Raw genomic sequence first — 65,549 nt, forward strand, 5'->3', positions numbered from 1 at the left:
AAACACTTACATTTAACACTCACGCCAGAGAAATTTCGGCTAGGTGTGCAAGGCGCACCAACAACCTCCGTGCACTAGGCCGCGCGGACTGGGGAGGCGGCCGCAAAACAGCTCCCCAGTTCTACACAGCAATCACCCGACCCACCATCGAGTACGACGCTTTCATTTACTGCTCCATTCCACTACACACCAACCCATGCCAACGCATCGACCGATCTAGAACGCAAGCATTGCGACCGTCAGCGGGACGCTGGGACGATGCGCGGATCAGCTGCGATCGTCAGCGGGACGATGGAACGATGCGCGGATCAGCTGCGATCATCAGCGGGACGATGGAACGATGCGCGGATCAGCTGCGATCGTCAGCGGGACGATGGGACGATGCGCGGATCAGCTGCGATCGTCAGCGGGACGATGGAACGATGCGCTGATCAGCTGCGATCGTCAGCGGGACGATGGGACGATGCGCTGATCAGCTGCGATCGTCAGCGGGACGATGGAACGATGCGCGGATCAGCTGCGATCGTCAGCGGGACGATGGGACGATGCGCGGATCAGCTGCGATCGTCAGCGGGACGATGGAACGATGCGCGGATCAGCTGCGACCGTCAGCGGGACGATGGAACGATGCGCGGATCAGCTGCGATCGTCAGCGGGACGATGGAACGATGCGCGGATCAGCTGCGATCGTCAGCGGGACGATGGAACGATGCGCGGATCAGCTGCGATCGTCAGCGGGACGATGCACATCGCACGCACGTCAAGCCTCGGAGCGGACACCCACCTGCCGTCCTGCCAAGTGGACACACACCTGCCGTCTTGCCAACGGACACACACCTACCGTCCTGCCAAGCGGAAACACACCTGCCGTCCTGCCAAGCGGACACACACCTGCCGTCCTGCCAAGCGGACACACACCTGCCGTCCTGCCAAGCGGACACACACCTGCCGTCCTGCCAAGCGGAAACACACCTGCCGTCTTGCCAGCGGACACACACCTACCGTCCTGCCAAGCGGAAACACACCTGCCGTCCTGCCAAGCGGAAACACACCTGCCGTCCTGCCAAGCGGACACCCACCTGCCGTCCTGCCAAGTGGACACACACCTGCCGTCTTGCCAGCGGACACACACCTACCGTCCTGCCAAGCGGAAACACACCTGCCGTCTTGCCAGCGGACACACACCTACCGTCCTGCCAAGCGGACACACACCTACCGTCCTGCCAAGCGGAAACACACCTGCCGTCCTGCCAAGCGGAAACACACCTGCCGTCCTGCCAAGCGGACACACACCTGCCGTCCTGCCAAGCGGACACCCACCTGCCGTCTTGCCAGCGGACACACACCTACCGTCCTGCCAAGCGGAAACACACCTGCCGTCCTGCCAAGCGGACACACACCTGCCGGCCTGCCAAGCGGACACACACCTGCCGTCCTGCTAAGCGGACACACACCTGCCGGCCTGCCAAGCGGACACACACCTGCCGGCCTGCCAAGCGGACACACACCTGCCGGCCTGCCAAGCGGACACACACCGGCCGTCCTGCCAGGTGAGACGGACGCAGCAGCTTTGCCTCTGCTACATGGAGATACACCTCACTAAAGGCCCTCAGGCCAAGATTTGCTGTAAACACGACACACTTCAAAAGAGCCGAACAGCGCGAAAAAGCCGCTTTTTAGCTTGCAACTTGAAAGGGCTCTCACAAATCTCATTCTGGCGCTGCCAAACACAGCTCCAGCTCTTGAAAACAAGCTGTTCAGGCAGCACGATGCTCTACAAGTAGAGTACCTACCTATTAAAAGTAGCGTAACGACCACAAAAACTCAAGCCATGTTTAATGAGTAACGATCACTAAACGCATACACACAGCTCATTTTCACGAACGGGTCAAAGCGCAGCCACATGGTAGGCATGACACTTCACGGGACAGACCTTGAGCTTTACAATCATTTCCCAGATAAAACATGCGTTTTTACCACCGAAGCTATGGCTATTCAAACTATAGCTAAGCTTCTCTTGCGCCAAAAACGCCCTCAAGTAATAATTTGCTCCGTTGTCGAATCGGTCCTGCAACCGATCGGTAACACAGCTGACCAAAAGCAGTACATCGTTGACACTATTCAGAAAGGTAAGTTTCCTAACGTGCAGCACATTCCATTTGTTGGGGGTACGGGGGCACACCGACATAGGATGCAACGAAAAGGCTGATAAATTAGCCAAAAAGACTATCGAACTCGAGATCTTCTGTGACGTGAAACTGTCTCTGGACAATTGTAAAGTTATCCTGCACCACCACCTGAAAACCCATCAACAAACGTCCTGGACACAGCACCAGTCCGACCGCATGCACTCCACCAAACCAACATTCGCCGAATGGTTATCTAGCAATCGGAATTATCGTCACAGTGAGGTCTTGCCAACTAGGCTCAGAACCAGCTTCACCAGGTTCATGGAACTGGCTCTCCGAAATATCGTTTGGACAGGGCCTAACTGAGACCGTTGCACACTCCACCTAATGTAAAGCATGCTCTGTTAGAATGCAAAGAGTTTGAAGGCCACCGACACCGCCAAGTGTACTGTCAGCGTGCAAAGGTAGAGCCTAGCCCGCCAACACTCCTCGGCGACAGACATCTGGACCTGCCCAATCAACTCTTCAAGTACTTAAATGACTTACAGCTAGTGGAGAAACTCTATGTTAAACGCACCGCATACACAGAAACACATACGCAAGCACTCACACACATCTGTAAGCACACACACATGTGCACAAGTAAGACTCACTTACTCCCTGACGCCCTCCTCCTCTCCTTGAAATTTTCCTCCCTGGTGTAGCGATTGCTCCTTAGCTGCACTTTAAAAAGCCACTTAGCCAGACCCAGTGCTGGCAAGGTGGCAAAATATACAACGTGACGTAACCCTCCTGAACGTAACACTTGCTACTGTGACCGCGGAGAACCAACAAACGTAAACATAAACACCACGTATACCAAAAAGGTAAATGTTGAAAGCAAAACAGTCATCCGCCATCTCGCAGCCCACATCCGGAACACTCTGGTCCACTCGGTGGAGGTGTGAGCTTAAGGAAACCGACCAAAGGTCGGAAACCTGCGCGCGGGGGCAACAGCGCACCTTGTGGACTTGCTGTTAGATCTTTGCTGTGCCATCCCTTTGTTGTGCTGCTAGGTCACGATCACCGCCGTGCGGTCTTCCACTCGTCTTGCTCAAACACATACCATCACATAACACTTTATTTACCCACAGCTCTTTGCACTTAACCTTAAATACCTACTTGCTGTTAAAACGCATGAATATAAACCAAACACCCTACTCCATTATTTACGGGAGACAAACTGACCGATGGCCTGCAGCGCCTCCTAAAAGCAATACACACATATCCGTTCCCCATGATTTCTGAACATATTTCTGCGGAATGTTGTGCGATCGCGTCCAACTTTTTGGTGACCTTTGGGGAATTCGCTTCGCGCGTTGTCCGCCGAAATGTGTCTCTAGCATTTCTGATTTTTCCGAGCTGCGACAAGTTTCAGGGATCCCTGGACAGCGATGCACGACGGGAACGGGGCGGCGCGCAGCAACCGACGAATATCGGCCGATCTGCCGCGGCGGGCCAACGCGGTAACATCAACGGAGCCCCACATCGTCGAGTCGACATCAAAAACATTAAAATACTCATAAATGCTCATGGAATTAAACAAGAAACGTGTCTGAAATTCATGTCGCTATATGGCCGGGATATGTGAAATGTGAGCAAGAACAGTTGAAAAATGCGATTTTCCAGAAACACCGAACTTTGACCGATGAGCTCTTGTTTACCTGTTAACATGCTAGCCCTACACCATGGGGCGAGTTAGTGGCCTAGGGACATGTTATTTTTTGTCAATCGCGAATCTCCGGCTTTTCTGTGAGGTTCTATCGGTCTTAATTTGGAAACGGTGTGGGAAAGTCGTATCCACCTCCTGTCCGTCAACGTAGTGAAAAAGTGTGAAAAATGGTGTGGGCTAGAACCTGCTTGTGGAAAAAATTGCTATCAGCGTATTTTAGGGTAAATGAAATTGGAGCGCTTTTTAGAAAGCCATGGTTCCAGTTAAGGGAATGTTTCACACGTCTATGGGAGTTTGAACTGAAATAGCCATCTTGAAGACCTTTCGGTGCTGTTCAAAATCCTGCCTCTCTTAAGAGCTAGGGCCCTCTAGATGCTGAGCTAGATGCCCGCGAAAATTGGGAAGCTTCATCGGGGAGAATATCTCATAGTCGCCTTGGTATTCATGACGTCATAATAACGTTATTCAAATTCTGCCATTGCAAAAGCCATGCGGCGAACAAGGCCAATAAACATATAATTGTCGAGGTGTTCATATTTGGCGTTCGTGAGCACCATTGCCAGATATAACTGCTGTGAATTGGCTCTTAATTAATGTTGTGCAAGGTACGATGACGTAATCAAACCATGCCGCATTGAGGAGCATACTTACTAAACATAGAATTGTGCTGTCTTATGCAGTCTTTTCCACTTATATGCAGGCCAATAATTATAAGCGAGCTTGTTTCATCACATCTGATGCTTGCTTCAGTATCTTCAAATGTGAAACATTCCCTTTAACCTAGCAGTTGGCATGCCGCCAATCTTTTTAAGCATGTCGCAAATAACTTCAACAACGTTTTCATGTGGTGTGTTTGGCGTGGCGACCCGTTACTGCGGTGCGAAGACGAACACGCCTCCGAGACCTCCATGGCGACCGGCGCTGGCCTGCGGCGGCCGCGATGTATGTCCGCCAACCGACGTCGACCCCGCCTGGCGGTGGAACGGACCGAGGTAGAGCCGTCTCGTGGCGTGGATCTGTCTCGTCCGCAGTCCGGCTCGCCCCGCCTGCGGCCAGGCGCGGCCGGCGAACAGGCAGCTTCTGAAGCAAGGTGTATTGATCTGGCACCCCAGACCGATCATCGCGCCGATTGCACGTCTGCCGGGGAGTTGCTCGCCTGGGATAGAGGGCCGTCCACATGTTGCAAATGCCGAAACCCAAGAGGGAGGCGGGGCGTCTTGATATGAGGGCCGCTGTGTTGGCCGACGGGGAGATGTTACAAGCCGATGGACAGAACTGACGAGACGGCCGCGCCGATGGCGCTCGCTGGAGGCCGTGACACCGTCCAATCGAGCCGCTGTCGGTCGCTCTGCATATGTCAGAGGTCAAACGACAAAATCTGGCTGCCGAGCGCGCCTCTGTGACTCCCAACGGAGGCCACCCACCACTCTCAACTTGATTCTCGATAGACTTCCGCCGGTGATTCGGTGTTGCGCGGTGACCGGATGACTGGGCAGCACCGTCCTGAGGACGTCACGCCCGGCCGGCGAGCGGCGGCGCTGCTGTGCGCCGCCATCCGAGCAGACTGCGTGCCGGAGGAATGACAACACAATGTGTGTCTCAGATGGCGACTGCCTGACATGACTAATGATGAAACGGAAAAAAATGGAAAAAGAAAAATGGCGAATGCAGCGCGGCTGGTGTGGCAGCGGCCGCGACAGCTTCCATGAAACCATTATGTAATACAAAGTGATGTATTACTCCGCTATTAAACGTGCCACACTTCAAACATTAAAGGGCGATTCAGATATTCTTTCCGGCATGCTTGGCAGGCTTTTGATTTTCATCGTCCGCTCGAATGTGCTGAAAACAGACCGACTTGAAGGTAGCTGTGTGATAGAGCAGGCGCACCTCGTATGGACGGGTACCACAGGGGACCTCGAGACTGCTGGTTGCCAGTCAGCACGTCCAACAAAAGTACCGCTGCAGTCGTCACAGACCGCACGCCATAACAACATCCAGTTTATTAACACACAAAAATAAATGACAATCCAGAAGCTAAACGGTCTCGTAACATCATACGTGAGTTCGGAGTTCGCTAAACTCTCCGGCTGCCGAGCTGCCAAGGACGCCGCGCCCGGCGGTGCGCCGCGCGCCCCAGCGCGTCGCGACAGCAATCCGCCCCACGCTGGCGTCTCACGTGGGGTTCGGGACGGCCGCGGGCGCCCCATCACTCCCACAGGTGAGCGGACAGCTGCGCCGGCGCCTATGGCTCCCCCCGCCCCCCCCCCCCCCCCCGGGCAGTGTCGACCGGTCACACCGCTGCGCGAATCGGTCAGGCGTGCGGACATGGCCGGCGCCAGATGTACACGGGACGCCACACGAACTACACCACCGGTTATTGCCAATGCCACGCAACGGGGCCGTTTGTCGTGCCATGATTGGCTTATCATCGACAGGCGACAGTAATTGGTGCTAGGGTGAATGCAGGCCGGTAGCGAGTCACTGATGAGGACTGAATGAACGTGAAAGTGCGTATCAATGTCCAACTTACTGCGATCATCTTTCGGCCTGTCGTCGGGGAAAGCCACATCTCTCCGAAACCGTCAGTGTGGTATGGAGTTGCGTTTGGTAATAACCTTGTTTCAAGGAACCTTTCCCAGAGCGGCCATTAGCACCGAGGTCCGCAGCAACTAACGCTGAGCGTGCTATGGTCGCACGCATAATCTCAGTAGCCGGCCTGTGCGTGGTCTACACGGCTCTGCGCCATTGACGCCGCCCGGGCACAGCAGCGGCGTCTGTGGCGCGGTCACTTCTCAGAAGCTCGCCGACCAGCCCGGCTAGGGTCGAGGCCAGGTCGTCCCCGGCGGCGCTAAGAGGCTTTTAGCGGCGTCGGCGTTCGGAGACGCGGCGTCGTCGCCGGAGTTTGTCATCGGTGTCTCTGTGTCATCGCCGGCCGGCGCTCTGCCATCGGTGTCTCTGCGTCATCATCGGCCGGCGCTCTGCCATCGGTGTCTCTGCCGGCCGGCGCTCTGCCATCAGTGTCTCTGCGTCATCACCGGCCGGCGCTCTGTCATCGGTGTCTCTGCCGGCCGGTGCTCTGCCATCGGTGTATCTGCGTCATCGCCGGCCGGCGCTCTGCCATCGGTGTATCTGCGTCATCGCCGGCCGGCGCTCTGCCATCGGTGTCTCTGCGTCATCGCCGGCCGGCTCTCTGCCATCAGTGTATCTGCGTCATCGCCGGCCGGCGCTCTGCCATCGGTGTCTCTGCGTCATCGCCGGCCGGCGCTCTGCCATCAGTGTATCTGCGCCATCGACGGTCGGCGCTCCGCCTCTCTGTCCAGACCATGACGACCACGCCAGCGACCGGTGAGGCTTCGTACAGCCGGCGAACTGGCCAGCAGAGCTGGCCAATGAGATGGCTTGCTAGCAATGATTACAGCGCGATAACTACGTCGAGTTCAACGGAGCGCAAACCAATTTATGCTTCCAGTGATTCAAAAATATGATATGTATCAAGCAACCAAGCCATTGTAAAAGAGCTAGTTGCAATTTAGTTGGGAGGAGAAGTTCCTGAAGAACTATATGCACTGTTGGTAAGGAGCCCACATTCGGTTTGCTGTTATGGTACGCCACGCTCTGTGTCCGTGCCGGCCACGTGACTGCAGGCAGATCACGCCCCCCTGCTTTTGTCCTTAAACCCAGACGACGCTTTTCCGGCCTCCCTGCTTCACCAAAATCGGGGTTCATTGAGCTCATCTCGGCCCTGTTTGCATTTGATAGCCAACTATTTATGACATTATGGCGTTATAAAAGCAAAGCGCTGGAAAAACGGCTGAACAATCCGAAGAATCTTCTGCATAATTAAATTATATGCAGTTCGACGTCATCCAGTTCAATTCCAAGCAGTTTTGTCCGTTAAATATGCACTGCAAATAATATGTGTTCAATGTCTGGTGTCTGTGTGTGCACTTGGTGTGTAACTCACAACTCGCCAACCGAAAGCTATTTTTTGAAAAGAATCCACGCTGCTGTGGAAATCACGCTAAATTGGCTAATATGCCTTTTATAATGGCGATCGTAGTTTACGGCAGCGTTTAAGTTCAGTTTCGCAGCAGACACGAGCGATACTGATATGCATAGTTCATCTAGTCGTCATATTTTTATAAGGCTGGGTCTGCACTGATCGATATCGAACAAACGCTCAATTTTGCTTTCGAATTCTTGGCCGAAAAGGCCGATCAAAAGTCACGTCTTGCTCCTGGCACGCACTAACCACCGTAGGATCCCCCCTAATGCAGAACATTGCACAAAGCATGCAGACGCCATGCACCGTACGAAATTCAATCAGCTCACAGCGCACCCTACTCACGCAAAACACACTAGCCAGTCACCCAATATAATGGATATAAACCCAGTTTTCTGATGTCACTGGTAGCGTCTGCACGTGCTCGGTGCCGTCAGCGATGTGGCCGTGACCACCGGGTCCCGACGTGTTGGGCCGTGACGGCCGGGTCCCGGTGTGACGGCCGTGTCGGCCGGGTCACGGTGTGACGGGGCGCGACGACGCGTCTGCCGCCGAGCAGCGCCACGCGGGCCCCCTGCGGCGCCTGCCTGACGTGCCGCCGCGTCCGAACGTCACTGACGTGCGTCTGCGTGACCAGTGCCGCCGCCGCCTGATCCCGCCAGCGGCGGCGCTGAGGTGCGGTCGCAGCACTGGTGCCGCCATCACTGGGCTGTGATCTCTTCAACCACGTCACTGGGACGCGTGCCGACGTCAGCAGTTCACACTGACGCCCATCGCGGACGCTTCCCCGTCAGTCACGCCGGTGTGGAGCGCGTGCGCGCGCGGCGCCGGCGACGAGCGCGAGCCGGCAGGGGCGGCCGCCTCACGCGTCGCCGAACATGTCCATCTGGTGCGCCACCTCCGACAGCTGGATGTCGATCGCCGGCGTCGTGTCGTACAGGAACGGCGACTCGCACAGGATGACGAACGTGCCGAGCAGCGAGACCACGCTGAAGATCAGCAGCAGCACGCGGTCCATGACCATGGCGATGAACGCCCAGTCCTGGTCCTCCTGCAATGGTCGGCCGGCGCGATCAATAGCGACGAGCGCGCGCTGTTGCACGGCCGGCCAGCTGCCTGCGCGTCGGCCGACTCTCACGCGCCGGCCCGACACCGGCACTGGCTTGCGCCGCCGGCCGCCCCGGGCGGCAGTGCAACCCGACGCCGTAGCCCGCCACGCGGACCCGCGAGACGCCGGCACGCTCCCCGCGGGTACGCGAGATGCCTTGTGACCGAGGCAACGCCACTGGCTACAGTAATGGGTACACTGACGAGGCGCAAACAACAAGGGCAACTGACGCGCCCTTAAAGCTCAATAACCAACGGTGGCATTAACGAGTGCAAGCAGAATCCACAGGATCTCCTGATAAGTTAAAGCCACCCACTGAACCCGACCTCTTCATCACGTGACGGCAACCAACATCACCTTATACAGATAATGGAGGAATATACCAATCCTCAGCAACGGTGGTTACTGACATTGTGGCCTTCTGAACGTCAACATAGGCAGATTAGGCCTCCGGTTCTCATGACAGATTTACGCAGATCTACATCAATCTCACATAAGTGGTAGCTTTCTCGAAATTACTACCGCCGCGTGCGCATATGGCAAATTAGCTGTACGCAGGAGCAGCAGCTCTTCTGAAAGACATTCTCTAGGGCCCCACCGGCCGTACCGCGTTTCCAGAAAGTCCAATTGCCACTCAGAGCGGACGGCGACTGTGCGGGCGTCAGACATACTAACGACTCGTATGCTTTACAGGCTGGACGGCCGTAACTTTTCGCGGTCGGCGGTCGCGGTCGACGCAGAAGGCCCGGACCGCTCTGTCGCTCGCCGTGGGCTGGAAATAGCCAGCAGGCTCGACCTGGCGGGCGGCCCACAACCGACAGCAGAGAGCTGCTCCGCTCACCCAGTCATGCGTCAAGGTGTTCGGTCAGCGCGCCTGTGTCTGCGAAACGGACGCGAGCTATCTAGAAATGCTGTCGTGACCGCTGCCAGTGGGTCGAGCAGCGCTCAGTCAGCACCGCTTCATTATTTCTCTCCGTGCGCAGAACCGACCGACGGCCCTAAGTTTCGCTCAGAGACAGAAGCTGCTTGTGCACATGCAGTCTTGTGCACTTCGGAACGTGCTCATGCAGATTACTTTGATGTCGACGGAGACACTTATGAACATTGCTTTCAAGCAGTGGGAAAAAAGACCATAAAATCCAAACACGATGTCCACATCTGCGTACACTCGGCACGCCGCATGTCAGAGTCACTAATTAAGCCGATACAGCCATCGGTGGAGCTTAGGAGGCCGGCCTTTAAGCGTGAAAATGGCCATCAGTCTTACCTCGTCGTACTGATCCTGGATTTTCCAGCAATGGTGCACGAATTTGACGTTCTGAATAGCCCGCTCAATCTCAAACGGGTACTTCTTTTCGTCATCGAAGTAGTTGAGCGCATGCAGTCGAACGCCCTCATCCAGGTCCGTGGGCGCCCGCTGGTAGCCGTGGAAGCCGTTGGGCTTGATCTCGAACGGGGACGTGGTGGACGACTCCTCGGGCACCTTCATCAGGACGAATGGCGGCAGCTTGTGGATGAAGAAGCGGCGCACCCATGGCGCCATCTTGTGCGTGGACGGCTTGCGGTAATGGATGTTGAGAATGACGATCGTGGAAATGACAGAGATGCTGACCAGAATCATGGTGAAGAGCAGGTACTTTCCGAGTAGCGGCACGGCCAGCGAGGTGGACGGCATGATCTCCGATATGAGCAGGAAGAACATGGTCTGCGAGAGCAGGATGGTGATGCAGAGGGCGACCTTCTCGCCGGAGTCGGCCGGCAGGTAGAACACGAGCACCGACAGGTACGAGAGCCCCACGCACGGGATGATGAGGTTCACGGTGTAGAACAACGTCTTCCGGCGAAGGGTCATGTTAAAATAGATATCTGCAACAGAGAAAAAAACTCGTCATTTCTTATGGGTTTGCTGACGCGTACACTAGCGGCGTACAAGGCTCTGTTGAATGCATCGTAAAAGGCAAAGAATCGTACCGCACTGCATCCACACTTCAATGTACAGATTGGGGGGGGGGGGGAAATTCCCACAACTACTTTCTGCTGTCATGAGCTTGGCAAACGAAGATACTCTGATGCCCATGGTGTCTGCGCACAATACATATAGCGCACAAAATACCCATGGCTGATGTCTATGGCTGGAACATTAGCTAGCATTGGGATTGGCATGCCTTGGCCTGCCAAAGCATGCAAACTTCAGTCGCAGAGGTCAATGACCTTGTAAAAGTTTTTTGTTTGTGTTGACTTCGTAGTATCGGAGAACCGCTGATATTTTGGAGGCTTATTGGTTACCACCCACTGGACTACGAGTGTGTGTAGACTATGCAGCTATCCTTCTTGACGCGACCCGTCTCGGTTTAGACAGGGTAGGTCGCAGCCGGTTGTCACACAGTAGGTTACAGCATTTGCTTTCGGTTTTGGGAAAGATGGCTTTGTGACTTCTCAATACGTGCTGCTGCGCCTATGTGGCGGATAGTGCTGTTTTTGCGTAATTATTCATAAGCATTATGTCCGCTTACCCATAAAGCTGTTCTCACGTCTCTACCCGTTTATTTTGCCTGAATCTAGCATCAATAATTGAAAAGCCCTGAAACGAGTAGATCCACGGTCCGTCAACCTCTCCCTTTTTCTCCTCCAGGTGCAACATAATCCATACACAATCCTTTTTGCGTTGTCGCGGAAACGCTGTTCCTGATCGAATTACCTACGCCCAATTGTTTCCAAAATACTGTTGCACAATTCTTAAAGAATACGTGCTACTTGTAGCTGGAGATTTATTGGTGGTAGTGCATATGAAGAGATAATATAAAGAGAAGAGAGAGCCCGTCCAAAGCATCGCTAGCTGGGCCCGACCCAGGCGCTTAGCTCCACATTTTCCGCATCGTTGACGTTAAGACCCGCTCAGCCTGCTGTCTCGCCATTGACAATGCCACGGATGTTAGGCTACGCGAAAGGTCATTGCACTGCCCATCTACCAACCGCCGAGAATAGCTGCGCAATAACTTAAATGTATAGAGTGGACGAGCTATATTGAGCGTCTTGCGGAAACATCGAAAAGTCAGGCGGCCCTGGATCTACTGCATGCACCCCTACCCCTCCCCTGTGCGCCGCGATGGGGAACCCGACTGACCCGACCCGAGGCAAGCGGCGGACGGCCGCTGCGGCGCCACTTCCACCTCAGTCAGGACGGACACCCACCTCGCCCAGGACGCACGATAGCCGCGGCACCGCTCCCACCTCACTCATTACTGACGCCCACCTCACCCAGGGCGGACGGCGCCGGCCACCGAGGTCAGGAAGACGGCTAGAGCGGTAAGTTTACGTCCGAGCCGAGAAAGAGTAGCAAACCAGCTTCACAACTGCCGCTTGTGGCTCTGAAACGACTAGTGTCCTTGGCGCTGCTATTACGTCGACCTTTCCAGCAGCGCTTATTTGAGATAAAACTCCACATTCGGGTCATTCCTGCAGACACGCCCTCATGTTAATCGAGCCGCCTGACTTCTCTGTGTGCTCTCTACACCAATGATAAATATACCCTCGGCTGTCCAGACCGAGAAACTGTGTCCTTTGTTAGATCGGGGTCATGGAGCACGTGCGATCGATATAATGCGGCGAATGGTCAGGCTGCGGTGCAAAACAGACGCATGTATGTTTTGCAAAAACACGCAGCAAAAACGTTCGCTGTGGCGAAAGACAGAAGTGTTGGGAGCCCGGTCGTCCAAAGGAAAAACAAAACTGCTTTCAATGCACACGAATGTAAGGCGACCGGGGCTTCTTTTAAATCGAAAAATGCGGATGCCGTATATGCCGTACACTGATGAACCTAACCTACAAATAATCTCGTTGTTTATCTCGGCGCGCGAGCGAGCGAAACATGCAAAACGACTCATTTGTTACTGCATATATTTTTTCGCGTATGCGTTTCCAGGCAGCCATCGTAAAGAGTGTGAGCAATAGTGCTGACGGATCGCGGCTGGTTTGTCATGTTTCACCACACTTGCGGCGCTCAAGCGACGTATTGAAAAACAAAACGCGAGGTTCGACTTCGGCATCACGTCATTTGTGTTCTTCTTCGTGTTTGTTGTGGTGGTGTTGATCTAATGAATCGGTAATGTCTGTTTAAGCTGGTTTTATAATCCGTAAGTTTTGGGTGTTGTTGGCTAGACTTGGTCTGTCTTTTAGACAATCATTATGTTTCGTAACACATTTATAACAGCAGAGTGTACGACCACACGGAAGTCCCAAGCCCATTCGCAGTAGTTTTCTTTGTGCGAAAAAGAAGCTTGGGGATTATTAAAGAAATGGTAAATGGGCCTTCCATCACGATGATGTATACTTTTAATGTCAACTGTCATCAAACAATATAATGGAATATGCTGACATTTTGATCAAAAGGTGGCTTTGTGTTGGCCGGCTAGCAAATTTGACAAATCAGTGTGCGAAGGCCAGTGGCTGAAGGTGACGCATAGGTGTATGAACCAAGGTCATTATAACACAGAATGTCCGCGGCCAGTCTGAAAAAAATCCTGTGCATTGGACACCTACAAAAAACATGTGCGCTCATCTTCACACTCGTGTGTAGAGCCCTGGCCAGGCCACCTTGCACTGATTTTTCAAATCATTTGGATGCAAAAAATGTATGGGGTACGTTTGTCTAAAATTACCTTTGCAACATCACAATTTCTTGAAACACAATGCTCGTGACATCACTTACCTATTTGTGACTTAGACCCAGCCACTGACTGGTAAACAGAAAAATGAGAAATTTACCAGGTCTGTGCGGACCTCGGCAATAGAGCGATACTAACATACACAATCATTCCAGCTCTTACCTTCTGACACCTGATACCCGGTACAAAAAGTTTATGACTACATGAGATACAGAAGCCAAAAGGAATCGGTGATCACAACCGGGCGCGCAGTTAGAAATACACGTCCTAAATACACGTCCTACGTCATTAGTGTAGTCCATTGGGCTCCTACATCCTAACGTCCGATAGCCGGCGTGTTCAAAGGTCTGCCCGAAGGAAGACGGCTAGGCTGCAAGGTTTCGAAGACCCGACCCTTAAGGTTTCCAGGTGATTTGCTGCAGAACAGCATTACTCAAAACATTAGTACTCAAGTAACTGTTCCGTCGTACGTGTACCCACCTTAGCCGCACTACGTTTTGCAAAGAATACTTGCGGTGGGTGCTTATGAGACGTCTGAACGTGTTGATATCTCAAACGTCTCGGACTCCACAGTCAGAAAGTCAGTACCACAGTAAAAAAGTACCACAGTCAGAAGCAATTGGAGACTTCACGTATTCGGGGTCTTAGAACTGAAAGATCAACCTAACAGTTACAAAAAAGACCATGCTGTAATAGCTAGTCAACATCAAGTCAGCCGTAATAAAGTCAGTTGTCTCTGTAGATTGAACAATTTTGGGAGGAGAAAATTACCTCCTTCCAATGAAATACGCCGATTTTTAAATAAGTGGACTTCAGTAGGACGACGTGATACGCCATCTGCACGGTTTGCCACACGGAGGGCGCAGGCCAGCCTCGTCATGGAGCTGACGCCACGGCCGTCTGGGGAGGCCACCGAAATGTCAGCTTTCAGCTTCCCACGGAAAACGCACGGGACCGAACCGATGACGACAGCGATGATGATGACTTCGTGGATCTTCCGTAACGTCAGACCGGCAGACCTTTCGGCGCCCGCGGTGGTCTCTGCGGGGCCTCCCGTCTGGCTGCGGGGCCAGACGGGGAGGCCCCGCAGCCTCCCCATCTGTGGCTAACGCAACGGTCGGTGCACGCAGCATCCCGTCGGATCTCCTAAGCAAGATGCAGGAGTCCATTCTTCAGGATCTGGACGATCACCCTGAGCGAGGCCCGACATGAGGGAAGGCGCTGTCGGCTTTCAGAGTAGGGGAGGCGCTGTCGACATTCAGAGCGGACTGGTGCGCCGCCACGTCCTCCGTTGTCCGCCAGAGCCAGCTCCACGCCCAGCGTAAACTACGTCAGGGGAAAAGCGCGTCCACCATTCCCGTCCTCCGGTTGGAGAGGCGGAGGAGCTGTCCATTTCGTGGACGTCAGTGTTGCTTGCCGGTGGTCCTCTGAAGGACGGAGGGGGTGACCACCCCTACCTGCGGGATCTGAGACAATGTCGTGCTGCAGCGCCGCGCACCCTGCAGGACTGCGTGGAGCAAAACGGAGTGCTGAGGCGCTGAACATGTCATGTCAAGTTGATGCTAGGAAACGGCGAGTTTCATAGTTAAGTAAACAGAGGACACACTATAGAAATGTGCTTATGCAGGTTGTTTTCTCTCATTTCAGTGCTTTGGTCCAGTGCTTTGTTGCATGTACATCAGGTGCCCTCTTGCAGAACCGTCCGGGCCTTTCAGTATTTTGCTCTAGCTACAGGCTAGCGGGCCTTTGCCGTCTGAGGTCGTTCTAATCGTTCCAAATACAGAGTTTGAGGTGATGGCACGCACTGGGGTCGAAATGTGTTTGGGGAAGTATGCAAGATACCTTGTGTTTGCATAGTACTGAAGAGTGGAGGTGATGTGTGCCATAACCTACGATGCCTGTAATGGTGCACACAGCCGCTCACCACACGCCGGTCCCGATTGCCGGCCCGGCTCGGGCTGCTGCTGTGAGCGAGGCTGGGAGGGAGTCCGGTTTAACGTTGTGCAGTATTCGTACCGTGTGTGGCTGCGAAGGCGGGGATGGCCTGATGTCATGACGTGTGGTGTTTGATGATGTATCTGATGGCTTGATGATGTGTTTGCCTGAGGACAGGAAACTGTACACCGCACTTGATGCAGTCTCCTTTGTGACAGTATACATCGCTTGTACAGAATGTGAATTTTGTTTTATTGAGTTTGTGAGAAGTCTTTTTGGGCGGAATGAGTTATGTCTGGTTTAGATGGACTGCGTTGTGTCTGTTAAGGTTGTTCTGTCGCTATGAACACGCTTGCATGACATGTGAAAGCTGATGATCTCGTTCATATCAGTCTCCGAATGTTTAGCCGGCATTTGCGTGCTACCGGACCATCGGAATGAGAAATGACGTCGGATACAGTGCACCGTCTCATTTATTGATTAGGTCTTTCTAAGAGGACAGCTAACGGGGATATAAAAAAAGAACGTAGGTGGCTACTGGCATAGTACGAGACCTGTCCACTCCAATCCAGTTGTCATGCAATGGATATCCTCGTGGGGCCAGCCGAGATCCCAGTTTTACGTCCACCTTTATATAAGTTACAACGTGAAACACACTAGAAATGCAGATCATTTGTACGATTAACATGGGTGAATTCCGTTGCCTTCAAAACTGATATTCACGACTGTGTGTGGTGACTAATGATTTTCGAGAGCATACACCCCCATTAGAGGTTTAGTTTCGCCGCATTGCTAACGCGTGCTGAGTAGCCGTTTGGATACCCTTCGCTAGCGCGGGAGTCGATTTGACCCCCCCCCCCCCCGAGATCTCAAGAACTAAGAGAGCTAGAAACACCAAATGCGTAGGGTGTGGTGACCTGTACGTGAGCTTACGTAGATCAAAGTTTAAAGTTCCTAAGCCATCTTTGTGTCAAATGAGGTCAAACAAGGTTAGGTCTAGGTAGGTCCGGGTAGGTCTTCAAATGACCTCTGGAAGTTATATGTGTTCTGAGTAAAGGGGTACATGCTCATTTAAGGTCAGTGATTTTGTTTGACCTTTTGAAGGTCATGGTGATCAAAATCATGCAAGACTGCTTTGAGTTTGGATTTGAATAAGTGACAAAGACTACGCTAGGCAGTATTTCCCTGAAAACATGATGTCGACCTTGGTCATTTTAGGTCGGTGACCTATTCTGATCTTTAAAAAGTCCATGGGAGGTGTATAATGCGTTTCCCGTTGTTCATAAATTCAAAATGAGGACCAGAAACTACTCCATACAGCAAGCGTTAAAGTAATAAAACAGGTTTGTTTTGACCTTGGTCTGACCTTCAAAACTGACCGTAGGTCAATTCGATTCGTTCATTCAATTGTTGTGTTGCCTAAGAAAGTATCTCAGAGATGTATGGCTTCGTCTTACACTCCACTATTGGATCAGATTGAACGATTGCTCAGAAATTGCCTTCGCTGAAACCATGGCCTGATTTTGACCTGCCGTAGGCCAGTGGCCTTACAAGGTACATCTATTTTTTATTACAGACGATCCACTATTCAATTGTCTACAACTAGCGGCTACACCGCGCCGTTCAGAAACCATTTCGGAAAAACCTCCGGGGTCAATTTGACGTCCGCCCCCCCCCCCCCCCCGAGTGCGTGTTAAGGGAAAAGGTGAGGACGCGATCGATTAGCCTGGGATACCGCGAACAGAACGAATTCTAAATGAGCTAGATGGAGGTAATTGAGCCCAAATGTAGTTCCCAACGCCCATTCTCTCCTTATGAGGAATTTATTGCTTTGTTATATCAAATAGTAGGGTAAGTTTGGGTTCATATACCTTCATGTTTTTCTTTGGTATCTGAGAGCTGTGCGGCAAAAGCGAACCAGAAATTGGGAATAATTATGAAGATATTGCATTTTTCAAGATCTTTCAAGGATGCCTGCATTCCGCGGGATTTTCATTAGCATGATGTGTTATTTCGTAGGGATCCATATCAATATGGGAGAGCAAGGCGGAAGTGGGAGGAGAAGGAGCGGACGTAGTGTATGCACGTGGGCTCAGCTGCGATTTGTTGGAGAGCGGCCGATAAGTCGAGGCCCTCAACGAACTACGATCTTAAGCCCCTAGACTACGTAACGTTCTGATAACCAATAAACGGTTCTGTGTGACGCCCAAGCAACTTATAAGAAATGCATAGAAACGGTAGAGAGAGAGACAAACACTAAATATTTGGGAAAGTTTCGTTGTGTTTCCAGCATTTCCATCAAACACATGTTCGACAATATAGTTTCTAAGGAGCTGAGCTTTCATGCCCTAAGGCACCGTTTCTCGTTCTTGAAAGATAGTTGTGGAGCCACATCAAAATATGAATGTATATACAAAACGATATTCTGAATATATTTCTCGTTATCTTTAATACTTCGTAAGGCAATACTTTTTGCCAGAACATCAATAGCTGGACAATTTCGGTCAGCATTATTTCCAACACTGCTGACAGCGGTTCCAAGGAAACACGTACACGAAAAAATATGCTGTGCTGCTAGCCGTTTTCGCCACGGATACGGTACAAAACTAAAAAGACATTTTAAAAAGTTTTCAGAGTTTATGTTCTAACCAAATGCCTTTTATCAGCTATTTTTTTGCCAGAAAAGCTTCGAAAAGATTTAGACCATGTTCGTAAGGACGCATTATTTGATAAAAGTGCGGCTGGCTGGCTATGAGCAGGATCAGGAATGATGTCAAATCTCCTCCAACCAAAACTCTTCAAAACTTATTAAAAACACTCGGTGGTATCTCTGACGCAGAAGCGATAACACAAACTAATATAGCCTCGTGGTGCTCCTGTTCAGAGGCATGCGGTACTACTTACAGTACTTGTAGACCTTGTTTACATTCCTTACAGAACTTACGTGACTTGCATACCTTTACATGATCTAAGATGAATAGTCTTTGAATAAAATTATCTTTAAAGCCTGCCTTGCCGCACATAGCACCGATGTACACAATAATAAGGTGGCTGGTATCCGACGCCCTCGACCGATGCACCATGCTGATTGCCAGGTATAGTATTTTCTAGATTCTGGGTGAACTAAAGGCAAGGGCTGAAAAATGTCTATCAAGAGTCCCGTTTAATACAACAAACTTCTTTTACGTTGGATACATGTGGCTTACCTGTTGCGTGTGGATAAAATTGCAGGGCTTTCCCTTGACAGGGTGTTGAGTATATGTCAAACCTTCATAAAAGCATGTAATTTTTTTAAAAAATGTTCACTGGATTAATTCATCGTGAAGACGGCTACTCTTGGATTCTTCATACGAATTGTATCGTCATGCCAATTGCGGTGCGACATCTAGACCCTCCAACCCGACGGAGGAGGACTGAATCGACGATCTCAGTTGTTTCCTGGCTATCCTGGATTAGGGTCAGGGCCATAGAAGCGTATCACCCATCCAGGGTAAAGCCTTGCCAGAACTGCGGCGCGGGCCTTTGCAAGCAGACTCTGCGAAATTGACGGGGTTATGATGATCAGCCGCAGCTTTCCACGAACATATGAAACAGAATGCAGCGAACCGTCATCCTAACGTCTCACAAAGCTCTTGTGTTGCGCTCATGTAAAGGCTGAAGTAAATCTAGCAGGCCTAGGACACGAGACGAGCTACTTCCTGGTGTGTTCAGTCATTAATTCAGCATAACAAATTTGAGCTTATTAAAACTCATACAAGTCTGTCAGAGACCTACCAGTCTCATCTGTCGTAGCGCAGTGCTACAAACATATTCATTTTCTTATCATCAGCGCGCAACTGGTGCGCACACTCAAATAAAACGTGACAACCTGATTGGACCCTGACACCCCCAGTGCGACGGCCTTATGTCGGCGCATGCGCACGCCGCCAGGTTCGTGTGACGCCGAGGTGTGTCGCGGACACTTGTTTCAGCGTCGAGGGCAGGTGCAGAGGCCCTCGACCCTTCGTCCAAGCGCACACTTGTCCCAACAGCCAGAGACGGCAGGCTCGGCGCTCATATAGGCCAGGGCAGACATGAGATCAATATGCAGCTGAAGTGAGCCTGGCTCGGGGAACCGTCAGCATGACCTCGCCCCTCAGTTGTCACCAAGAGTATGCACGTTTCCAGCTAAAGCGGGGTCGACCCTGATACCCGGGGACCAATCAGCTCGCGATCAGCCGAGGAGGCGAGCGAGCCCTCAGTGCCGCGTCCTCAGAATGGCGTTTTCAAGTAACTTTGCCGCTTACAGTATTTGCTTGAGGGGCGTTGAGCTCAGATGCATGCAGCCACAGTCTGTTCGGGGAACACTGAGCCTTTCATCCGAGTGCAGCTCTAACCATTGGGCGATGGGACTAAGTGAGTATCGATTGGACACACTCTGACTAGCTCTTTTTTAAGGCTGTATCGTGGGGTACCTCGAAGCCTTTCCCGGTGACAACAGACTTAAGAGGCGCAAAAGCTTCTAGCGGCTTCTTACTGCAACTCTTCGGCCCTTTTCAACCTACAATTGGCTAAAACCTTTTGACATATGTTTTTGCCCGTACGTTTATCACGTCTGAAGTGCGGTTTCCTACAGAGCATGCAGGCTCCCACCACCACCACCACCGTTCATGAAATGAAGCAGGGCAATAGCAAGACCAGAGCCAGCGTAAACATATCTCGGAAACGAACACGGTTTATCCGGTCATACCTTTCACAAATTGAGCCAAGAGGCAAATTGCAACATTGCCAGCCAATAGAAGTAACTAAACAACACCACTTCGCCTCTACCAAGATTCATTTGATGGTGAAATAGGAAGAAAGAACAGAGAGGAGTCGAGTCTGGCCACAGCGTGGAACTGAAATTAAATACTGGCGTGTGCCATCGGCTGTTTCTCCGTAAGCACTAAACGACAGTAAACGAGTCAACTGTAGTCATCACAACGACGTAAGAGAACGTGAAAATGTAAGAATACTAGACTTGGATAAATTCTTCCACATGGCAATTTGTACGTGGTTTCTGGGCCACATTAGCATTTTCTCTTTTCATGGCATTGTCGAGTCCTACTGGAGCCGGCGGAAGTGGTTTTTGGACTGAACATGTTTGCTGGAAACATGAACGGGATCGAGGCACACGTTTAGTGGAGCCCAGCTTTTATCAAGAGACAGCCCAGTCATCCTGTCAACTTAAGCATTTGTCAGAGGCCTTTTTGTAAGAAGGATCGCTTCACGTTAACAAAACTTTTAACCAAGTTTAAGCATAGATTGCCAACTTTTTCAATCGCCCGCGCTGACGTCCATTACTGCTTGGTGGCGTGGTGCTTCCCGGGTAAGTTTTCAGCGTGACAAAGGCGCACTCGCCTTTTTAGTGTAGGCAATCATCCAAGAACAAGCGATCAGGAGTGCCTCCCTTGTTCAGCCGCGGCAAAGGTGATTAACTGCGGTATTAGAGACTCACAGACGCAAAGCCTCGTCACACCCTGCCAAGAAAGACGGAATTATCTAATTAACGGAGGAAGTGTACAGGCACATCCATCAACACCTTGAATTCACACTTTGTTGGATATTCATAGCTATGAATTGCCGGTGATGTTACATAGCTATAAAGATACAGTTAAAATCAGTGAGTGCGAATGCTGACGGCTGGCAGCCCGCCCATGCTACCGCAAAATATGCTAACTACAATGTTTTTGTCTTTATAAATACGCTGAACAGCCCAACACCGGCATTGGTTGAGCTACGCCCCAAGATTCAACAGAGCAAGTATCCGTCACACACTGTTTGGTGGCGTGATGCGTGACTTACCAAGCACACGCACACACACACACACACACACACACACACACACACACACACACACACACACACACACACACACACACACACACACACACACACACACACACACACACACACACACACACACACACACACACACACACACACACACACACACACACACACACACACACACAACACACACACACACACACACACACACACACACACACACACACACACACACACACACACACACACACACACACACACACACACACACACACACGCACATACAAAGAAATGCAAGCCCACACGCAAATGCCCACGGACGCATATACGTATACATAAACATATTTGCACGGATGCTTACCAAGCACACGCACACACAAACACACAACACACACCAACACCCGAACATAATTTACTTCGTTTCATTTCCGCAACCTAAATCATTCTAATCCTTGTTTGAGCACTTTTGCAGTGCCAGGTGCTCCCAGCTGTCTCATGCACTTGAGAAAAAGAGCTTATGCAAATATCTATCTTGACTTGGTTGCGCAATGAGCCAAGCTAATTTCGGCGTATTACCGTGCAGAAAGAAGCGGGACCGATATTCACGCTTAAATGAACATGCTGTCTTCATGGCTTGCGCGTGTCTGCACGTCTACTGCGTACCGTATGAGATGGCTTAGTCGTCGGCCACTGACTGAAAACTGGCACTTCGTGAGGTAAAGCTCTTTTATTATGAATGCCTTAATACGCGCCCGGGTGGCCGGCTAGACACCCTTCGCTCGGGTGCGGGCGTTAATTTGACACCCCTGAGATCTTGGGAACTAAGAAAGCTAGAGACAATAAATTTACAGAGTGGGTTGACCTGTACATGAACTCACGTAGGTCAAAGTTTCAGGTTCCTAGGTTATGACCTTCGGATAAAAAAAATGTCAACCATGTCAAGTTCCAGGTTGGTCTCCAAAGTGCCCCAAAAACCTAGATAACCGTTTCGGAGCAAAAGGTCACATGCTCATTTGAGGTCAGTGACCTTGTTTGATCTTTTGAAGGTCAAGGTGACCAAAATCATATAAGACTGCTTTGTGTGTTACATTTGACAAAGTGACAAAGATTACGCTAGGCAGTATGTTCCTAAAACAAAATGTTGACCCGGGTCATTTAAGGTTAGTGACCTATTCTGACATCCAAAAAGTCCATGGGAGATGTATGATGCGGTTCCTGCTATCAATAAATTCGAAATGAGCACCAGAAACTATCCTATACAGCAAGCCCTAGGGAAACAAAACGAGTTGGTTTTGACCTTGGTGTGACTTTTATGCCTGACCTTATCTCAACATAATTTGCTCATTCAATTTTTGTGTTGTCTAAGGAAGCATCTCAGAGATGTATGGCTTCGTCTAGCACTCCGTTGTTGCATGAGATTGAACGATTCCCTAAAAATTGACTTCGCTGAAACCATGGCCCGACTTTGACCTGCCACAGGTCAGTGACCTTAGAAGGTACATCTAATTTTGATGCCAAACGATCCACTATTCAATTGTCTACATCTACACAAAATTTGGTGCGGCTACGCCGCGTTATTCGAAACCATTCTGGAAAAACTTCGGGGGGGGGGAGTCGATTCGACCCCCACCCGATCGCGTGTTAAAAAGCAAATAATTGTATTTGTCGTCCTGCACATGCCGTCACGTTTCAACCAATCACGTTGAAGCGCGAGGCCGCTGCGACCATCCTCCATGACACTTATCAGCCAACTGGATTGTTTCTCGCTACTGAATTTCATCATGGCGTATGACTCAATACTTGAAATATACTCCAAAAATAAGCATACGACTAACTGCTTCTCAGCCAAGGCACCAGAGCTTTTTGGGATGGATTAGGAGCTTGGATCGAGGATCAGGACCAAGGATCAGGAGCTTGTCAGCAAAGGCCCAATGTCTCTCGGCTCTACAAACCAGCGACCTTACTTCAGACACTCCATGTAAATGGGAAACTTTTTATCGGCGACCGCATGGAGGTTAAAAGAAATCCGTTTCTGAACTATGGAAATAACTTTGGAATTGTACAAGGCAGATCCACCAAACTTTCAGTACCTGACAAACGACCAACTTCAAAAATGATAGAGAGAACAATCTTTCGATGTCAGTTCATATCGTTGGAATATGCAGTCAACGATGAAGGCCAACACGACAATTTTTGCCGTCACAGGCAACAATTTCAGTTTTCATTCTTCCATTGCTCTGATTTGGTTCACTGATAGATTGGACTGCTTGCAAGCCATGGTCAGTGAAACTCTTACGGCTTACACCACATCATCATCAGAGGTGGTGTGAGAACAGCTTGTAAATAATAAACTAAGGTGATTTGTGACGTCCTTTTTTGATAAGTAAGTCAGCAGAATTGGCACACCTCAAAACCGATGCCTGCCATACACCAAGTGCACCGGAAGACCTCAATTAAAGATCCAAAATGGTGAGCTAGCATGACCTTGACCTGACGCGGCCTTGGCATTTGTTAAGTGCAAGCACACGCTCGTTTCTTTGGTGCCAGTTATAAAGCTATGCAATGAATGTTATAGGAGAAAGACGGCCTTGAGGTCGAACCTTTCGCTGATGTCAGACCTTTCACGTGATCTATGACATCATAAATAACGTGAAAGCCAACTCAGTAGTTCCTGGGTAAGAGCAGCTGGCTAAAGACTTCGTTTTAACTTATTTCGCCCGGTGATTATATCCTTAGAGATCAGGGAAAAAAATATGATTTCCCGGACCGTCGTCGGTGGCAAAATCCCGCAGGTTGTACAAGGTCTATCCAAATGCACTGAACACACCCCATATCGCTTATTCCATCACAGACTAATTTGTAATGCTTCAGAAAGCTCTAAGATGATTGGGTCCATATTTTTGCGAAAACTGTCCGCGTTGTCAGCTCATGATACCAAAACTGTCAGAAATCCGAATCTATGTCCCTGCACCACGGTTCAGAGATGTGTCTTAGCCCATGTCAGATCGAAGCTAGAGATGATGCACGTGGATGAAATCGGACATCGACCTGGACATGAATATCACTAATGGTGTTTACCCGCACACCAAGTACTTGCATGGCACAGGACCACACACCCAGCGCCCTGAATGATATATAACGGTACAAATGGCGTCTTACGTTTGCACAATGCGGGAAATTGCAACGTGGCTCGGGCCAAAATCGGGACTTAACATCCAGTGGCCACACATGCCTCGGGTAACAGACACGAAATCTGCTGGCGGCTGCTCGGAACACGATCAAATTGGAGACTCACACAAGCAAGAGATACAAGTATGGACATCAGGTGTGTAGCTTTCTGAAATCGGTCGAGGGCTGAGCCGATAAGGTTGAGCTAAATTTACCACAAAACCCTATTTCTTTTCTGATTTTTGCTCCTTTGATTCTCCACACAGATGTTAAAATTCGAAAGGTAATTTTTCCTCGCCAAAGCTGCTTTGCTGGTGTGAAACGCTTTAAATGGGAGGTTATTCGAATAAAAAAACCTAAGTGATTTCAGGCCATTTTATAAACGCAATAGTGATTCGCATGTGGTGGCATTCGAATGACCACTCAATGGGCAAACGTAAGGAAAACAATATAAGTAATCAGTGATCTTTCATTCGCGGAATAATGACTCGTCAGAATGTGCCTCTTTGAGGATGAGAATGAGTACCTGACAGCACCACTTTTGCTCAGAGCGGTACCTCGCTACCGTTCTGATACCATATCGGGCGACCCTGGGACGCCTTCACGGGATCGCTCGGGACGAGGGGCGGCTGCAGCAAGACGGGTGACACCGCACAGGGTACGGGCTTCACTGGATTGGTTCGATCATTATTTCTTTGGAATGCACATCAGCTAAAGCCTGGTGAACCATGGCTTCGCACTCGCCCGATCTGTTCCCCGACGGCTCCATGCTGTGGGGTAACCTGAACAGCCACGTCCACATGCTCAAGCTAGCGAACCTATAAAATCTCAAGGCCACCTTCAACTTGAGATGGGCGCACCACCGTGGACAATTGATCAGACAATTGACTACCATTTGATTTCACATGATGAAAGCGTAGTATCATAAAATACTGAAAAATGTGATGTTGAAACATTAGCGACGCCCAATGGTCTTCCATCAATATTGAGCAATGTGTGCAATTCCAGTCACCAGTGACGTTTTGTCCTACATAATATAAGAAGTTTGGCACGGTTACTAGTTATCACAGAAATAAGACTGGCAGTTGAAGGACTTAGAAAAAGGCCTTAATTTAGCATGCGAATGCAAGCAGATTTCTCAAGTTCACGACGAAATATGCAAGAGCACCACTACGGTGGTCAAAACACGAGCACATGACATCTGGCTCAGCTAACACTTTCGGCACCGTGCTGTCAATTCTCGGCGAGTTTGAAATTTTAAAAGTGATGACAATTTGGCACTGGTAGTTTTGGCAGCACCCCAATGTCATACAAATGTTCCATGACGCATCTGAAGAGTAACGTGTTAAGGAGCATATTTACTAAGCAGAGATATGCTATGGTGTTGGACAGTCCTTTCCACTTACAAGTATATCAAGCGTTATAGCGGGTGAGGTTATTTAGTCCCATCTGATGTTTGCTTCAGTATATTCAAATGCATGGCATTCCATTAAATGCTGGACTTCACACATTCAATAGCAAAAGCACGGGGTCGAGACCTTTCCAGCGCGAGCCAAGAGCCGCCCAACGTACCGATTGTAGGGGTGGGTTTCCAAGAAGCATACGTGAACAGCAAACGGTGCAGAACATTAACGTTGTCGCTGATTGCCGCAATCGACGCAGCGAAATGTTTGGGAGCAAGGCCCCACGACCACGCCTTGAGTCACGCTCTGCAGCCGAACAAAGACGAGACTGGACGGTGGTGCCCAGGACGTTGACAGGTGCGAGTGGCGGCGCGCCTGCTGTAAAGCCTTCAAGAACCGGAGACCGGGTCGATGTACACACCTGGGAATGGGTCCGTGCAGCAGGGGTAGAACTTCTCGTTCCGGGTGGCTGGCACTTTGAGAATGTCCCACTCGACGCTCGGATAGTACTCCTTAAGGTCGATGCCCAGCTCCACGTGGTTGGATTCCCTTGACTGCTTGATGTGCCGCAGATCAATCTGGAATCACAGAGCGGAGTTCATGATCGCACGAAGTGCCGCCACAATTTGCGTCTCAAATCGCGGTACTGACGTGATGTTTACATAGATTCGCTAGGTTTAAAACTCCCAGCCGCTACGGCAAAGGATAATTATTAAAAACTAAATGAAAACCACAAACGGGCAACGGAGAAGTAAACGACCAGAAAACGAAACCAAGTAACGGAAAAGTAAGCAAGACGCTGTAGACAGTCCGATGCTCGATATTTTGGTAGATCATCAGAATAAATGACGCTTATCTGCGGTCATAAGGGGCTGCCAATTTGTACGGAAAGTATCCCGTGTTTCCCCGATAATAAAAAGAGGACATAGCATGCCTGTTACACCACAAATTAAGGCTGCATGTATTTGGCTTGCTCCTGCAGTACATGTGGGAGTGTGGGCGATTCATGCACATCGGGAACACTCCATTGTGTTATTTTGCCGCTTATTATTTTGATTTTGCTGCTTTATTATTTGATCATTTATTGATTAAAGAGTAGCATATAATCGCATTCCTGTTCTTAAGTAACCAATCATTTACACATAATAAATTACTTGTTTGCATCGAACCAGTGGATGATTTCCATGCTGTCAGTCATATATCTAAGGAGTCATCTTTTTTCTAACTGGCTTTCTCCTCGTCCAGTTTCGTTCCACCCTGCCCGTACGGCAAAACGGGAATCGGAATGAGGAAATAAATACGGAACGCGGGTCGTCCAGCGCGTGGGAAGCGGGGCGTGGTGCTCCTGGTTAGGTCGTGAAAATGTGCACATTTTGTTTTCTCACCATATGAGACGCACTCTCCCAGGGACAGCGTAACATGGCACCCACCGATCTCCTGCTGCTAACGTTATAGCGCTGAGGGTCCGCGCAAGCTGGAATCATGGAAACGCCGGTCTCTTCGAATGACCCGTAACGCCGTCTGAGACGGATTGGTGTCAGAGTCGACCTTGCAGAGTTTCAAAGGTCACTGGTGAATCATGCTCCGGCTAACGAAGTCACGAGAAGATTGGCTGCAAGATGACAGAGATGATGTAAATGACTGCAGAGCAGCAGTCGTTTGCGTCATCCTGTTCCGCTCCCTTTTTGCCCCGTTGTTTTACCCCGCATGAACGTGGTTGCGTGTGACTTGCAGCACGCACTTTTCTCGTTTTACAAATGACATGTATCGACACTCCCTTTCTGGGAACTCCTTCCGGTGCAAAGCAGTACCACATAAAAAATCACGCGCGTAGGAGGTGCCTTGGTTATATCTGCACGGACTGCACCGCCCAATGTTCTACCCCGCCCCGAGAAGGTCCCTCGACAACAGTTCGTCCACCATCAACAATCTAATCATTATTTATTGAACAGGCAAGTTAAAACGTCAAATATATGACCAAATAAAGATGCACACATAAGCGGTTTCTCACGCCGCCGCTATGTCACTTCCCCGTTCATTCCCTGTATTAATAATGTCTTCAATGGCAAACCAATGGCTGAAATGCCCAACCGGTCTGACAACGTTCAATCCGGTCAGGTTTCAACCGATAATACTGAATCCATAAACGCTCCAAGGGGTCTCACAACAGCCGCCGCACATGGATCCAGTCGACATCGTTCGGAGAAATCTCTTCATGCCGGTTGGGTCATGAATCCAGCCGGCATCTGGTGCCAAGACGGGCAGAATAGTGTCGACGGGATCCAGCCGCCGAGAAAAGTGGAACGTGTGGCGCTCAGCTACTAACCATCATCTAAAGATATTTCATGATATGCAAATTCTCAGGCGTGATATGTCAGAGGATGTCTAGCGAGGAAGGGATTGTAGTTGGTGGGTGACGGAGTGAATGATAATAATAAACGGATACGGATAACAGCGTGAATGATGGTCCAGACAGTGTACCACACAATACTTGCAAGATAGAAGCAAATGCATGCGAATCAATGAATTATTTTTTTGGCCGCATTTTTTAAGGGTAGTTTTATAACAATTTTATAGCTGTTAACCCTGCGAAAGAACCAATGTTTCGTTTAAAGCTGTGTGATGTGTCTGTCTCCTTGTCGGGGTAATACAGTGTCAGGGCACCACCTCCGCTATTTCTTCAAGAGTTTTAAGGGATCATCAAATCTCGTCCTTGATAAACCTGGTCTAATCCCGGATTTTACCAGCTCTTGGCGATTTGTTGATAGAAAATTTTGTGTTGAGCCGCATGATCCAACTCGCACCATCAGACCACTGGCCTACGATGTCATTCTGGGATAAAGCTGTCCGTGCAGCCGAGGGTTACACTGTTTCGGCAAAACGGTTAAGACGCCGCCCAATCACAGTTCCAAACCACATCTTTAGAAAATGAGGCGATTGAACTATCGTAAACGATCCCTAATTATCTTTTGGCGTCACATTACAAATGTAGGAAGAGACGCGAGAGCGCCGAGTTAAAGCGTGGACACAGCCAAACAGCTTTTCTTCCCATACATGCATCACCAGCGATCACACCGAAGTGCTTAAGTAGATCCGTAGCCCTTGACAAGACCTATAAAAATAAAGGATAACTGCGCTGGACGTATTACTGAAAGCGAATGCTAGAGTGCAGCGCGCTTTCAGGATGTATCGGGGGTTGGTTTATGATCACGTGCTATAGTTCTGTTGCGATGCCAGTCAAGGAACTCCCGATACAACCCAGAAATACTGCAAAGGGTTGCTGGCGCCGTAGACGATGTCGTTCATGAGAGCCAAGCCTTGCTCAGGGGTGAGCAGCTTGTTGACAGCTTGACGCCAGCTGACGCTGACGCTTAGCTGATCCAACGATATAGAGATTAATCGTTTCTGCCTCGTGTCGGTTGGGCACTGCATGAAATGACATGACAGGTAACTTGGCCATCAATGCTGGGTTACACAACGTACAAATATTGCCACATTTGGTAGCAAACCCGTCTTTATAGATGTAAATAGCGGTACAACTTCGGATACTATGATATGTATCGTAGTATAGCACAACGGGATACAATATTATATATATATATATATATATATATATATATATTTTATATATGTACATGTATAACTACACGGATCAGAATGTGTTGATGTGAGTACAGGGCACATCGCTCTGTTCGGGGCACCACTCCTCGCCAAACTGGGTTTAATATATTCAATATATCAGTGTAGTGGCCTAATCGTCTGTCCTTAATGGAAGTCAGACAAAGATGTCAGCATAAAAATGCGCAATAACATTTCGTTGTGTTTTATTCTCATTCATTCATAATATGTCGTGTTATTTCGTAAGTACCAATGCGTTTCCTTAAATGCTAAAGCTTGCACACTAAACTAACAACGGGTATTTGCTTTCCTTCCATTCACCACTTCGTCCCAATACCTCAGTTCGTCAGGGAAAGAGAGGGAGAGACGGAATATTATAAAAACACGGCTTCGAGTATCAACTCATATAGCACGTAGGTAGGCATTGAATGTAAGCACAGAGTAACCTTTTAACATTCATTGAACGTCTTTACAAATGCAGTGGCGAGTGTGGTGGAGGGCTTACCCTCAACTTGATGCAATGATATGCATGTTTATGAGAGTTGTTATACATGACGCGCTTGATTTTCGCATCCTTGCACCGCAGCAAAATGTCTGGAACGTGTCACCATATCGGGTGTTCCTTCCCGAGATCGCCTTTCTTGTAGGTAGGAGCATGCCTCTATGCTCTGGAGATCTCAGGATTTGCTGGCCAAACCGTAAGCACATCGTCTCCCTCCTGTCTCTAAGTGTTTCCGTTGTCAAAATCAGTAGAAGCCGTTGATAACACTTGGCATACCCGGCAATGATTTTGAGAGCCCGCTTCTGTACTCGCTCAATTTGTTGAGCTTGGTGGCCGGTGAGCCAGGGATGAAAAACAGTCGCAGAGTATCCAAGCAGTGGTCGAACATATGTGATGTAAATTTTTACCATTTGATCTTGTGGCGGACGGAGTATCTTCATAACGTGAAGCATGTATAAAGCCTTCGCAACCCTCTTCAAAATTTCATCAATATGCGCCTGCCAACTCATATCGCTGGATAATGTTACTCCTAAATGCTTAGTACTGCTAACATTTGGTAAGCTGATCCCATGTATTGCGACGTCCAGGAGCATCAGGGGTTTTTTAGAAATAAAAACGTACATTTCCTGACACTTCTCAGTATTAATTACCACCTTACTTGCAGCTGCCCATCCACATATTTTGTCAGTTTTGTCTTGCAGTTGACTGCTCGTCTATTCGGTCAATTGCCCATGCTTAGTATATTGATAGATCTTCTACATATTTCAAACGATGTTGTGTTTCCGAAGCGGCACCGTTGATCATAGCTAAGAATGCAACCGGTCCAACCAGGGTACCCTGCGGAGTGCCGCAAGTTATCGATTTCCAATTACTAACCGATCCATCTAACATCTTTACTCTCTGCTTTCGGTCCTGGAGAAATGAGGCCAACCACTTTGCATAGCCAGAGCGAAGTCCCATGCTGAGCATATGTTGGATTACCATTGTATGGTCAATGAGATCAAATCCCTTCTTGAAATCATAGAGAACCAATGAAAAGAGCTTGTCTGGCCTATCCAACTCAGAGAGTAACTCGTGCAGCAATCTTACCAAGTAGTGGGACGTTGAGGCGTCCTTTACATTACCGTATTGGCGTTCATCTATTTGCAGCCCTATGTCTGCCAGAATGAGAGGGAAAACGAGCTGTTCCAAAAGGGTGCCAAACGTAGGCGTAAAACTTACAGGCCGCAGATCTCCTGGCGACTTCGATGTTATTTTTTTAGGAAGTGCAGTGATGGTTGCCCTCTTCCAGACTGTTGGAACCTGGCCCTCCTTAAACGGTCAAGAATATATATGGGTGAGAGGTGGCGGCAATTCGATGTATACGTCTTACGTCATACGTCATACGTCACACGTCAGAGCGCTCGTAAGCCGATTTAGTCGCTGGTGACAGGCAGAGTTCGATCCAATCTACGCGCTGATTATTTGGGCCTGGCTGGCATGAACTACATATGGCCGGTAACATGGGTGCGGTACATGTAATGTGACATCAGAGGGTGCCACCCTCATGGTAAGACCTGCTGTGCCAGGCGCTGCGTAACACGCCTGCCACCTGCTCGCCAGACGTGCCAACAGAACGGGCTGCGCAGAAGGCTCTTCAGCTCACTTCGATGCCGGTCGAGCTTCACTATCACACCGTCGAATAAACAGTCACCAATCTCTCCAAGCCTCTGACCTGGCTGCTGCCGAGGGCATGCGCCTGGATCAGGATCGTTCCGCACAACAGCTTGGCGCTAAACGTTACAGCCTAAAGCTCCAGAACTGATCCCAGGGAAGCAAGGTGCGTGAGAGCGCGATGGGACTTTATTGCTGTCGTAATTGGTGCCATACCTAGATCTGTAAACAGTCTTGCTTGTCTCGTTTCTGAGAGGTTCAGCTACTGGTCGCTCGTCGTTTTTCCTGACGCACACACACACACACACACACACACACGCGCGCGCGCGCGCGCGCACAAACATGCACGCACGCACGCACACATACACAATATATATATATACATATTTATATATATACACAAAAACCACCAACGTCATGCTTCTCTTGTAATTTTCAAGAATCTTTGTACCGCCCAATTAATCGTATTACGCATTTATGTCGACAGACATCGAAAATTTCCCCACAACCCAAGTCACGTGAGCAAAGGTTCAGAGCGCGGATTGGCCTCTGGGCAGCGGGCAGGACGCGGCGGGTGGCGACTGGCCCGGCGATAGGGTGTGGCCCGGCGACTGGGTAGGGAACCTCTGGGCAGCGGGCAGGGCGCGGCGGGTGACGGCCGGCCCGGCGACAGGGCGGAGCGGCCTCTTGACAGCGGGCAGGGCGCGGCGGGCGGCGGCCGGCCGTCCCGGCGACAGGGCGGAGCGGCCTCTTGACAGCGGGTGGGGCGCGGCGGGTGACGGCCGGCCCGGCGACAGGGCGGAGCGGCCTCTTGACAGCGGGCAGGGCGCGGCGGGCGGCGGCCGGCCGTCCCGGCGACAGGGCGGAGCGGCCTCTGGGCAGCGGGCAGGGCGCGGCGGGCGGCGGCCGGCCAGCCTGGCGACAGGGCGGAGCGGCCTCTGGGCAGCGGGCAGGGCGCGGCGGGCGGCGGCCGGCCAGCCTGGCGACAGGGCGGAGCGGCCTCTTGACAGCGGGCAGGGCGCGGCGGGGCGGCGGCCGGCCAGCCTGGCGACAGGGCGGAGCGGCCTCTGGGCAGCGGGCAGGGCGCGGCGGGCGGCGGCCGGCCAGCCTGGCGACAGGGCGGAGCGGCCTCTGGGCAGCGGGCAGGGCGCGGCGGGCGGCGGCCGGCCAGCCTGGCGACAGGGCGGAGCGGCCTCTGGGCAGCGGGCAGGGCGCGGCGGGCGGCGGCCGGCCCAGCCTGGCGACAGGGCGGAGCGGCCTCTTGACAGCGGGCAGGGCGCGGCGGGCGGCGGCCGGCCAGCCTGGCGACAGGGCGGAGCGGCCTCTTGACAGCGGGCAGGGCGCGGCGGGGCGGCGGCCGGCCAGCCTGGCGACAGGGCGGAGCGGCCTCTTGACAGCGGGCAGGGCGCGGCGGGCGGCGGCCGGCCAGCCTGGCGACAGGGCGGAGCGGCCTCTGGGCAGCGGGCAGGGCGCGGCGGGCGGCGGCCGGCCAGCCTGGCGACAGGGCGGAGCGGCCTCTGGGCAGCGGGCAGGGCGCGGCGGGCGGCGGCCGGCCAGCCTGGCGACAGGGCGGAGCGGCCTCTGGGCAGCGGGCAGGGCGCGGCGGGCGGCGGCCGGCCAGCCTGGCGACAGGGCTCGCCGGCGTCAGGTGACGCCTCTCACCTGGTGCCGACAGGCGTCGTCCGCCGGTAAACACACGGCGACGGCACGCGACGGAGCGCCCGCCGCGCCCACCGCCGGCTCCGCTCCGGCGGGGCGCCGGTGGACCGCTTCCCCCTCGGCCACGGCGCTCGGTCCTGCGCGGCGGGCCACCGAGACCCGGCACCGAAGTCGGCAAATGTTCTCTTGATGCCCGTGTTTATGGGAGGCAAAGTGACCGAATCCCAAGTAAGGAGATCATTTGTTGACATGCCGATTTTCAAGTCATCTGATATTATGTGACACCAGTCCGTCTGAAAAACGAGCCTCGACGATCTTACCAATTGCCCACTCTCTTTCATGTGTGATTCACATGTACCATATCGCGCGATGTGTGACATGTTCCACTGGATAGTTCTTGTAGAAGTGTACCTCTGCTATGCATCACACACATGCATCAGCCGACTTCTATGCTATGAGCTGGTGCAAAACGTTTGGGACGAGGATTTCATCTAATTGTGCTTTGAAACGGTACGAAGAAGTAGACGCTGGTCCAGACTTGCGCTTCAGTCTTCATCGATATGTGTAGTTCTCGAAGACAGTTACTAAATAAAGGTTCTGGAGCGCTCTGCGCCACATCCGGCCGAATCTGCTATCACCCAAACGACAACAAGCAAGAAGCATCAGTCGGGTGGCGCTGGTCCTATCGACGGGCACGCGTCCGCCCTGCTGACGGTACCTGCCTACCACTGCCTGACCTACCTACCACTGAACTGCTGAACGGTACCTGCCCACCACTGCCCGACCTACCTACCACTGAACTGCTGAACGGTACCTGCCTACCACTGCCTGACCTACCTACCACTGAACTGCTGAACGGTACCTGCCTACCACTGCCTGACCTACCTACCACTGAACTGCTGAACGGTACCTGCCTACCACTGCCTGACCGGTGCGTCACACCTCAAACACGCACGGGCCATTGGAAATCTATTGATTTGTCACCGACCTGTCATCGAGTTGGCCGATCAACCAGGCATAATGTCATAACTATGTCACCGGGATATGAGATGAAACCTAAACAAGATGCTATGGTACGGTATAATACACGTTAAGGGGTGGCACGATATGGCCTGCTGGCGTTGTGTGGCGGAATGCATTAACTACCATCGCGGCCTCATTTTAGCCTTTGTAGTGTGCACTGCAATGTTTTGACGTGGCCATCGCCTAAATTTTTAGTCAAAATATGCTTCTGGCACCATACGTGGCGTGAAAGTCTCCATTCCTCTTGCCGACCTTATCCACGAAGAAAGGGCGTTTTAAGGCTCTGACCATGAGCGACCTCACTTCCGGACTAATGTTAGGACACTCTGAGGCTCTGACCATGAGCGACCTCACTTTAAGGCTCTGGCCATGAGCGACCTCACTTTAAGGCTCTGACCATGAGCGACCTCACTTCCGGACTAAAGTTAGGACGCTCTGAGGCTCTGACCATGAGCGACCTCACTTTAAAGCTCTGACCATGAGCGACCTCACTTCCGGACTAAAGACGCATATTTTCCGTCCGATGACCCACCATATGTGACGCGGGGTTTTGGCTCCGCTATAGTTCAGGCCTGGCGGGCTTTTGCGGATTACTTTTACCAAGCAAATTTGTGCAGCCTTGGTCGCACTTAAATTTCAAGATTTGCTAACAATAAGTGGGCACTATCGCCAAATACAACATCCGTTACCACTGTCACGAAGCACTTTCACCAAAAAATAAAAAACTACCCAGATTTTTAAATACTTCCCTGATTTCATTGTGCAACGGTCAGCTGTGTCCTTTACATGACCACAATGGTGCACGGCTCTGAGCTGTCATTGCGAGGGAGAGGTGGTCTCAAATTTTCCTTTTACGTACCCAAACGGCACCTCAAAGCCATTATCAGTGAAATGACCGGAGAACAGTGTGACTTGCATTACCTTAACCTCAAATACTGATCAATGTAGCCGCAGTTATAGCCGTGGCACAAGCGTAATAGATAATGAAATCTTTGTAACGGAAATTTTGAGTTGGTTTATTCGTGCATTCATTTTTTACACATTCAAGAACATGTAATGTACAACTGCGATTACAAGCGTTCTTACGTCGAATATCTTTTACCCTTACTTTTCTGCTATCTCTTTCAATAACTACGGCCAGGTCTGCGCCAAAAATTCAGCTCGACCCTACGCCGATCAATCGTTTGATGTAGTTCAGAAGGCTACATTCACCAGGGCATGTGTACAGATGTTTTAGGCTTGTTCAGGTCACCTTTCTTTCTACAGGGTATGACCCTGTAATTTAACATTGGCGGGTTTTCGTGACATTGCTGCAAGTGAATGATATCACTTGAGCAGGACAGACAGCATTCTTGAACAAAATGTAATTGATATCGTTCCGCGTACTATCACACAAATGGCGCAGTGACCGTCGCCATGACAGGCCATATTGACAGCGGTGGGAGTAAAATGAGGATCATTTCAAAGCTCTCGTGTGGTATTCATTTCGTGCTGTCACGTGATGTATCCACTTGATAACAGCTCCAACAATAAGTGCATGAACTCATGCCTTCATCGGTTGAGCATGACCTCAAGCTCCTCTCTTAACACGCGCCCGGGTGGCCGATTAGATACCCTTCGCTCGGGGTGGGGTTAATTTGAGCTCTGAGATTTCAAGAACTAAGGAAGCTAGAGACACCAAATTCACAGGGTATGTTGACCTGTACGTGAACTCACTTAGGTCAAGGTTTGAGGTTCCTAGTTCATGACCTTTGGGTCAAATAAGGTCAAAAAAGTCAAATTCCGGGTTGGTCTCCAAAGGGTCTCTAGAACCTAGATAACTGCTAAGCAAAAGGACACATACTCATTTACGGTCAGTGGCCTTGTTTGACCTTTTCAGGCCATGGTGACCAAAATCATACAATTTTGCTTTGAGTTTCGCATTTAAATAAGCGACAAAGAGTATGTTAAGCGGTCTGTTCCTAAAAAAAAATGTTGATCTGCGTTATTTTAGGTCAGTGACCCACTCTGACCCTTAAGAAGTCTATGGAAGGTGCATAATGCAGTCCCAGTAATAAATAAATTCAAAATTAGGACCAGAAACTGCCCACATAGCAGGCCATAAAGTAATAACACAGGCTGGTTTTGACCTTGATCTGACCTTCATACCTGACCCTAGGCCAATTGAATTTATTCATGCGATTGTTGAATTTCCTAGGACAGTATCTCAGAGATGTATCCTCGTCTTACACTCAGTTGTTGGATCAGATTGAACGATGCCCTAGAAATTGCCTTTGCTGAAACCATGGCCTGACTTTATCCTGCCATAAGTCAGCGACCTTACAATGTAAATGAAAATGTTTGATGCCAAACGATCTGCCATCCAATTGTCTACAGCTATGCAAAATTTGGCGCGGCGCAGCCGCGCCGTTCGGAAACCATTACGGAAAATATTCAGGGGGCAATTTGACCCCCCCCCCGACCGCGAGTTAAATCCGGGTGACGACGTTGCGGCTTTTTCCCACGTTTGCCTTCTGTGAGATGACAGACTATAACGTCCGATTCTGGCGGCTGTGTGCAAAAAATGCCTCCAGTTTCCTAGGATTGCGTAAAATTTCTGCTCGGATATGATGTTAGAAATGAGGAGGCTTCCAATGATATTAAAAATCTCACTTCACGTACTAATTTCCAGCAAAACCATCAGTGATGCAATTTAATTTCTTAATGGCCTAAGTTATGGTTTACTGAGACAAGTTTCCGGTACACTACAATACTACAGTGGGTTTTCGGGTCCATTTCGGTGAGGGTCCATTTTGAATTCCTTTTCATGTGCAACCAAAGCTGACGTCAGAGTGTTCAAGATGCACCTTAGCGCTGAAATTAGTTCATTATCCGGGCGCGTTTATTACAGCTGTCTACAACTGTCCAGCCCAACTGCTGATATTAGGCCAACAAGCTTTTAATAACTTTATTTTTATAAGGTATCATAAATATAAATGTATATATATATATATATATATATATATCAAAGTCGCGTCCTGGCGTGCAACGCGTTAGAGTTAAAGTCAAATTCTTCCCAAGTTGGGTGTTTCATCTGCCTTCTCTCTCCTCCCCCCCCCCATCGTGACGTGACCCGGCAAACCCCGCTCGGGCAGAACCTTGAGGTTGCACTGTGCACCGCGCTCAAAAAAGGTCCATGGCTACTGGTGCGTCTGGATTATCCAAACAATATAATGCTGGATCAATTAGCAGTGGATGAGCCGTGGAAACCCTTTGCCCGACTGATGCCAACTCTGGGGATGACCATCATTCACTCGGGCTGTAATTAAATGGAATATATAATATGTCTCCGATCGTATCCGGGACCACTTTCATTTCCATATGATTGATGTCCCAGCCGGATGAGGCGCGAAATCGTAACACTGTTTTGTCGGTGAAGAACGTTGACCACTTTGTTGCTGGTTGGTGACTCACACTCTACGGTGCTGGAGATGGGCACCGATTTGTAAGACGATACGGAACCGGAGATGGGCGCCGACTTGCGGGACGACACGGAACCAGAGATGAGCACTGATTTGTGGGACGACACGGGACCGGAGATGGGCACTGATTTGTGGGATGACACGGAACCGGAGATGGGCACGGATTTGTGGGACGACACGGCGTGTGATCAATGGAATCAGTGGCTGACAAGAAACAAACACATCGGCGTGGTCTTCGGTTACGCATAATCTCCCCTCAGCAATCGCTCAGCTTGATCATTGTCTCAAACAATAAAACCCATCACAGCTCATTATGCTGATAATTTGCTTCCAACAGCGCGCTGTTGTCATACGCCATCTTACGCCTGAGCACGAGCTGTGGAAAAGGCGTTCTCAAGGACAGGCGTTGGTGTAGTGGCCCATAAACACGCATATACAGCTCTATGGAAACAGCAAACCGGCGAGATTCGGTCCTGGGTAGAAACAGTGGGTGAGGCACATTAAGGACAACTAAGAACTTATTTTAGTTTCAACTTACCAAAAACTACCTAAAGCATAAACCATTTTAATCCCGCATGAGTGTTTAACCTCATATTATGGCATCGCTAGAGACCCCCGAAAGGAATTCCTTACGGGCTGACCGCCGCCCGCTGCGCGGGATTCGGAGGGTTCAGCCAATACACTGGTTCTGACAAGTCCGGCCACCGCACATGGAATTCAGCAGCAGTAACAAACACGAAGTTAACCCTCGCCCAACGGAGACAGGGGCACTGTCGGGCCCCCGGAGGTTTTTCTAGAAGAGCGTGGTTACATTGAAAGATCCTAATCTTTTTTGGTAGCTAATCTTATGAGATTTTCAACCCTGCTCTCAATTCTTTTCAGCAGATTTTTCCTAATAGGTCGTGAGTAGAGATACAACTTTTTCCAAAAATGTCCGCACGGCGTCCACCGCATCGCTGGCCAGCTGGAAATGTGACTCGCAAAAGCCCGCTGTATAACCACGCTTACCCAGCATTATCCCACAAGCAGTGAGTTAGGCACAAGCTGTATTTTAAGATGTTTTTTCTTCATTTCTGGCCTACACATGACATACCCATGAAATATGATATCCGTGTCATTTAAGGCACAATTTTGTTTGACTTACGCCAGTGGTGACTTATGAGATGGCAGCATTGGTAACATCTGGACTATGGAATTTCTATGGTATCAGATCATTTCTCAAACACATCACACAGCTCCATACAATAAATACGACTCGTCTGATGCTAGTTAAAGTTACATATGAAAAAACAGTTCGGAATTCAAATTGGATCCAACCAAAATGTGCCAAAAACTTCACGTTCTACATCATCTTGGAAAACCATGGGCTAAATATTCTGAAATTGTCTGCATCACCTGCTGCTTTGCATTGACAGAGATCAGAGAAACGCTACTCATTACAAATAATAGAAAATCTCCTCCTGAGTGTATTACATTCAACACGAGTACAGCTAACACATAGTCCTAATAAATAGGTAGCATTTTTTGCACGGCACTTCCGACAGAATTGGACATTTGCAGTCCGCATACCTCCTAAATGTAAATGCGTCACAATAGCCGCAATGGCATAATGCGCACTCGAGCAAGAGATTCAGACTCTTACGCGGTGTTTGCTCTCCTTAAGTGGATACATCATACAACAGGAAGGAACAAGCACCGCACGACAACTTTGGAATGATTCACATTTCCCCACTACCACTATCTCTGTCCGCTTTTAGAACGACCGTCACTGCGCCCTGTGTGATGCTGTACAGGAGCAGCAATAACGCCGTCCAAGAATGTTGTTTATGCCTTTCAAGTGGCATGATACACTTCAGCAATACTACAAAAAACTTGAGACGTTGTTGATTGCTAAAACAGCATTTCGACGGAAGGAAAAACATCAATAAAGCGTGTCTATACATTCGTTGACATAGCCTGCTGACTGCAACTTTCGGAATCACATCGAATGTTTGAAAGATGTCATATGCCGATCAGGAATGACAATAGAGTGTGTGTAAATATTTCTTGAGATGCAGCAGAAGTAAACTGAACGCATATCTTTATGACACATATGTGTTGGAAATTTATGATAATTGTGGTAAGGGTGAAGAGAATCGTGCGCAAGAGCCCCTGTTAACGCTTTAGTGCATTGCATGGCACAAGCAGGCAAGCTAGACAAACTTACACTCCCATCATTATAATTTCAAGAATTGTCGCACATGTGATACACCAATATTCGGGACTGATTGATCAGTGGCCGTGGTAAGTGTAATGAAAGTAACACTATTTCTGGGTAATTTTATTTGCCATCGCTATAGAATCTGACATGTGATTCATGAATGAAACAAGAATGCTTGCGTGACCTCTCCCGCGCACCGCTTCCTTATCAAAGTAACCAAGCATTGCATAACGCTATGTGTATATATAGGACCCACCTGACTGCTGCTCAATGAAATCAGGCCAAGCTTGGCTAATTTAAGAGTTATTGACTTTTTGACTTGACTTTTCAGTAAGATTTTGTTAACAATTGCTCAAGTTGCGCAGCCTGGTGCTCTGATGTGTCATGTTCACCATGGGTTTCGGTCGCTGAGGCCCTTGTTAGAGAAATCAAAATACGAGTTGTTTCCTTCTGGTGATGTGGGAAGCAATGCGCTCTTTTTTGTGGTTGGTGTTGAGAGCTAAGTACTAGCCCAGAAACAGTATTTTGATAGTTAAAATTGCTAAACCGCATCGGTCCACCCCGCAAAAGCTCGCCAAGTCTAGCCCACAGCGAGGGCTAGACTTGGCGAGACTAGACCAAAAACCTCACGAACTCTTTCCGGGTTTGATGAGGCGGGTTGGTGGGCCATTAAGTTACGTCTCCAGTCAATACACATGACGCATTGTAAAGATGACGTCAGTCGGAATTCTTGCCAAGTCGGCATTACGGTTCACGTGTTGGCAATCGTGGTACGCTTTTTGTTTCTTTTATACATACAATCCATTTTGACGCCAATGGTGTTAGATCTGATTTTAGGCCTACATCAATAACACCGTACCACCAGTCTTAGTTAATTTCCTGGCTCAGGGTCGCGCCGTGTCAAGACACTGTAGAATAGGAAAGTGTCGACTGACATGGATTTCCCCCATACCTGTTGGCACAGACATGCTGCATTGGTGATTGTCCATTTTTTAACTTGTCTTGCATATGGGTATATGGATGCAAGCGACACCGATCTTTCAATGGTCAAGCAAGGTCATGGCCTTGACTGGTTAGTGCCTGTCTGCAGCATGTGAGCTGCCCTGCTATCACCTGTGATTGCAGTTCGAGTGCACTTATTTATCGATTCCGTGATCCTGTTTCGCCGGTTGGTTGGTTTTTCACATATTTTCGCATGAAAAGTCAGCGTATTCAACTTAAGCTGATCAAATGATTGTTGCAAAAATATCTCATCTTATAGCAAAACAATCCATTTGTGATCCCAGCGACGTAGCTTCGCCTCAGAGTTCCCCATTTGACCAGAAGAGAAGTGCAGTTGGACAGTTTTGACGACGGTCCTTCCATCGGTCCCATTACCCCAAGCTGTTTAGTAGGGCGGCTAGCGGTGGTGGTGGCGACAGTGATTCCATCGGTCCCATTACCCGACGCTGTTTAGTAGGGCGGCTAACGGTAGTTGCACCATATACCATGCACTTCATCGGCTTTTCGGCTGCGGTGGTGCTTTGGTGACGGACCCATGGGAGGTTATTTAGTCGATCCAGACCAAGAACTTGGACATTTGCAGATCTAGAAGAGGGCGAGGCATTTCTCCCCATGGAATAAGTTGTTATATGTGCAGAAATTATACCGGTAAGAATAGGTTACCTTAATTCTGATTTCGTCTGTTTTGGTCTTCTTCCAGGTCATTATCATGACCTGGATGGTCACTTTTTGTTAAGATGTGATAACGTATAGATAGGTCAATACGCACCAAATCTATTGGCCTAGCAACGAAAATTGGATATTTCTAGAGAACTTAGGCAAAGAGAAAAACCCTGGTCTTTGTTATGTTAATATTAATCTGTCTTAAATCAAAAGCCAACAGAGGGTTCTACGGTTACGCCGGCTCGGGTGAGTCGGGGGCAGGCCGCCGTGCTAACTCTCGCCGCTGTGCTGGCTCCAGCGGGACCAGCCGCTACGCTGGCTCTAGCGGGGCCGGCCGCTGTGCTGGCCCTGGCGGCGCCGTGCCGGCTTCGGCAAGGCTGGCACCTGTACTGGTCCTGATGCAGTTCGCCGTTACGCTATGACTCTGGGGGGTCTGGTCGTGAGATGATGGCTCCCACGAGAACGGATTTTTGCTGCCCGTTTTGTGATGTGTGGATTGGATCTGGTTGGGCCTAATCTGGTGCTACCTCGCATATGATCCTGATCTGGTGATGCCCAAACATTTGTCTACCTGACTGGAATACAAACCACGTCTTGCAACATAAATACGAGGAAAAGACATCCGTTAGCCTACATTACATTGGTCCTGCATGCATCAGGCAATGGACGCTGCTTAATGGCTGTGAAAAGGTGTTATGTATTCCTCTCGCTACTTATATTTCCTGTTAACACGCGCCTGGGTGGCCGGTTGAATACCCTTCGCTCGCGTGGGGAGTGGGGGAAATTTGGCCCGCTGAGGTATAAAGACTAAGGTAGCTAGATACACCAAACTCACGGAGTGCGTTGGCCTGTATATGATCTCACTTGTCGGACTTTGAGGTTCCTAGATCGTAATCTTTGGGTCAAGTAAGGTAAAACAAAGTCAAACCTTAGACTGGTCTTCAAAGTGTTCCAGACCTCCCCGCGCAACCACCTTGGACCGAGATACCTGTTTAAAGTAAAGGTTTAATGGTGTCCATTTAAGGCCAGGGATCTTTTTTCCTAGAAAAGGCCAAGATGACCAATTACTACGAAATTGCTGTTATTTTCCCATTCGCGTCAGCGTCAGGGATTACACTAGACGATATGTTTCCTAAAAACAAAATTCCGGGTCGTATCATTTCAGGTCAGTGACCTTATATGACCATTGAACATGTCCGTTGCGGTCCTTGACATTAATTAATTTGAAATGGGCACCAAAAAGCATCCCTACAAGCAAGCTCTCGAGTGAAAAAGCTGGTTTCTTTTGACCTCTGTCTGACCTTTATACCTGACCCTTAGTCCACGGATTTTAAATTCAGTTGGCGTGTTGTCTCAGAAACTATATCGGAGATGTATGACTTCGTCTATCATTCCTTTGTCGCATCAGATTGAACGATTCCCTTGAATTGACCTTCGCTGACAGCTAAGACCTTTTTTGACTTACCAGAGCTCAGCAATCTTATGCGGCACACCTAATTTTTTCATATGAAAAGATCCGCTATTCGCTTTCCCACAGTTACGCAGAGTTTGGCGCGGCTGTGCTGCATCGTTCGGAAATAATTCTGGAAAACCGCCGGGGGTCCAACTGACCTCACCCGAGCGCGCAATGATATACCTATGCGATTCCTTATTTGTTGTTGGGCATATGACACGCACCTTCTTTGCAGCCTATTGTAACGTTCTATTTCATTTTTGTTTCACTGTTTGGTATGCTTCGGCTATTTCGCGTCCAGGTTTTGGATTGATTGTTCCAGTACACGCAAGCGTTTCATGCTCCTTAGAAGACCATCTGCCCTTCGTCCCCCACTCACGTTCCATACCACGCCTCCGCTGCGCCCCGTCTATCCGGGACAAGCTGCGCGCACTACAGCCATCAGTGGGCTAAGTAGTCCCTGGTACAAGCCCCCTCCAAGCGCTCGCACATACCCGGGAAGAGGCCCCTGGGCGATATTGGTCGGTAAAGTGTAACACATCCGGGTGCATTTAGTCTTGCCTCGCCGCCATCATTTCCTTCATCACATGCACTTAAGTGGTCACTACTGCCGAAATGGTCCTAATCGAAACCAATCCAAGCAAAATAAAACAACAGTCTATGAAGTGTGGCTCCGGGACTACGACTACAAGACTACGACTTCGAGGTTTCGACTACGAAACTACGACTACAAGACAACGACTACGAGACTACGACTATGAGACTGCGACTTCGGGACCACGACTACGAGACTACGATTACGCAAGGACCACAAGACTACGAAGTGTGTGTCTCTCACGGAAGCAGCGCGAGGAGTGCGAGCCAGCCATGTTCCGGGGATAAACTTGGGCAGTTGCGAATGGACAAAAAAGTTATCACCGATACCGCCGAAGACATCACCGATATTGACATTTCAATACCGTGAGGGCATTGGAAGGTCAGCATGACGCTCACCACGACACCGAAATACTGATGGATAGTCTTCACCGTGCAGAGATGGTTTGAACGACCCCATACGCTTCACGTGAACTTTGGAGAGCATTTGTTCACTATATCAGCGTGGTGCATTAGTCACGTGCCGTAATATTTTCAGCAAACTATGACCACTGATAACCGCAGTGCGCCATTATAAATGGACGTGCTTAAAATAACGCACTCAAACGATGAGATCACCATTGTAGAGCAGGACGGTGCCATCATTTTTCGAGCACAAAAGGTAAAAAGGCGCGTACTATTCATCATGAACTGGTAAGTCTAAAAATCTGACCACCGCGAGAGCGTCTGTTAGAGAAAATATACTGAAACTGTTGCGGCTGGCTGGACATTGATGATGAGCCGCGGTCCTCGCGGTCTTCGCAATTAGTGATGAAAGAAAACGGCTCTCGTGGCATCCGTGATCGGAACGGAAATACATTATCATCAGGTATTGCAATGCACTGCTTGGGCTGTGGGGTCCGAGTGTGCTTAAGCTAAGAAGTGCAAAGGAAAACATGACATAAATGTGGGGTTTTCATCTAGTCAGAAATGCTCCTTTTACAGTCGAGGACAACACACGGCTCGCACGTTCGCTCCTAGGTTCATCAAGTTATCAATGAAAGTCGTATGGCGACAAATATGGACTCGTCAGGAACAAGCCCCTGCCTGCAGTTGACGAGTAGCAGCCAGGATTGTCTCAAGCAAATTATGTCTCAATTGTGGCAACACCACGCCCCACAAGACGAGGTCGTCGGACTCGCGGAAGTACAGGACATCAAAGCCATCCCTTGTCTCTCACCGCACTCGTAACCCATGTATGCCTTCACCAGACTTTGAACGTTGGGAAATATGTTCAGGAGCATCCTGCCTGGTAAATGTCATCATTCGCAAGTATCATCGAAATATCATATTTATCTGTGACAAAAATGTGCTGCCCATGCATGATGCAGCGCATGTTTCCAGGTAAAAAGATAACGATCTCTAGCGATTCAAGACAAAGATGAAAAAGCATTAAACAACACAGCACGTTTCGAGCACATCTGGCGGCAAATATTGTCATAAACACATGCAGCGTTCTTCTGGACTGTTCCTGACGGTACACACCATGCACCTAATAATCACAGCGGACGCCATGTGCTGCTCACCGAAGACCCATAGCTCCAGCTGCCAAACTTCATGAAGCACTTCTGCTGGTCGAAGGGAAAGTATCGAACGTCGATTTCGCAGTAGGACTTGAAGATGGCCGGGGGGTGCCACACCACCCGTCCCTCGCTGTGGATGACCGCCTTGGTCAACGTCGTGATGACGTACTCACCGTCAGCACTGCAACAGGCGAGAACATTATCGGTCAGCAAAACTTCTTGCGTCTGGCCCTCAAGGCCCCTCAAAATGGCCCAGGGCGGTCATATTTTTAGACGCAGATTTAGTAGCTACTCAAGTTGGTCTAATGCCAGTCAATGATGCTTGTCACTAATCAATAACCGGTTGTGCAGTAAAAGATCAATCATCTCGAAGTACCGCTTCGCAGCGTGCGAAAAGCAACATGCGCGAGTCCTGGTTCCTCGTCGCATTGTGTTTTGTGGTTGAGCTTGGTTGGAGCGATCAGATGCTTTTCCAAACAGTGTGACAAAGGAATTAAGGCGCAGAGTGTGAGGCTCAGGGATAATGATGCAGACATGAAAGCCCCTAATTCCGCGCATACTGAACAAACAGCATGCAAACGTTGTCACATGAATGCATTATATCAGTAAGACTGAAGCTAGGGCAGGTAATTTATTTGCCCTCGCAATGAAATGTAGAGAACCGTAGCTACACATTCTTAGCGAACACTTTTAGGAAATGTTTCTTGTCCTTGCGCATCCAGCAATGTGCTAGACCTCATTACTCATGTCGCTGATTGGGAATTGTCGCATTTCGCATGTCGCAATGTGGCATGTCGCTGTCGCCGATTGATGTGCTAGACCTCATTACAATTGTCAGTTGGGAACATGTATCGATATTAATTTAGTCGTTGCGGGGTTTGCAGGCAGACAGTTTCTGGTGTAGCGGTTCCTGTGCAGATGAACATGCTTGAAAATTGCCTGTGTTGGTCTCATCAGGACCGGCATTTGTAGTCGGCGACGTCGATGAAATCGCATTTATCTGCAGTTTATAGGGGCGATTACCAAGGTAGAGCTAAAAGGGCAAATGGGCAAATATGAATCTAACTGAAGAGGACGACCCGAGGCTTAGGCCAAAGCGTGTGACTTAAGCCGATAATTTTGCAGCAATGACCGTTGCGGTACTGTCCACTTCGCGGTCGATGACTGCCGCAGTGCTTGGTCGGATATTGTCCGGATCACGTACTGATCCGCCTACAATCCAGCTGTCCACACAGTGCAGCCTGCTTCACGCCTGCGTCGGCTCCGATTGCCAGCTGCCATTCATTCACAACACCGCCGGGGAGCGAGTGGATCCATGGTTCACATGAGCTCACGTGAACGTCTGCACACTCGGGCACATAGGTGGCGCTTGATTATTAGGGCACGAGGGCGCTGAAGGCCCAGGCCACTACCGAGGCGACTCCTGCCGGTGCGGTGATCTTTTCACTTGGCCCCGCCAAACGGCGCTCGTTCCGTGCCGCTGCGGCGTCGGGTCGTCAAGATCTGAGCTTCATTTCGGCCCGCATGTGCAGCTTTTCGCAATTTGCATTACTCTGTCCTCGCGTACCTTGTCAGCTGGCGGGTATAACTGCCTGTCATCCATATCGCAATGTTACCGGAATACCCCGTCTGACCGCAAAGTTTGTATGAAATATTCAAAGAGAGAGAGAGAGAGAGAGAGAGAGAGAGAGAGAGAGAGAGAGAGAGAGAGAGAGAGAGAGAGAGAGAGAGAGAGATGTGCATATATATATATATATATATATATATATATATATATATATATATATATATTACTACATATCTACACATTATATCTCTATATCTATATATACATATCTTCTACATTATCACAGCTTGATTCACAGCGGGACCTGCTCCTCTGGTTACCTGAAATCCGTGAATTTGCGATCAGTAGCTGCAGAGACATTTCATTCTGGAGAGCTTGATGTAAGTGAGCCCCGACGGCTTAAGTCGAAAGTTGCATCATTGTTCGAGCATGGCTTACTGCCCACTAGCGATCTAGGCAAGATGGCACGCGTAACGACAGAACAATTTTAAATTTGCGTGCTTGATCACGGTATGGGGCTGGCGGCGCGCAGACAGCGTGCAATCCATGCAAAAAAGCAGTCCTGCACATTCACTTAGAATTGTGATTCTCTTTAACCCATGCCATTGAGCTTGGCTACGCCGCATTGGAAATTTTTTTATAAATCGCATGTTTTGTATTAAGTTGCTCAGATTCTCGCACCATGATAAGTTCTTGTTTCGAGCCCTTCCTCCTTTCGGTTAAGAATTCCACCAGTCAGCAGCCATCAATTGTCTCCAGTGACCACAACATTGCGGCGCATCGTCGATCCATGAGTGAATCCTAAAAATAATGCTTCCTCTCAGTTCGCTATGCAGCTGTACATGACCGCATCAAGATTAGTTGATTGCGATTCGGTCTGCGAAGCCAGTTTTATCACAGAGGATTTTTCAGCTTAGATGTTTAGCTTGGTTTTATCTATCTGCGGGGAAAAATAAGCTGTTCGGTGAAGTTTGTGACCGCAGAGTTCTTATCGTAGTCATTTGATAGCCTACCCCGCTAAGAATGTAAGATCAAGAACGTTCCAATTCAGCGGAAAGGCAGCGGCTCAGACTCCCACGCATTTACTAAACACTCGCGGGCCTCAATGGCACCAAAGCCTTGCCTGCAGACGCGATGAATTCGCTGAATCTTCGAGCTGGGCCGGCAGTCAGATTGATTGCCGCCATACGTGAAGTCAAATAGCTGATGTTTAGGCGTTTTATGAGCGCATCCGGTACTAAGGCTATTTTGCGCTCGATTACACTACTTGCTGGTGAAGATGACCAGCGCTGTTTACGGGTAGAACACTCCAGTTGTGAGCTGAAGCGATGTCTGTATTACAGAGAGGCGTATTGGCAGGAACAAAAAGGTGAATATCGCCTCATTAGCTTTGACATCATGATAATGCTAATGATAATCACATGCCATCCTGCATGGAGAGCCATGCCCATCAATACTCCGATGGAGGATGTATTCATAACTTCCGGTCGACAGGTTCGAAGATCCTAGTTACTCTGCAAGGTCTGTCTGCGAAAAGGAAAGGAATCTTCTAGAATTTTTGGGTCGAGCTTGATGAATGACAGCTTTGTTTGACGTTATGCAACTGCTTTAAGAATGGAGGGCTGAAATTGCAGTGCGTTTCGAAACCAGCTTTAAGGACGCAGTGTAGAGACAATTAAATATCCACAACAGCAAAGCCAGTAAAATGCAAGCTGTTCATTGGGCTGAGGCACAAAGGGGGGAAGTTGCTTTGAAACATGTACCAATTTAAGCAATGCATCATAAAATTGACTTTTTTGTACTTGTAACACGGTTTACAACCCACTCAGATTGCTTTAACTCAAATTGCTGGTGCATGCAGTGCACCATCATGCATCATGCAGTAGCCATCATGCATCATGCGTGTACTTACTTATTATATAACACTATGTCTGGCAGCCATATGTGTTCCGCTGGCACGTACAACTCCGTCACACCCCCGTATTCAAACGGGTCCCATATAAACCTGTAGTCCAGCCACTCCTGAAACCAGAGGCAAATGTTTTTTTGCAGGACATTTCTTGTTATGTGCCAAACCGCTCGTTTATATACAGGCTGACAATGAGGCAGGCAAATCGCGAGAAAAGTTCCGATGTTTCTATATCAGGTCTGTGTTGATAATATATTTGACTGCATCGCTGTCTTGCGGCACGTCGAATCGGTTGTCATGTCATACAGCTCAACATTAACTGATTGCATGCACATGTCGGCCATCTTCGGAACGATCTTGGCGCTCTTGCACCCAATGAATCCACTCCTGTTATCGATATTGTACACATACGTCTTATGTGTGTTACGTGTATTTATGTGTGTTTTGCATGTAATTGTTACATGTGTGTTATATTTAGTTGTGCGTGTGTATGCTATCTGTGTTGCGTATATACACTTTTCACGTCTAACTATGCAATCTATTTCACTGACGCTACCAGCGTACGAAAATGGAGACGACTAAGCCTCCCATGAAGCCGAGGCTGGCCGCACCCTGATTTTCAAACTCGAGGAATATGTGTAAAAATAAGGGGTTAGAAGAGCCACCAAATTTGCATCATTATTTGTAAGATTAAGAAGCTGGGGCCGGCGTACCTAAACGGACAAGTGCAGCCTGATAGGAATAAGGTTAAAGCGCAACATAGAGTAAAAGACCACACGCCAAGCATTGGATACATGCCGATGTGATGACGTCTTAAGGTACTACATGTATCAAATTTATAGAAGTTATCATCCCAGTAGCGCCGCCAAGCCGGTTTCCTTCCACAGCGTTCGTTAAATGCGGCAAGTTTGGGGCAAACTGTCCTTTGTCCTAGGTTCGATTTTCATCATAGCTTTTAATTTCCATCGCAAGGTTGGAAAAGAATTGTCACTTTTGGGTGTGGTTTGGGTTGGATGTCACGATGTCTCAGGATTTCAGATGTTTGATGGCGTTATGAATACGCCAGGTGCTATTTGGCTGCCCATCTGTGGATAAGATTGGTGTTCCATAGTTCGAAGCAGCGCCCTCGCGGGGTGAGTGTCATTCGAGCCACCGATTTATACGATTTAATGAAAGCAAATGATTTATATGCTGATTATTATATGGTGAAAGCAAATAATGATTTATACAGCAGGCTGATATTAGGATACTACGATCTAGAGTTATCTGCTATATGCATGGCAGGGATGTTTTATTCGCCAATACGGGTATGGATAAGCAAATATGATCTCATAAAAATTACAAAAGGAGAAACGACTTCGAGATGGGCAGTGCTACTGCGATCCGCTCTGCCTACCTCGGTGCACCGAACTGGCCCTGGCCTACGATGCCGACTTGAGCGTCCCAGTGCCAGTGCGTAACATGCACAACACAGCTAATTCACTCTGGTCCTGATGATGAAGCCGGTCCGCAGTATGGCCACTGATACCAAGCAGTTCACTTCAAACGTGGTAAAAGATGCATTAAAATCGCATTAAAACACCAGACAACACGTTAACCTTCCAAGTTTTGGTAAGATATTCCAGATGCAAGTAAGACCAATCATGTCGAAACTAGACGTCGAACGTCGAGTGGCGGCGTTACCAGATTTCCTTTGACACATAATCACCTATTGAAAGCTTATCACCCCGCCCACATGAGTCGTCGTTAGCGCCTATTCATTAGACCCGTCGTCATCAGCGCCGCGTGTCTCCGACACGCGCGGCACGTGCCTCGGCCGGTCACGCGACCGTCGGTCCGTGTCCTGAGACGGCGGCGCCTTACTCTGCCCGGCGACGATCCGTGCCCTGAGACGGCGGCGCCTCACTCTGTCCGGCGTCGGTCCGTGTCCTGAGACGGCGGCGCCTCATTCTGCCCGGTGTCGGTCCGTGTCCTGAGATGGCGGCGCTTCACTCTGCCCGGAGTCGGTCTGTGTCCTGAGACGGCGGCGCCTCATTCTGCCTGGCGACGATCCGTGCCCTGAGACTGCGGCGCCTCACTCTGTCCGGCGTCGGTCCGTGTCCTGAGATGGCGGCGCCTCACTCTGTCCGGCGTCGGTCCGTGTCCTGAGGCGGCGGCGCCTCATTCTGCCCGGCGTCGGTCCGTGTACTGAGACGGCGGCGCCTCACTTTGCCCGGCGTCGGTCCGTATCCTCAGACGGCGGCGCCTCATTCTGCCCGGCGTCGGTCCGTGTACTGAGACGGCGGCGCCTCATTCTGCCCGGCGTCGGTCCGTGCCCTGAGACGGCGGCGCCTCACTGTGCCCGGCGTCGGTCCGTGCCCTGAGACGGCGGCGCCTCACTGTGCCCGGCGTCGGTCCGTATCCTCAGACGGCGGCGCCTCAGCCTGCCCGGCGTGGCGACGGGCTGCCGGACGGAGAGCTGCCGGAGAGTCAGCGCTGGCCGGCAGGTAACGAGGCGCCACCCTGGTCCACGGACGGCTGGGAAAATGCCTGGATCGCGCTTCGATGGCCGGTCGTCCTGAACAGAGCGCAGCGGGTGCCGCTGCTCCTCAGACTGGTCTGCCGTCTCAGCAGCGTCCGGGCGTCTCCCGCCGGCGCTGGCTCGTGTCAACGGACGTCGGCGATCACAGCCCTGGTCCGGCGAGACTATCAAGAGCCGGAGGAGCGTCGCAGCCGACGCAAATATAGCCCGGACATGATCATGCTCTGAATATTCATCTAGTATGCTGCTCTGTAAGCAAACCTTTTATGCGCATGCCGTGAGACAACGAGATGTGAAGAAAGCTGCAGCAGTCCCCACTGGACGGGGCTGTTTGCTCATAGCTCAGTATATAATAACATCTGGGCTATGCGTAAGCTGCATAATGTTTTGCGGTTAGGTTGTAAACACGTCTGCCTTTTAGAAGACCAAGTGATTGTAGCTGTGCGAAGACGCTCTCTTCTATGATTTATAGTGACGACAAAGGGGGAACTATTGGTGGAATTTTGTGTCCCCCCAGATAGGCCTTGTCACCCTCCTCACTATCATAGTCTGTCTTCTCCGCATATCAGGCTCAAGTCACTTCAAAATTGCTTAGGAGAAAAGCTGATAACGAAATGAAGAGCATGTGACCTCAGGCTATCATACTGGAATGCGTTTCCGGTGTTCGATGCATGCAGCTCATCCGTCTTCTCCAGCACCACTGAAATAACGCTTTCCGACCAGAGTCTACTCGGCAAAGACGCCTCATTCTACCAGTTTGCCTCAACGGATCCTAAACCTCAGTACTTGTTCTTCAAGAGTTTTCACTGGAGCAAAGTTTGAACCATTGCCACGGGTCGTTAAATAGACGATCGGAACTTTGAAACACAGCATTTGGAGGGACGCGTCCACTCCGCTGGCGGGTCCAGCTCTTGGGTGGTGGAGCGTCGTCCGCCTGATTTGCCAGTCCGGTCCGGTCCGGTCCGGTCCCGTTACGGTGCGGTACGGTACGGTACGGTACGGTACGGTACGGTACGGTGCGGTGCGGTGCGATGCGGTGCGGTGCGGTGCGGTGCGGTGCGGTGCGGTACGGTACAGTACGGTACGGTACGGTACAGCACTGCACGGTACGGTACGCTACGGTATTGTGCGGTGCGGTACGATGCTGTCTGGTGCGGTGCGGTGAGGTATGGTACGGTGCGACACGTGGCCTGGTTTGGCCCTGTCTGGAGGGCCAGACGACATTCACCCAAATGTTTCCAGCGTTTATGACTTGCGGTTATGTGACGTTCATGTTTTCTGGATTGATGGTAGAAGACAATTCACGCCCAAAAGCGCGCCGTTTAGCTGGTCCATTTTTCGTGAATGCAGCGCTCACATCGCTTTCTTTGCCGCACAGTTGAGCTTTGTGCCTTCGCTTCTAGAATTGCCTGTCAGATTTACTGCTTCTATCAGTGAAAGTTGTTCCGACCCGACAAATGAGGACGGGAAAATGTGGCCGGGTGTTCCATCGCACGCGGGGATACTGTCAGCCGGAAGTGTTTCACGACAAATTATGTCCAACATGCTGGCGGAGTGGAAATGTCACCAGGCCCATCGTTGTCTCGGGAGAGCGTCCACAAGGCTTGCGCCCACTTATCCCCAAGCCCGCTGCGAGACAATGAAATATGGCATGCGACGGTCGACAACACAGCCCACTGTGAAGTCTCACAAATGGGCCGCCGAAATGAGCAGCTCAATCCGAGATGCGACAGACCGCAGCACGACAAAGAAACCGTCCGTTGCGGGATCCGGCAGACTTACAGACTGTCAGACCACTCACCGTGGCGCCCAGCAGGCTAACGGCAAGCAGCTCACAGCAGGACGCGACACAGTAGGACGTGACAGACAAACGACACAGTGAAACCGTTCACTGTGAGACCCGACAGACCAACGGAACAGCAAAACCCTTCACTACAAGACCCGACAGACCAACGGCGCAGTGAAACCCTTCATTGCACGACCTGACAGACCAACGGCACAGTGAAATATTTTACCGCGAGACCCGACAGACCAGCAGCACAGTGAAAGCGTTTACTGCAAGACCCGACAGACGGACGACATAGTAAAACCTTTCACTGCGAGACGCGACAGACCAACGGCACAGTAAAACCGTTCACTGCAAGACCTGACAGACCAACGGCACAGTGAAACTATTTACCGCGGGAGCCGATCGACTATCGGCCCCGCGAGTACTCACATAGGTATGCAGCAGACTAGCGATAAACCGGCACCGCTTACATGCGATGCTCCAACGGCAGCGCGAGACCACGTGCTGTGTGATCCCACAGGCCAACGTTACTTGTGGGATCACTCACTTAGGAATCTGACAAACTGACGGCGCCGGTGTACAGCCATGGAGGAAAGACGGCTAAGTATACTTATTCTGCTAGTCACACACCTCAGCTTTTATGCAAGTCATCAGGCTGATAAAATAAGTTGTGTGGTACAAATCATAGAGTGGAGGTTCCAAACGTTGCATCGTTCGCAATATATATATATATATATATATATATATATATATATATATATGCATATATGTCATGTTTACGAGCGGCGCCACATTATATTATCATGTTCAGTAGCGGCACCACGGACTTTGGGTCGGGGAGTTTTTTCCAATGGGCTTGCTGGACGGAGTGGGTCCGCGTCACATGGGGCCTCCTGGGTGGTGTCATATTCAAGGGGCGGGGATGGAGGACATGGATCACGTGGTCCTTTACCAAATTATCACAGTGACAATATTCATGTAGGCCATTAAAAATCCAGCATTGGGTTCTTTTGACTAACATGGGTTTTCCGATCCTGCAAAGGGCCTCCCAATTCCAAAACGGGGTCTGCTGTTCCCGAAAAAGTCACGTGAAGCGCCCGATAATTGTGTCTCCTAATCTAGAACAGGATCCTGACAATTCACGAATGTGCATTTAAATCCATCTGAGGCATGACAGGGGTCTCCCTTTCCAGAAACGGAGATCCCTTCTTCTTGTTCATGCTTCATGTTCCAGAAAAGGTGTCTTCTAGCTCATAACGGGGCTGACATGACTGGTGTGAAATAACATGGACATAACGTATGAGCTATTCCGAACCGGCAAAAAAACTTTAGCGCCCTCTGGCTCAGTTATTGGGGTCTCCTTGACCTCAATTTTTTGTAACTGTATTTGGCGTTACGGAGCTTTTACTTTGGATAAACGGGGCCTCCCAAAATTTTCAGGAAGCGAAAACATACTTTTGTCCCTCACCCCTGCCTGGTGGCAGGGAATTTGCCCCTCTGCCCCCCCCCCTCCCGCCCCCCTCTCCCCACTACAGCCCCTGGTCTCACACCGTCTGAGTGCCGTCTGAGATCAGCCCCTGATCTCACAAGGGCACAAGGCCACAACCACATATCACAATTTATTCAAAACGTTCCTTCACAGCGTTTCTCAACGCGATGCTGCCGCTATATCGCGCTAATTAATCATGAATGTCGGAGCTGTGCAGAGAATGTGCGAAGTTCTAGCCACTGAATTTGGAATGATGGTGGTAATGGCAGTGGCATCCTAAATGACTGATGAGAGTTTCGGGCTTTGCGACCTGGTAATGTGAAAGCCTAAGTTGGAACAGGCATCTGATGAAAACGGGAGGTCAGCGCCGTAATAGACAGTCATGTTCAGGATTGCACTAAAGTTGCAACGATAAAGGCCTATTTTTCCTGTTCGCGCTAAGAAGGCTTTGATGACATTGCGCTGGCCGAAACTGCATCGTGGGATACTGGGGCAGGTGTGACTATGTGACAGGTGATGATGAGAGAGAGAGAGAGAGAGAGAGAGAGAGAGAGAGAGAGAGAGAGAGAGAGAGAGAGAGAGAGAGAGAGAGAGAGAGAGAGAGAGAGAGAGAGAGAGAGAGAGAGAGGAGAAGAGAGAGAGAGAGAGAGAGAGAGAGAGAGAGAGAGAGAGAGAGAGAGAGAGAGAGAGAGAGAGAGAGAGAGAGAGAGAGAGAGAGAGAGAGAGAGAGAGAGAGAGAGAGAGAGAGAGAGAGAGAGAGAGAGAGAGAGAGAGAGAGAGAGAGAGAGAGAGAGAGAGAGAGAGAGAGAGAGAGAGAGAGAGAGAGAGAGAGAGAGAGAGAGAGAGAGAGAGAGAGAGAGAGTAAGAGGGGAGGAAGGGAAGGAGGGAGGGGCGGTTTGTCATGGGGACTTAACTTGAATTATTATTTTTGCGTGGGCCCTCACATTCGAATCACTTCGTCTTTGACATGAATTTACCCATTCAGTGCCTCATATGAATTCACTATGTTAACCGTATAAACAAATAATCAGAGGCTCAGGGTTTTACAGAAAGTGACGAAGGACACCGCACTTGTACCTATAGAACCCAACAGTAAAAATCCATTTTGTTTACGGTGATATTGTGGTTAAGCTGCGTGGCTGGGAAACCAAAGTCGCGGGGGTCGATTTTCCACGGCGCTCGCCCGTCCTGCGCAGGGCGAAAGACAGGCGACACAATCAAGTCCTAGGAACAAAGTGCGTCGTTAAATCCCATTGCCAGCATGCAAAAATATAACGTTAGTTTGTTTTTGTCCACCCATATTTCCTGGGCATTTTTTTTACGTTCTGTGAACTCAGAGTACGCCTGCCTGTTTGTCTGAGTAAGGTCTGAGTCTAAGTAGGATTATTTCTTTCAACATAGCACACCATGCTGCTCATATCTGTGCTGCGGCTTATCCTTGCGTGCTAAACGCCTTTCGACCATCTGATGTTGAATATTCTGCTAGCAGCTTAAGCGAGCTTGCATAGATATCAGATTCATTGGTCGGTCGTTGTCACAGGGACCTTGTGTAACACTCGAGTGGTGAGTCCATATGGCTTAGCCTGCATCTCACTCAGGCAGCTGACGCTTGCAAAGCGGTAAACTGAACCTCGTGTCTCTGTTTTCCCAGTCACGCAGCATAGCCACTTTACTAACGGTGCCACAATCCTTTGGTCGGCTCAGGTTGGATGCGTTGTTTCGAAGCCATTTCAGTGCGAGTAACGCTTACACTGGTCAGCCCCGCTGGCTGTGCCGTCAGTCCCGCTGGCCTGATCAGCCCCACTGGCCTGGTCCGCCACGCTGGCTTTGCCGCCAGTCCCGCTGGCCCGGTCAGCCCCGCTGGCCTGGCAGAGGTGTGAGGCCGTGACCGCTGGTCTGGCAGAGGTGTGAGGCCGTGACCGCTGGCCTGGCAGAGGTGATAGACTGTGACCGCTGGCCTGGCAGAGGTGTGAGGCCGTGACCGCTGGCCTGGCAGAGGTGTGAGGCTGTGACCGCTGGCCTGGCAGAGGTGTGAGGCCGTGACCGCTGGCCTGGCAGAGGTGTGAGGCCGTGACCGCTGGCCTGGCAGAGGTGTGAGGCTGTGACCGCTGGCCTGGCAGAGGTGTGAGGCCGTGACCGCTGGCCTGGCAGAGGTGTGAGGCTGTGACCGCTGGTCTGGCAGAGGTGTGAGGCCGTGACCGCTGGTCTGGCAGAGGTGTGAGGCCGTGACCGCTGGTCTGGCAGAGGTGTGAGGCCGTGACCGCTGGTCTGGCAGAGGTGTGAGGCCGTGACCGCTGGTCTGGCAGAGGTGTGAGGCCGTGACCGCTTGCCTGGCAGAGGTGTGAGGCCGTGACCGCTGGTCTGGCAGAGGTGTGAGGCCGTGACCGCTTGCCTGGCAGAGGTGTGAGGCTGTGACCGCTGGCCTGGCAGAGGTGTGAGGCCGTGACCGCTGGTCTGGCAGAGGTGTGAGGCCGTGACCGCTTGCCTGGCAGAGGTGTGAGGCCGTGACCGCTGGCCTGGCAGAGGTGTGAGGCCGTGACCGCTGGCCTGGCAGAGGTGTGAGGCTGTGACCGCTGGTCTGGCAGAGGTGTGAGGCTGTGACCGCTGGCTTGGCAGAGGTGTGAGGCTGTGACCGCTGGCCTGGCAGAGGTGTGAGGCCGTGACCGCTGGCCTGGCAGACATGTGGGGCTGTGACCGCTGGTCTGGCAGAGGTGTGAGGCTGTGACCGCTGGTCTGGCAGAGGTGTGAGGCTGTGACCGCTGGCCTGGCAGAGGTGTGAGGCTGTGACCGCTGGCCTGGCAGAGGTGTGAGGGCCGTGACCGCTGGCCTGGCAGAGATGTGAGGCCGTGACCGCTGGCCTGGCAGAGGTGTGAGGCCGTGACCGCTGGCCTGGCAGAGGTGTGAGGCTGTGACCGCTGGCCTGGCAGAGGTGTGAGGCTGTGACCGCTGGTCTGGCAGAGGTGTGAGGCCGTGACCGCTGGTCTGGCAGAGGTGTGAGGCTGTGACCGCTGGCCTGGCAGAGATGTGAGGCCGTGACCGCTGGTCTGGCAGACATGTGGGGCTGTGACTCAGAGCCCGTCGTCTGTCAGTCGTCTGCTGCAGTGCCGCCGTGTGAGGACGGTGCGGCAGTCCGCAGATCAATGCTGCTCTCTCTGCCGCCGGCCCGCGGAGCGCCGTGCCGGCGCCCGCGTGCCACTCCCATGGGTCACTCTTATGGGCTCAACGGTTGGTGGTGACGTCACATGAGCCGCGCGGCAGGCGTCAGGCTGACGTCACAGCCAGTGACCAAATTGACGTCACTGGCACGCAGCCAGAACAAGTCAAGCACGCGGTAGATCTAAGCACTAATCCAAGTATGAGGCGCTTTGATTGGTCGATTTTAATTTGCAATATGAAATCTAAAATCGGCTGTCGGCAAGTGTTATTCCGTCCGTGATTCGTCTTCAGGTCACGTCGTGTCCCTTGCACTGATTTCGCTCCCGTACTTACATGCTCCACCCACACGTTTGTCGTCAGAATCTGGTCCTTCAGATTCTGAAACAAAAGACACATTTTAGTACATCAGTCTGATCGAAATGCGCATTGAACACATGCATGTCCTAAATGACGCGAACGCTGTTCTAGGTAGTCCCAAATTATGGTTTGAATTGCAGTGATTTCTTGAGCAACTGAGAACTTGAAACCTGTTCGCATCTGGCCTGTAAGATTTGAATTATTACCAGGGCAATTTATTATGCAATAATTTTGTTATCATGCATCTACATGCCACCGGAAAAAATCAGAAAAGCTTTCGTCTGCTGACCCTTATGACATATTATCGGACTGTGTATGCAGCAGATGCCGTCGTGAATTGTACTAGAAGTGGCAAAGGGTCTTGGCACGATCGTACCGTCATTCATTCGACGCCTGCAAAAACATGTTAAGTTCACTGCAATACCAGGTCAAATCTGAAAACTAGTGTCGTATTTTATCGGATAATCCTGTAGTTTTGGCTTAAAATGGCTGACATGCCAGTCCGGCTTAAGGATTCTTAACGGTTAAAAGAGCATGATGGTCCAGGCCATGCTAGGCTAAGCCTTGCTAATAGGTCCCGACGCTGGCAAAGGTGCCGAAGCTGCGCTGTAGCTGCTTTGAGCTAATTCCGCTGTGCCAAGCAAATGAAACATGCTGTTAGTCATTTCGTAAGCTTTAACAAAGGCATGAATGAACAGATTTTAAAACATTGCTATTACCCAAAGGAAGTGTTATTTCTGTTTAGTTTTTATGCGCGGCTATCACAGCACTCGCCCTGCGTAGCAGGTGCTGTAATCTATACCATTATTCATTCACTGGAGGTGTTAAACGATTTTTACGTGGCGAATTTTTTACGCATCCCCTCCCCCTCCCCCCACGCGCGGGCCGAATGCCCACCTCTTAGCATCTAGGGAGCTTTAAAACCTGTGCTTGGACGCGATGACGAACGAAAACTTGCAGTCTTACCTTACCTATTTATTTGGACAAAAGAACACAATAGCACGTTGGTTGCGCGCACAGGAAGTGAGGTAAATATAAATCAATTGTTACAGACCAGTAAATCCTCAAGATATCCTGCAATGTGTTATATGACGGTACCACACCTGTGATGAAACCGAAAAACACAAATGTAAACGGTTTCTGTTAAATCAGCAGTGTTAGATGCGGAATCTTGAAAATCAGCGCAAATAAAACATTAGCTGCTTCACAGCGTACAAGTGCGAGCACTACTGGCTGCTGCCTCAAACCCATTGTGATGTTTTTATCCTATAAATCCGTCCCTGTCAGTACCCCAAATCAGTGCCGACACAGGACATACAAAGCTGGCAGGGTAAATGTGTGAGATGTACAGTGCTGGCGCTCATTCAAAAGGCGACTGTTATTCTTTCTCACATGTCCGTTCTTGGCACCCGCCCTTAGCCCTGAAACTTGGCGCAGCTGCCCCTAAGACATTGGAACACACCTGGAGAGGGGTGACAAACCGCTATGATGCCAGTGTGCAGCCTGCTCCACTTTTTTGCAGCCCAGGTGGATCTTGGAGACGTGGGCCTTCCACATCTTTTCCTGGAACCTTTCCTGTCGCCTACTATATCCACTTCCGCATTGCATGTGCCTTTGGGATCGGACGCATGGCCGGAAAGTGTTTGAACAGCTAGTGTACGGTTCAAGACGTCTTGAATCCGAAGCTGAAACCAACGTCGATTCCCTCACGTTATCACGTCCTTTACTCTTTCGTGAAAATACGTATATATTTAATCGCTCGAACAAAAATATCGAGCAATCCCTTGTTAACTCGAACAAATTGATAGATTAGGAGGTATCTGACGAAAAAAAATTGATTTGGGCTATACATCAAGCTATTTTCTGTTGTATGATCTTCTCCCTAAATGCAATGCACTTGAAAGACCGTGCTTTGTCCGGATGCTCCTCCCACAAAGTGCACCTGGAGCCTTCCTTGGCCAATGAGAAGACGCTGCTGTGTTGGAATGTGACAAATGGATAGTCGCGCGGTCACACAATTTTAGCGCCTTGTTAATACGCTTTGGTGATGAAATAAGAAAGTTGCAGGGGCCGGATTGGTTCCCCACGCACGGCAGGGCTAGCGGGTTTTCCGTAATCAACGCACCCAATTTTTTTCGTAATTTTTATTTCCGTTGATTTCCGTAATCAACGTGATATTTCGCTCACATAAAAAGTGATGGTCACCTTTCATTATGCACCTCCACTTAATCTCAGGCTGTTGACTCTGCTGTTCACTGCAAGGTCGTTGACCTCGCTGCCCACTGCTGATGTCACAACTGGCCAGATAAAATAAGGATGAGATGTGCTATAGCCCTCTCGAGAGGCATCCTATTACTGCGTTTATTGTAGAAAGCCTTCCGCGATACACGACCACTTGGACTGTCACTACTTCTTACGTCATGAATGGGAGAGCCATTATCACTTGGCACGCCTCTAGGACCATGTGACAGTTATCGCAGTGTTAGAGAAAGATCTTCCTTGCAAGTTGTTATGAACTGTATCCTTAACATGGACCTCAGTGATGTAATAGAGTACACCGACGGGGAATTTAGGAAGTATGATTTATTTTGCAAGTAAGCAGTTGGTCTTGCAACCTTTATTTCTTTGGCGACTGTTAATTAACTGGAAGATGCAGAATATGCGTCGGCTCTCATTGAAGTGAACCTATCCAAGCTATCATGTGAGTCTGCTTGAGTACACTGCGCGGTGCCGACCTGCCTGCACACGCAGCTGCTTTGAGTCTACTGTGCGGTGCCGACCTGCCTGCACACACAGCTGCTTTGAGTCTCCTGCGCGGTGCGACCTGCCTGCACACGCAGTTGTTTCCTCCTACATCTCTTCCCGGCACTGTCTGCGTGTTTGTGCGCCCGACATATTCCCTGGACGGATGGGCCAAAGAATGAATGAACAGGACGAGTGAGCGAAAGCATGAATAAACAGCCGAGCGATCAAAGAGTGAATGAACAGTGCGAGGATTGGCTCTCCCGTTCTGGTCTCGCGTTTGGAGCTCGCCGACTTCCAATAAGCACTGCCCTGGCTGCCAAACACGTCATCTGTTGTCAAGCGGTAATATCTGATTGACGTCATCGACAGCTCAGGCGCATAGTGGGACAGGTGGAGACGCGGCGAGCCACCCGCCTCATTGGGCAGGAAGACCACGGGTCCTACTTGCATTGCCTGCACGCAGTGCAACAACATGGCACAATCTGCATGAGGCTGAGTGGTCCGATATATTAGTTTTCGATGCGCATTCCCTCAGTGCTAATGTTCCTGACACTTTCATAGCCTTCGACGGCTATGTGTACACTTTTTTAGCCGATTGTCGCACGAACGCCTTCATTTGTGTTTGTACCTTTTGGATCCCTTTGGATCCTCGGGGCCGCCGACAGGGACCCCAATTGTAGGGTCCGCTGGAGGTTGTATCAACGGACTCTCGCCTGCAGAACAAGGCCCTCAAATATCAGTCGGAGGGCCTCTTGCGTCGATGGAACCCTTCTGAACGATAAGGGCCTCTATGTTGATCACGGAGATCACTAATGCCGAACAGCCAGCTCCGCGTCGGTCTGGGCCTTGGGGGACCCATTTCCCAAGCAGGGACAAGGCCAGAGATTGTCATTGCAGACCTGCATTTATCGGGTCCCCTGCAACAAGAACGGGCTTATGCATTGGTCAGGAGCCCACAGTGCCCACATAACATTATGTGCCGGCAAGTAGCCCTGAATCAGCCCGCATCAGTCAAGGAGTCCACATTTGCTGAGCCAGCGCAGTGACGGGACCCCTAGTGACAGCCTTCTGCTTTGGTCAGGTTCCTCTGACGATGAAATGAGATGCGAGAGATAACAATACGAGGGGTTGCAATAAGACAGTGGAGGAGCCCTGTGTCAGTCAGCGGCACTGATGCCCAGCAGGGCCCTCCGTCTCGTTTCAGCCAGGGGTCCGATACATCGGGCTGGGATTCTTTGCAAATTAACTGGACTTTCTACGCCGGTAAAGGATCCCTTTGCGTCAGTGAGAGCCCCTTCGATTTGGGGCCAACTGCCCCAATCACAGCGCCTCCCCTTTCAGGGAGCAGTCTGATGTGTCCCTGGCGGCCCCGGGTCGACCAGACGGGATCAGTTGAAGGGATGAGTTAGCAAACATGAGTGGACCATATCAATAGAAATGTGTGACCTCGTTTGGTCTAAGCTGTTGCTCAATCCACGGGTTCCTTATCCTCGAAGAGCCCAAATAATTCTGGTAACGACTCTGAGGCTCATCGGTTTATAAAGGAGCGAATGAACCATTGCGAAATGAAAAGCAACAACAGCGTATTCGACACAGATATTTAAAGTATGTCCTCTTCACTTCGTTTGGCTTCCAAGGTGAAGAATAATTTCATAGTTTGACAGTTTCTGGCTTCTATTGCAGCTACATAACAGGACTCGAATTGGTCCTTTAAGGTAGTAAGGTGGGCGAAATCTAGTGAGTTATAGTGAGAAGGTTTCCACCAGAAGGAGGCCCTTCGTCAATCGATGCCGCTCCTTTCCAGAATTCTTGCTGTGTCCCAGAAGGGGCTAAATTCTGATATGTCATGCGAAACTGCTCTGGCGGTGGTGCCTGAGGACTTACACTGGACGTCGGATTACGTAGGAATTGCCATAATTGTGATATTGGATTTGTGTCGGGTGTTTGGATGCGATCTTTCACACACGTATTTTAGAGAAACGTCTCTACTACATCAGTTTGCTTTGGTTCAAAAAGTTATTTTTACTCAACTTACTTATCTATGCGTACCAAAGAAGTTTGGGTAAAGCACTCGAAAGACTAACATCTCTCGTTCGGAATCTCTCACGGTCATTGACGGGATTTCGCTCAGGGCTGACCGTGAGCTGCCTCCTTTACACAATCTTCGCAAACGAGATTAACCGTTATTCACTGCATGGTACTGTACTTTCTTATACTGATGATAGGCACTAAGCTTTTGGTCCCTTGGCGAAAGCACGACAGGGACTGCTGAGTTGCTGCGTTGGAGAGTTCTCGCACTGTACTGTATATCGGGCTGTACGCCAGCGCTTTGAAGTTAAACACCTCGGAAGAGCAATTCGTATTTTCGGAACGTGTATCGCCTTGCACGATGCGCCACCAATTGCTTTGAGATTAGGCACAGATATTGTACGCGAGTTCTAGTTGAAAACCTTGGTTTGATCATGGAAATAAATATAGATTTCAGATACCTTGTAGACTATATCGCAGGCTAATGCGCCGACATTTTACTTGTGTTGGCTCATGTTCGCCGCGGAATTACCCGGTACATTATTAAGCTCATGGTGACGCCACTGACTGTGCCTGTGCTTCGCCGCTGTCTATACATTTACGGAGCCGAGTCGAGCACAAAACTGCATTCACCTTAGAAAAATCGTGCAATTTCTGTGCGAGACTGATCAGCGTTGGACGAAAACATGACAGCACTTATGATGCACTAGGACAACTTCGCACGTTTACTGCGGCAACCAGCTTGACACGTTACCTTTGCCTGTGTACTCTCCATTGAGTAGTTAGAACCAAGGCCCCATACACCAACCGACCATCCAGGTCATCCACTCAGGCTAAACCAGGCCGAGCTGAGCGCAACAGCCCATCTCGTAGCACTGCCAAAGAAACGTCAGCAAAAGCGAAGGTGATCACGTGACTCACACTGCACAGGTGCTTTGTCTTCCATGGATACGAACCGATATCGGTAAAAGGCAGTTTTCCTGTTGTGGGGTGTGCAAATACATACAGCTTGCTCTGAAGCGAAACTGCGTTACCAAAAAAGTCATTACGCATTTCGCAGGGGCGTGTTACTTTTTATAAGCCGAACGGCGTAAACGGGATATAGGTAAGACTGTACCTCGAGTGTCATCTGTGATGAAGACGCCTGCCTGGGTGAGAGTGAGCTTATGGGATATCAGCATGATGAAATTACTTCATTTCACAGTTGAACTGTTGACTCAAGGACGTCATAAGCCACCTTTGTGGACTGCAACAATGGAGAAAGACAAACGAATGGGTTGACTGGAATCATGCTCTGACATCATAGAACTAAGCGTCTTGCCTTAACGGCAGGGTTTTAGAAAGATCTAGTCTATATATCTGCAGTAAGTTTTTATCAAGTACTGCATAAAATCCAACACTCTTACCCAAGGCGACCTAAAGCCACTTCAATGCAATGCATGAAAACTAATCAGAGGCACATGTGAAACGAAAATGGACATAATGGCAACAGCATCAGCGAGTTGGAGCATCGAGGCAGAAACAATTAACGTCAAACATGCTCTAAGCCTTTAGGAAAGTCTCCCGGTGGTTGCTGGGCGGCGTCATTTTCACGTGACCCAGGACCCACACCGTAAGAATGGGCTGCCGTGAGCACACAACACACTGACCAGGTGGCTGAAGCTGCGATAGGAAAATTGGTATTCGAAAATTTAAAACAGGCTTGAAACGTGTAGCTGGCTACCAGCAGTGGATTCATGACGCCCTTTCTAGTGGACCTAGGACAACCTAAAACTTCATTGTCATGAGTTCATGGCATTCGCAGTTAGCCAATAGTATACAAAAATCATAAACATCAAGGCACATGACGCATGCCAGGAATCAAAGTGTTGATCGGTGGTGGGCATTATGACAACGATTTGTCATGGGCTTGTGTGGCCCATAGTTGTGTTTCGACTGAAGTATTTCAGACGCCTGTTCCGGCTTACTGGAAATTGGACATTGCTGGCCACATTCTTTTCTGAGCTAAAACGAGAATCGAAGCGTGAGTGTGCTGCCCCTCGAAGAGCTTTGTATGCGAGAATCGAAGCGTGAGTGTCGTGCCCTGCACACGCGTGGACGACGAGAATCGAGGCGTGAGTGTCTTGCCCTGCACACAGCGTGGACGACGAGAATCGAAGCGTGAGTGTCCTGCCCCACGCAGAGCATTGCAGGCGAGAATCGAAGCGTGAGTGTCTTGCCCTGCACACAACGTGGACGACGAGAATCGAAGCATGAGTGTCCTGCCCCTCGCAGAGCATTGAAGGCGAGAATCGAAGCGTGAGTGTCTTGCCCTGCACACAGCGTGGACGACGAGAATCGAAGCGTGGGTTCCTGCCCTGCACACAGCATGGACGATGAGAATCGAAGCGTAAGTGTCTTGCCCGCGCACAGAGCGAGGGCGGCGCGAGTGGGAGACTGCCCCAGTGGGGCCGGAACGTCCAATATGCGGCGCCTTCCGTCTGCCAGCGACAGTGCGGCGTGCCCTCCCCGTCGGCCGGCCTAATTTCTCTGGGGATCCTGCAGTGCATTTTGTGCGCCGCCGCTCGGAGCCCAGATGACAGCGCTGGGAATACATTCCAGTCATCTTCCCCAGGTCCCTGGTGCTGGCCAGGACTGCCGACAAGCGCAAACCGATGACACGGCGG

The 65,549-nt window shown here is 50.2% G+C and overlaps 1 protein-coding gene across 1 annotated transcript; it reads right to left on the minus strand.

Annotated features, from left to right (window-relative positions):
- Nucleotides 1-8,676: 8,676 nt before the first annotated feature.
- Nucleotides 8,677-59,667, minus strand: LOC119103129 (acetylcholine receptor subunit alpha-L1-like). Its single transcript, XM_037226580.1, has 7 exons — nt 59,623-59,667; nt 58,087-58,131; nt 48,802-48,911; nt 45,326-45,503; nt 26,354-26,510; nt 10,222-10,820; nt 8,677-8,897 (listed from the first exon to the last, which is right to left on the minus strand). Exons 1-7 carry the CDS (start codon nt 59,665-59,667, stop codon nt 8,709-8,711), a joined length of 1,323 nt encoding a protein of 440 aa, XP_037082475.1. The 3' UTR covers nt 8,677-8,708.
- Nucleotides 59,668-65,549: the final 5,882 nt, after the last annotated feature.

This window comes from Pollicipes pollicipes, unplaced genomic scaffold, assembly GCF_011947565.3.
Source record: "Pollicipes pollicipes isolate AB1234 unplaced genomic scaffold, Ppol_2.1 Scaffold_5724;HRSCAF=6776_pilon_pilon_pilon, whole genome shotgun sequence".
Lineage (NCBI taxonomy): Eukaryota > Metazoa > Arthropoda > Thecostraca > Pollicipedomorpha > Pollicipedidae > Pollicipes > Pollicipes pollicipes.

Coding starts and splice junctions, on each gene's coding strand:
- LOC119103129 (XM_037226580.1), bottom strand. CDS start 59,667: ATGTGGAAGGCCCACGTCTCCAAGATCCACCTGGGCTGCAAAAAA. Junction 58,132..59,622: donor TCCACCTGGGCTGCAAAAAA/GTGGAGCAGGCT, acceptor CTTTTGTTTCAG/AATCTGAAGGACCAGATTCT. Junction 8,898..10,221: donor TCCAGGATCAGTACGACGAG/GTAAGACTGATG, acceptor CGACCATTGCAG/GAGGACCAGGACTGGGCGTT.